Source organism: Trichoplax adhaerens, genomic scaffold (assembly GCF_000150275.1).
Source record: "Trichoplax adhaerens TRIADscaffold_2 genomic scaffold, whole genome shotgun sequence".
NCBI classification, from domain to species: Eukaryota; Metazoa; Placozoa; class Uniplacotomia; order Trichoplacea; family Trichoplacidae; genus Trichoplax; species Trichoplax adhaerens.
Genome location: NW_002060944.1, coordinates 4,795,720 through 4,867,808, shown reverse-complemented (window position 1 = coordinate 4,867,808; position 72,089 = coordinate 4,795,720). Strand labels below are relative to the sequence as shown.

The following is a 72,089-nucleotide window of genomic DNA, read 5'->3' as shown; positions in this document are numbered from 1 at the left end:
TCAACGTGACAATCAATAAGCAGCTGTCACAAAACAGCTTTGCAACAAGATAACGCAATATACGATCAATAAGTCAATTCCTTGAACCACGTATCAAGGAACGATATCTGCACTATCACAAACACTTTTGCTCTACTAGCAGACTACACAAAGACTTAAACGCCTTGTATTTTACGTTAAACACTAAGTTGGACAATTCTTCTTTATTTCACGATATACTGCATTTATATACTATTCTTCAATAGTTCATAAGTCATAGTTAATACAATTAACATTAGAATCATTTACTTAATTAGATATTAATTTTAGCTACTGCTCCCTTAATGCAGACAACAGTATTTACGAACATAGACATATAATGACTAATACAGAATAGTCAGATTACGATATGTCCTATCACGGAACATTTCCATGATAATTTACAGTCTACCATAAGTAAATTACAATCACAATGATTCGAACTGTAAGCAGATGATTTGCATTCCCTATTATAACTATTATAATTTCAGTATGTGTATAAGTGTCACTGTCATAAAAAGTCAGTGCTATATTAAAATACAGTATATCCAAATTAGAAGTTAACTAAATAAGGATAGTCTAACAGAATTATCCTAACATAGTTATTTCTACTGTAATACAGTATTTAACACTGTAACAGCAGCCTTATAATCAATCCAATTCAATTTGTAGCGGTTTTATGTCGAATAGGCATTGAAACATTGTATTATATGTTATTCTATCATTTTTATTTTTAACTAATAATTTATGAAATATAGGTAGTAAAATACAATAGTTATGATTTTTTATCGCTAATAAAGATAGGTAAATCTGTTTACTTCCATAAAGTAGATGAATAAAAGTACAAGGTGTTTTTAATTCTGATCATTTATCAGCTTAGCCAAAGTCTAGATAGCTTACAGACTAGTTTCCGATAACATGGATGTCAAACAAAGTAGACACCGCACGTAAAAAATATTTTAAACTTGTCTTGGTTTATAGTCAATTGAGCTAGACAATCTAGGCATTTTAACGAAAACGTCTTGACCTATTTCTTTTGTTAATAGACTGATAAAAAAATGTGTGCTGAAGCGATAAATTTGAATGGTAATAATATGATTAAATGATATTTTATTTAGACTTGAGCACTTGATCGTGAAGCAAGTAACCTAATTTCAATTGTTAGATGCAAAATTTTTGCTAGGTGTAGTTAAACCTATCATGAATGATAAAAGCTGCATCCATACTAATGTAAGGCTGCGGATATGGTTTCATCAATCATAATCTTATGTCTTGGCATGTTTATTGCATTGTCACGGTACGAACCACCGTGAAGAGTAAATGACTAAATTTAGTGATTAACATATATATGGAGATAACTAATAATGACTTACAGTAAGAAATACGGTAGTGATTATTTTATAGTTAACGATCAAGATAAACAATTTAGCCTAGCTGTTCAGTGTTTCCACATTATAAACTGCTTCATGAAAGTTCCTAATTTCGGTATCCATCTTTTTCACACTGTTAGATATATCATTACTTAAAATGTTCTCGTTTAATATTTTCTATAAAGATCATCTGTACTTTGTTTTCATTCTTTTCGATCATTTTCTATTACCTGTTTGACTCCGTATCATATATAATACCAATAAATTCTAGAAAATTGCCAATATAAATGCGGTAGAACGGTATTTGATAAACTATGATTTAGTGAATAACTAGATAGTCTTAAATTAACCCAAAGGTTAAAAATGTCAGCCAGAAGTGAAAGGATACCACATTCATTCGGCAAAGCGGCTTCTATTCGATCATATAATCACTCGCAAGTAATTGTATTCCTAAATCGAATGATTGTGCCTACAAAAGTAAAGATCATGGCTTTTATGGATTGCAATATAACTAATTACCACCGAGTCATTGGAGGTAGTATTATTGTATCTCCCTTCCCTAATACGCTTAAAAGGCTTCCTGTATTATACGTGACTTTCTTTCACGTTGCTAGACAATTGCTTTCATAACGGTGATTTAATAAGTTTGAAATCGCTCTATGAACTAATACATAGCCATGGATTAATCAAAAGCATAAAGGTCATATCTCGAACAGAATAGATTGTAGTAGTCCAATTAGATCAATACCGTTTTGCGATAACAAATCTTGATGGGTAAGAATGATATTTACAAGATTAATTCTAGGTAATCATGGCTAATTTTGGATATAATTTAATAAAAATCATTGCCTTGAATTTATTTAAGGAAACATTATTCTTACAGAAATATAATACTGTCTATCGAGTAAGCTATTATAGTAATAGTAAAAGACTATTACTCGGTCATTACAGAAGAAAAGAGCATATTTTATGCTCTTCACGGCTACTTATGTGTAGTAATAACGAATACTTTAGCAGATTTAGAGTGACATAGCTCATTACTAATCTTATTGATTTTTATTACGATTCTCTAGGAGTAAAGGACTGTATTTAAGAAATTTTTCTGATAGATATGCTTTCTCTTTCTTCTCTTGCTTGGACTTAGCTTCAATTTATAAAAATTTTATAAGCTGCATGTTGTGTGAGATTCTTAGTCAATGAGTAAGAGAAGTTGTCTTGCAATTCCATCAAAGATTGAATAACAATACACAAAACTATTGTATTTTTATTTCTGTTTCATCCACTTCTCTCTATATACCAATATTAAAATTTGAGTTAATATACGAGTACGTGCAATGGCAGTTAGTGTTAGAGATGCTTATTTCAGTTATCCTTTAATGAAATTTTTCTAAGTACATCATTAAATATGAACTACGTCGTGCAAAAATTCTATTCAGTTTCATAGATTTGTTATTCGAGCTAGAAACTTCAAGTACTTAAATATATGAGATAATAAGAAGTTTATTCTTATGATATTTTTATGATATAACGACGGCAGCTTATAAGTCTTTGCAATGATGCAGTATAACTTTAATCATTAATTATTATTGGAATGTTGCTAATACTTTCATTAAAAATAAACAACCGCCCATAAATATTTTTTCTCCGTTAATATTTCATTTTTCTAGCTAAATTTTAGAATTATTTTATTCATCTTATTAGCATCAAAATTATAATCTCCTTTAAGCAGCGGTAAAGCAATTAAAATTTAACATCTGTTCATAAAAATTTTATCCTACTTCATATTTCTTGCTATAGAAGCATATTATATTTAGGAAAAAATTTTAAAATCCATAATATGATATTCTCTGTGATTCATTCATGACAATTATTAATATTTCTTTAAAATTGAATATCTAGAGTAAAATTTAATTTTCTATTCGATATTTCTACTTTTATGTAATAATAAGAAAAGTTTATAAGCTCTAAATTTCTTTAATTTGATATTCTTTCTGAACTAATTGTAAAATATCTTAATATTTTATTAAGAATGAATGACTAGATGTAGTAATACCATTTCAATTTTATATTTCTACTGTTTTGTTATGATCATATAGATTTTTAAGCGGTTTCCATCCTAAAGTATCAAATCTTTATTAGCTAATCATAAGACCTTTCCATATTTTAATAATTTGGACAACTATATATGCAAAGGAAAATTTCAATTAAATTTCATATTTTAGACATGGTCAAAAAATAAAACTGCAAGCTCTAGCCATAGTATAAAATACCGCGTATTATTTTTCATGAAAAAGTTGAGATTTACTAATCAGTCCATTGAATGTACGTATCTGTAATAATCACATTTTATTTGAAGCTCTCCTTTATTCATATAGACAGCAAAATAATGAAGTTGGCGTAGAACAATCTTTAACCAATACTGAAATAGACAACGAAAGTGTAGCACAGATTGGAAATTGATCATATAATCTATTCGTAGAAATCTTATCACAAAATCAGGATTATTTCAATAAATAATACGAGTCTTAAATGTATTTGCTGTAGAAATTTAAAAAATAGTTGTTTGAATTAAAGCAGTTAGTAATTGATCAATCAATCTGCTATACATTATACAGTATATAATAATGAAGAATTGTAAATAATCAATTGTGATTGCCGCAAATAGGTACTGATGTGTTATATGTAAGGGAAGAGAAAATGACTGCAAACAACAAGATCTTTTAGGATTATTAATATATTTTATCATCAAACCAAATAATTGTAACTATAATATTTGATTTTAAAAACAAAATACTGTGGAAAATTTTAACACTGTCCATAATTTTTACGCGAGACAGACTGTTTGTTCCATTTTTAGTAAAAGAAAGATTTTCTAGAATTAAACCAAATCATATCAGCTTTATAAAAATAGGTGATATTCGTTATACATGAGTCATAATAAACATTATCCGGTTTACTATAGAAGAATAGGGATTTTTAAATAGATTGAATATTTTATTAGCTATGACTTTATTTACCATCAATTTTGATCTGATTGATATGGACTAGATCTATTTCAAATTAATCTGTAAATTCATTCAATTCCATATTTATTTCGATAATATAATCTACGATGTCGATAGAAGAGGTAATTATTTCAGGCTAGAAAATATTAACTATATTGCCATTCAGGTAAATAACTACTATCAGATTGTATAAGAATGATAACTTGATAAGGCTTTAAGAGTCTAACCAATTTTGAACACAAAGTTGTTCTATTTAAAAGTTCTGCTTTTGTCTATTCTACTTTATTTGCCAGCCAATGTTGAATTTAATTATTTTTCGCTTTAGATACGATGCCAGAGAGGTCAATTAGAAACAATCGATTTTGAAACTAATCAATAAAGACATGGCCATTGATATGTCTAGAAGATAAGTTCGATACTGGACAAAACATTTTTTCGTGATATAGTATGTTGTCATGGTATCGTTAAATGTTCTTTAAAGTGGGCGGATTAGAATATGGATAGTTATGAGTAATAAAAAGATTGAAAACCAAGTTGAAAATTTATAACTCAATTAAGAACGTATCAATAAAGGCTAAAGTATCAATAAGTGGATCGGCGACGCAAGTTGGATTGATCAGATTATCGAAAAGAACGGCTTAACAACTTAATACTTCCTTGCCCAATACCACTTTCAGCTATTGCTTTGCATCTTTTCAGCCATTTATTCATGGTGGTTATTTTGCTTTATAGTCGAATGAAGAGCCTGCAGAATAGATATAGTTATTTAAGAAAGCTTCAAGTCTTATAGGTAAGATGTTATTGTCAAGATGAGCAATAGCCAGGATATATTTTAACCCAATGCTTGATAGGTTGATTGTATTTCCTGAAAAAAATTGTAAGCGGTTACAATCTTGGCATTACATTATCGGTATTTCTGTAAGAGTATCAGGTAATCAATAAGCAAAAAGAATTTATTTAGTAGTTCTAGTTTAAATAGAAATATCAATATGATGATGGCCGCAGTGAATTGGAAATTTTCTGTTTATGTTTACTATCTGTCTTGATAATAGACATTAGTCCTGATGAAATTTATAAGCTATTGACACAAAATCAGTTGACTTATGCAAATAGCTATGGAGAAAATATTACAACCATCCACTTTTTAAATTACTTATTCGATTACGCTCTGAAATTATTTCAATTATGTCGATAGAGCTCGATTAATTTCCTACCTAAGCCGACTATAGCTCTAATTTAGTGATACTAGTTGTGATAAAAAATTGTAACTGATTACATAATATTATCGCTCCGTGCATATATAATAATGTATATAGTCAAAAGGAGCAGATGATATAACAATATCACATTTAAATCGCTGATTGTTAAATTATGCCGTTCCTAAATTGCTTTCAAACATCCTTTAAAGCAAATTGCTCAAACTCAGATAATTGCTGTTAACATACTTATACCTAGCATGGCTTTAATTTCAAAAGGCAGTCATGATGGAATTTTGCATCTGTTTTACATAATACCAAGCTATTTATTTCCTATTGAATGCAGTCAAAAATATAAGTCAAGATATTTAAATTATCTGCTACCGTATTGAAACATAATACTTTTGTCTGACTATGGTTTAAAACAGTATTTAAAAATGAGTTTGTGGTGAAAATTAGTAACTGTTTATATAAAAATGAGAAAATTTGATCTTATATTCCTACTTTGCTTTAAAATGGTCTTTACAGCCAATTAATAACAAAACTTTGCAGCTACTCACTCAAGTTGATAGGGAAAATTCATTATCATTTATTTAAAATCAAACTAGTTGCCCAACGTGTCGCTTAACCAAAAGCGAAGACTTTAAGATAGTCAAGCCGCCAATTTTTCGAAATTTTGTTTCATTTCATTTTGCTTCAAAACCAAATTGTAACTTATGAAATTCTTAGAAGCGTAATTTATGACAATGATCGATAGTCCAGTAGAGCTATTTAAGCACAAAATTTGCTCTAACCACGTTAGTATGTGGAGGACTCACTTGGGGGGATGTTATTTTTAGTCAAAACTTTTACACTTTAAATTATTAAATAGATATTGCTTCTTGTAATGACCGCGTAATAGTCTCCTGCTATTACTGTATAGCAAGTAGCTGAGATCATTATATTTCATATAACGATTGTGTAGCGTTCTCCATCAATGATTGGAAACAAATCTATTAGTTTGACATTTCTTACGATATACAATCTATTTTAACCTCTGGTAAAATTAATAAAATATTATTGTATCTTCATTTGGATAGCCGCTTGTTAGACCTATTATAAGAAAATATTTCAATATGTGCAGATTGTGTATTAGAACATTGATCAAGGATGTAAATCGTTGTCTACCGTTGTAAAAAGTCCCATTTTGAAGACAAAGACAGTACTAAACATATTAGCTGTTATAAAAGCAGCAATAGGACATTTAAAGCTGATTGTTTCGAGTCAAATTTTAATAATTTAATGGTTTGTTTACGGGATGTTACTAAAAGTTATCTGGGAGGTAGAGATTAGCATCTAGATGAGTATTGAATATAAGTGATTTGTATTGATAAATGATTATATTTTAGCCGTTTGATCACCATTAAAAATGATCTATAGACTCCATATAAAGCAGTGATGTCAAAATACTTCATGAAATAGCAAAAAAAATTGAGAAATTTTCTATGGATAGCTATCTACCTTGGGTATGCATTGATTTGTTGGCTATTGCAAGAAGATAACCAATATCTTTATCATTTCCAGTCGATTTTACTCATAAAAATTATTTCGTACTGCAATATAGACTGAAGAAAATTAATCTAAAAGTTCATATAGATTACTTATGCAAAAACAGTATGATCATTTGGAATGTAAAATCTTTAAACATGGAAGTAACAGAAATGAAAGCTGTGTATAAGAGGCACACTGCTGAATAAAGCTAGGGATAATGGCAATACTAAATTAGTAGAATCATTCAAAATCATTTATCTGGATTTAGCATTCCTTGTTATGATGTTTTCCATTACAAAGCGGAGCTATCGAAGGAATATGAAAGGAAGAAGATTGGTATGGAAAGTTAATTAGCAATGGGAAATTCCTACCATGCTTTCTTTTTGGATGGAGCTGTATATAAATATATAGCTTATACTTTATTTTTCCAATCCCCAGCTGGAATAGTTATCTTAATAGAAAGAATGATGGCATAGTTATCTTTTTTATTATTGTTAGTTTACTTCCGATCTATACATACTACTAAATAGATAATAGACTAGGGTATACGGAAATGTACAGTATATATTTTACTGTTATAATAAGATATTTTTAGCTACTTCGGATAGATTCAGCAAAAGTAAATAAGTCTATACGGTACTTGAATGTAAATAAGCGGATAGTCTGTTCTTTCATTTGATTATTTTCGTTCTATACTGATAGAAAAGTAGACGACAGGCAAGACTACAAGAAGTTCCGTATATTCTATTGTCATGCCAAGAAGACAATTATAACTAGATCTGGGAAGTGAATAAAGTTTTGCTTAGATGTGGATAGTGAGTAGTAGATTATTTCTAAGTAAACTGAGAAAATTACGACCCTGTTCTATTATCCTTCTCGGTTAAGGAAGTAAATGCATTTGGATATCTGTTGAATTGATATACATATTATGGACGGAAAAAAGAATTGATTAAATGCATCTTCTTATGATTAATTTTCTAAACTGCATTTTCTATAGATTATTAGGAGACATAGAGAAAATTACTTTGGCTACTTGTAATAAATTACTAAGGAAAATATCTAATTATTTGCTGTATAAATCAGCTTAGTCTGATATGCTTTAATCATACTTTTCTAGATTAACGCTGGATCTATCCACAAGATGGATTTTAAATGTTAATTTCATTTTAGTATCTACGTGGATAAATCATTTACCTAGTAAGATATTACTGTTCTCGTATAGCAATGATAATATACATTTTCAAGCGCTTAGAATGCCAGTAATCTAGGAGTTTTGTATGACTATATCAGAATTTAGTAATCGGCAGTAATTTTTCTTATTGATTGATATTGAGGTAGTCTAGCTAATTTTTAAATCATTATAGAATCTTTCGGAACAGAAAAGAAAATCAAGGTGAAAGCATTTAGATATTAACAGAAGTTTTACAAGCTATGATATGCTTTGCATCAATAGTAAATACAAAAGTAAAATTTTTTTATAAATGAATAGATAACGATGCGTTAAAAAATTAATGAATACTCAACAAAAATATAAGGCATAAACATGGTAAAATCCTTGGAAAATCTTGTAATGTTAATAATTTAATATTTGACGTAAATATAATTAACTGGTGATCAATTTATGAAAAATCTTACAATTGTTAACAATTTTATATTCAATTCAGAAATTGATAAATTATTGATTATTTTGGCGGGGAGCTCACGGCTATTAATATATTATTATTTGACGTAGTAACCTGCAATTGCTGATGATCGCCGATAATTTTTAATCATCAGGATAATTTTCTCTGCTTTGTAATCAGAGCATTGATACTTAGTTAAGTTAATTTATTAAAGTAAAATCTATTCGCCGCTGTGGTATATTCCTTTTTCTACTTCTTCATTTATGCAAGCAAAACAACATGAATCATCTTGTTAGCAAACACAATAAGTATACGAGCATATGTGACAATTATGCAATATTATTTGGCTGGTAAAATTGAGAACAAACCGGATTAAAGGGCTCTAATTTATACTAATATTAGAAGTAACGAATGATTACTTAGCATTTCGTTTATACAGTGGGTTAGGGTTTTTTGATAGATTAATGTAATAATCCGTAATATATTTTTCACTTTTGAGGGTTAAAGGATATGTAATTCATGGCTAATTCAAGTAACAGTATTTATTAGCAATAGATGTTGATGTTTTAGGCTATAATTTCATGAAATCTGTAATGAAACTCGTTTAATTTCCTTTTAAATTTTCAACTTTGCAATATTGATTAGATAGTCCACAATTCATTTATATGATAACCTCTAGAGTAAGGCGTGTGTATTGTACGGATAGCTCAACGTATAGAGTATAAATTTGGTTTAGCTAATTGACTTATGTACATTATATTCTAATAGATATAAATACCGTACGTACTAAATTTTATACCTGATAGAAATTTACTGAGTTATCAATTTACAAATCATTTTTTATGGCGACATTTGTTATGATAGTCCGTAGCCTATTTTATAATCTTGAGAGATTGCGGTATGATCAGCTAATTGCTATTCAACGAGCAGTGCCTAGATTTAGTTTTACGAACTAATATTCGCGCACTGAGTTGCAAATGAAGGTTTGTAAATATCATATCGATAATATGTATTTTACCTATATTATAAATTTACTGAGTTATTAATTTTCTGTTATTATAATATTTTCATACTACGGTAATTTACAATTCACAGTAATATAAAAAAGTAAAAGGTTTCATTATACATTGATTTACATAGAAGTTATCCAGACAAGAGTCATTTTATTTCTGTTCATACCATAATCATCAGTTCTTATATTCTCACTATGTTTCAAAACGTACATTGCAATTCTTCCCAGAGTATGTCTGGCTCCCAATTTTAATGATTTATGTCATCATCTAATAATTAATGAATAGCATTCACCAATCTCAAACTATATATCAATAATATTTCTCCGTGATAACTAAATTTTTTCCTAAAGTTTCACTGCAGAAGCGATGTCGACCTTTTCCTTTCTCGTAAACAATCAAATGGCAAAATAGCGACCTTCTTACATTGCTTTTATACCTTCTATGTATATTTGCCAGTATCCATAGCATTATACATGAAATCTATACTAGTAAACGATATTGCTGTCGCCTGTTAGACCAAAATTTATATAACTTTATGCTCTACTTTAAAATGCGTTAGAGCACGCATAGAACACGAGACAGTTATGATCAAGACACGATTTGACCTTTGAGCTCTCTTGTAAATGAGATATCTAACTCATTCACTTACCCTTAATGGAAAATGAATTAGTTTTACAATCTATAACCCCAGCGACAAGCTATCAACTTTTTAACGATCAAAATAACGTATTTATACTTTAAGGTAATCTTTAACACCGTAATAATGAGATATATCAGCACACGCTAAACAATGTGAGTGATCCCACACTGATATAAAATTCTAATTTCAGGAGTCATTCTTTATGCCAGATTCAATGTTATGTCTTAAATTATTTAAAAAGAAAATGTATTTAAATTTGTCATAACGTAGAAATGATGGCGTCATTTGTTAATCCAAATAAATCTTATATACGGTTGTGTCACGTAGATAAATAGTTTCTAGAACATTGTCTCTAGATCATTATGGAAAAAATATGACAGTTGGCAATTTACGAGTATGTATCACATTTATCATACCATATCTAACTACGCCAAAATGTCGATTATTAAATTTGCCAAAATACATACCTTTATGATTGTATTATGTCTATAATATTAAATCAATCTTTAAAGCTATCGATTGGTATATTTTTATTTGCTCGCACACAAGATAGGATAAGTTAATAATATGTTGATCTGACTAATTCAGTGGTAAAATTACAAGTTAGATAAGAAAATTTGCAAAGATCAGAATAGAATTCAAATGTACTATGTTCTATCGAAACTGTGATGACTCTGCTATTTTTATTTCAAATTTGATAGGGAAGGAAATTCGTGACAGTTTTGGCGGGTTAGAGCTTATTAAGACTATACGTTCAGAAAAGACTACTATCAGTTACGATAAGGTAAGATATTAATTAGTCGATCTGACCAACTAATTCAAGAGTAAAATTCGGAGCATAAGTTATATGAGTAAAAATTTCAAGTGCTGAATTTAATACCGTGTTATTTCCTCAAAACGATATTGTACCTTATTATGCTTATTTCCAAATATATAAGGTAAATGTGCTAGAAATGGAAGTTTATGTTAGTTTTTTAGTCACAGCTTATCTAGACCATGTGCAGACTAGACTGCTTGAAGATCTTTTGATTACTATAGCCGACAGCAGCTATAGAATCATATTTCATAAAACGTATACTTTAAATTAAAAAAAGTAATGCCTGAAATTTTTCATGAATTTCTAAGATTTACAAGCACTATTTGCTCGCAATATTATTCTTCATCAATACAGAGATCAAGGAATAGTCATGTACATTAAAGCTATCAAACGGACTGAATTTGAATTATAAAACTTTTGTAATAGTTCTTAGCATTTCACAATACTCAAGTAGCCATCTTGAATTTAAAGCACGAGCAAATATATATTGTGAAATCGATTACGGGTTATGATATCTTTAAACAAAGACATCGATAGAGACTTGATCTTTCTCATCAGAATTTTACTTTTGTCATTAATTTCCGGTTTACTGTAGATAGGGTGAGGTTTATATGAGGTAAAAATATTATAGCAAAAAAAACGTCTAAAGCTATCAAAGACTTGAAAATTTACAGATTATGGCAAGCATTAGAAACTATACCGCTTGCCTAGTTGGAATCCAATCTTGCTATAGTTCATGTATTCCCTTCCAAACCGGAATCTTCATTAAATTGCAGTAGAATAGTTTCCATATCCGTTCACTAATAATTGTTATGGTAGGAAATTAATCACATAAAGATTTTTAGCGTAACTTAATATGAAAATGCTGATTAAAAAAATGAAATTACGAAGGTGAAATTGTCTGTATAGCTTATCTGCAATCTAATGTTAGTCCCAAAATTACTCCCATATTCATTATTCTGTTCATGATTCGCATTAGCTACGACGGTATTAATTTTGATCATTCTAGATTATTATATCAGAAGCTGCTTCTTATGCTCTGCTTTATAGTAATTCAAAAAAATATATATCTTTAATGGCTATCAAAAATTGTATACTGCAATTAGTTTAACCAGCTTAGACACCGAGACTGATTAAATAACCATTCCAGGACTATCCCAAGTACTCCATTTATCAGATACTGGAATAACAGACTAAACTCGAACTACTCATCTCTCATTTTATTGATCTGTTTTCATACTAGGGAAGTTTTATACAGATGTTCAATAATTTAGCAGGTTTTATTAAGGAAAACCATGATTAAGAGAATATAACCTTTATTTGAATATGTAATTTCGGATATTTAATAATTGGAACTCTCTAATTCCAGCTCTCTTCTTAACACCAAATATGGTAGAAGTAATGATAGCTTTTTATAGAAAAAATTAGCATTCACATGCAATCATAGCTCCCTGATCTCAATCTCTCCCATTCAAAGCTCAAATAATTCAGAAATAATAATACTCTTTTATGGAAAAGATTAGTATCCGCATCGTTTTTATCATAATTTTTAATAACTATAATCAGTGGCTAAATCGCCCCATTTAGACAAGTTTTGATATCAAATTTTACTTATACGTTAGCGTTTGTGAAACAAATTTTTATGATTAATTTGCATTATGTAATTTCCTATAATCCTTATACATGAAAATCTAGGGGCAGTATAAAGTTTAATCTTTTCCATCTAGAAGAAATATCGAAATTGTTGAGGAAAAATTGAATAGTAAACATTTTTAATAGTTACTGTTTACATCTTTGTTTTCAAGGTAGATATTCTAGTGAATAGATTTCGATCTTTCCCTATGGGAAGATGATGACACTTACTTCTTCTTTTAACCTATCTATTCGCACAATTAATATCAAAGCATAACCCATTTTATTTTCTGACTGTTATTGTCTGGTGAAATACTTCACTTCTACAATTTGGCTATACTTTGCTGTATATGATGATCAATTAGACGAGATGGGAAATTGTTACAAATCTCCTTTGTAACTAGAAACCGGGTCTTAAACACTATCTTCACTAGTACTCGTGTTCCCAACTAACTTAGGGACCGATCGTAGTTGAACTAACTCTCAGCTACACAAATGAGCTACTAATGAGTAATAGGTTTAAATACTTCACTTTATTTACGTTAATCTTAGTCATAAAATGTACTAAAGAAAATCGTAAAACTATTCTTAGATCCTGTAAGTGATTAAATGGAACTGAGCAACTAAGCTAGTGCTCGGCTTTTTATAGTCTCGGCCAACGCCGATGGTGCCTTGTGAATATTCTTGACATAGCGACTTACACTGTACAGTATACATATCCTAGTATAGCAACTAGAGCCGCAAGGCTCTGCAAAGTAATTGCACCTTACACTTAAATACCGTGAGTTGTTCAAGTCTCAAATAATTTAGTAACATTTTAACCGGAACCATTTCTAATCTAAGCTTGGTCTCTTTATTTATTAAAAATAGTATAATAATTCTTATTTTCAGTTTTCATTTAAGAATATCAAAATTATCAGCACACAGAAGTATAATAGCAGAGGATTACGGACCGAATGAACTCTACTAAATTATCTAAATAAGCTATTCTCTAGAAAAGAGTTTTCGGAATGCTATTGATATCAAGCCAAGTAATTATCTAAAAGCTTATAGGTTTACTTAGCAGCTCGAAAGCTTTCAAATTAATCCTGTTAGACTGAGTAGGTGCTGTCACTGCACTTCATAGATGTCGAAGTTTTCCCTAATGTATGCTATGATGTAGGATTGCTAATGATTTTCTGGAACTTTTTTAGGTTTCATTCTGTTTTTATGAATTTTGTGAGTCCGTTGTTTAGTCTAGTTAGTAGCAGTAAAGACGTTAGTCGCCATAGCGGGGATACTATAACAATTAACGAATATTACAGTATGTTCAGGTATATCTGCGGGGCATTAGGAATATTTTGTACTTTCTGCTTAATCCAATTAGGTCATTGACTTTTCTTTATTTCCCATGTTTATTTTCGTGGCAGTTGTAATAGTATTAGTAATAGTAGTAAGAGATACTAAAGCAGTCGATGATTTACCAATAGAAATTTATCTGGATTTCATATCTAGATGTTAATATTAAATTCCATTTTATTAACTATTCACATCTTCTATATGCCAATTAGCTCATTAGTTATTCTTCTTTCTATCTTGCTTTATGGCTATACTAATAATGTTATTCACTATGGCACAAGTATTACGAGAATATCAAGTGTAATTGACTTTGAAGGGCATGTTCTGCGAAATATTTTAATATTTCATTTCACTTTACGAATCTTTCGAGAACATCTTATGAAACATTTAACTCTGGTTTCTACTTTATGGCTGAAATCTTGATATTAGAGAATGGAAGAATTTAGACGCCACTTTTATTACAAAATTATCTAGTTTGAAGTTTCCTTAGCCGTGGCTACCGATATGCACTAAGCGGTATTTGATAAAAACTTAAGTGCTTTTCCTCGCTTAATATAGTGTACGTCGTTTCAAATAGTATCTATTGATGTAACGTAGCTCTATTGGCCTCATCAATTAGTAGTAAAATTTTCAATCAATGATTTTGGATAGATTAGTGATACTTGCTACTTCCATTTTAATTAAATTTCCTCTATATTGAAAGGCAGTTTAAAGTAAATTACTATTACTAGTAGTTAAGAAATGATTATAGCTAAAAACCTTTTATTTTCTCTTGCTGTATTATTCTACTCTTATAATGACAGACTTCCGCTATTTAGTATTCAATATAATTTGATTTCTTATTTTTACAGCACTTGAATTTTATCATAACTCTTTCACCTTCTGCAAAGCTTACTAAATTAATAATAATGTCAAAAAAGAAGGGGCAGACATTCCATCAATTAGATTTAGAAATTTTAACGATAAATAAACATGTTTCGGATAAGGGGATGGTTAAATCCTTTATTTCAAGCTGATTAAATAGACTTGGTTCCGATTAATTTATAAATTAGACAAAATTGAGTTGATTAATTTTACTGTAATTCCTAATTTGAGAATTTCATAATGTTTAAGTCTAAATGCAAATATGTTCAAAAATTCTATTCAATTTTGAATCAATACTCTGCAGTGAAATAAATGTTTTAAGACAGTCCATTTTGTAGATATCCATCATTCTTTACATAAGAAAATAAGATTAAAATATTTCATTACTAAATGTTTTTATATAACGGAAAGGAAATTTTTTCATTTAAGATGCGATTTCAGTATCCATGAGTGTTATTTGTTTCTGACTAAGGAGTAACATTAGAAGTGTTGGTTAGAAACTATATCTCTTGAAGTTAACATAAAGCTTTTTAATTCAACATGTCTTATTAGTATTTATCTATTTGTTACTATAATATAAATTAGAAATTTTAATTGATAAATACTGCTCTATAAATCAAAATTAAGCCTTAATTCGAGATATAGTATCGGATTCTATCCATTTATTTCTTACTGCATAAAACAGAAAATTTGATACTATTTGGATAATAAGACTTATATTTGGTTTTGGTAATTTTTGAATGAGTCTGTAGCAAAATTCTTATATTTTAAAAACCATCAATTTAACGTTATGGAAATTTAATTCTTAGATACTATCATGAACCTTTAAGGAAATGGACGCTAGTCGTAACTAATTTGATAATCTTAGTTCCTATTTCGAGAAATATTTATACCGTCTAATAAGTCAATAATTTTATCAAGATTCAACATTTCCCGTATTTACAGTCACGATAGTTTCAAATTATTACAAATCGACAAGGAGATTTGAGTTCGATTTTCGTTTTATTATGCTATGATAAAGCATCAAGCCTAAGTTAATCCATGATTTTTCAGCTTTAATTGCTGTTTTCATTCAATAACATCCCACCCTATATTTACTTAAAGCATTCTTTACTTACCCACCGCTAGTTTAATTTTCCTCACATTTCTGCTATGCCAATCTGTGTATATTTTTTCCTGTCATAACATCTCGTAAATTGTTTCAAAATAGATACAGACGTAGCATTATATCCCCATCATGGCTATGTACTAGGATAACAAGATATTTTGGTATGGAGTTTTATGCAGGGTATTTAAACGCTTAATGACTGCAATTATTAATACTAGGTGATGTGCATCAATCTAGTTAGTCCATTTCTAAATCATTTGTATACTTCATGTATTACTGATTCTATTAACCCAATTGCCAAAAGTTGGGTGTTCGATTCTCAATGTTCTTCTACAATTAATAACGAATGTCTGTTGTATAATCATAAGATATTCTATAAAGTAGCTACAGCTTCGATAATGATTTACTGCTGCATCGCTATTTATTTATTACGTCTAGAATTAGAAGAAAGACTGAAAAGTTTAACAGTTGAAATTTTATATTTACCATTGTAAACTCTTCATGTTACATATCATTCCAGTAAGTCTCCAGAATACCATTATCATCTATACGTTTATTTTATTCATTATTTATTAGTAAACGATCACAAATTTTAATATAGATTTTTCACCCTGTATTCAAGACTAATACATATTTGTTTATGCTGCTATTGTAAGCCTAAATAGTGGCAAATTGGGTGCGCAATTAGCGTCATGTCTTTTAATTCGATATTATGTCATAGGAAAGAGATTTTATAACAAGGTGGAATTTGCCCTCATAATTTATTTACCTATTAATACCATTTTCATATTCAATATCATTTTATGTCAATCTGAGCATTGATACGTCTATTTCATAAATTATCCTGCCTATGCAAGGGATTCATAATTTTCTCACTGTTGTACTACTCAATGCGTGAAAATTATTTCCCAATATTCAATAACAAAACCGAATTTTTTAACTTGGCTCATAACTTAAACAAAATCAGTCATTTATAACAATACCATACGTATTGTATAATTCACTGTTTATTAGCAACAGAATAACAAATCGAGTATTCATCCATTTTCTATAAACAGTAATTAATTGAATCTTAGGGGTTTAATTGATTAATGCTACGGTATTATTCTTTTTAATGACAACAAGAATTCAATCGATGACAATATAAGAAAACTGAATTAACATCAGTTAGTTTACTGCTAGTCTTGATTTTTTTAATTATTTGATTAAAATTTTATTCAATAATCGTCTATCCATACGTCAATCTTGAATTCTAGCTGGTAGTTATTAAATACTATCAATAATGCTTGCAATTTATTCATTTCATATTACTAAAAGATTGTTGACACAATTTTCATCTTGTTAACTTGAATCTTTGGGGTAATTGATTGTTTGTTATCATTCTAAGGTTTAATAACAGTATTTTGAAAATTTTAGAACTCAAAGCTTATCCAATTTTGGCTGGTCAATAGACTAGAATTCGATTAATAAGATCATTTAAATCTATTCTATTTCAACTACGAAGGCGTATCAGGTAACTGCAACCTATAAGTGAATTAAACTTCTTCATCCAATATTTTCATCTTAAAATAGAAATATCAAAAAATTTTTATCCATTATACAAAGTACTGCGACTGCATTTTAAAGCTTTATTCCCTCTTTCTCATTAATGGTCTTTCTTTCTCAGTTATTCATTGCTGAGGTCAAAATTACGTGTATTTATTGTTAAGTAATCACTACTTTTTATTCTCAGCTTTTGGAAGTTGAATATATCACTGTCAATTCTCTTACTATGCTTTATTTTAGTCTTAGATTTCGATACAGACTAGAAATATTGAAAACTAAGTTAGTATTAGACTATTGTTTTGTTTGGAATAAGTTCTCTAACTAAATTCTTTGGATTTATTTGTAAAATAGAAATACTGAAACTAAATCAACAATGAAACTATTCATTTCTACTACAAGCTTTTAACTCAACATCATTTTTGTTATATAACTAGAAATATTGATATTTAAAGTCAAAAAATACTAGTATTCGTTCTTTAGGCAAGTTTCTATCTTAATGCCTTCAATTTGCATGCAAACTGAGAATATTGAAAGTTACAATATAAAATATAAAAGCAAAGCCTATAGGTTACGCTTGTATTTCAGTGCTTTTGATTAATGCGAAATTTGAAACAATCAATTTAAAGCCAAGAAAATTCAGCTCTTGATTTCTTACAATACCTTTCTATGCCGATGATTTCGATTTAATATACGTTAGAGATTTCAGGGTTTAATTAAAAAATACGATTGCATGTTTCTTGGAAGCAAACATATTTCTTAGTATCTAAGGTTCTGAACTTATAAATAAGCCAGAAACTTTAACAAGCCTCTACTCGTGAAGAAAGCACAAGTGACAATTTACCACTGTATAAAATGTTTAGATTTACAATTCCCTAGTTATAAGGTTACATTATTTATTTAACTCCAACGGCATCTACCTTCTTCTATCAGAATGATCAAGATATCATATTTAATACTTTCTATTACTTTAGGCAACCGATTACGATTGCCTAATGAACTTTAGTAATCTTCGCATATACGAGAAATTAATTCAGGCTTAGAATAAAGTAAACTTCAAATTTTTTTAAAATAGCCAGTTCTAGTTTGTGTTGACCATAAGATTAATTTTGATATACAATTGACTATTAGGATATTTTCAGTATTTTAGACAACACTGCAATGTAGTTGTGTAATGTAACTTAGTATTGTGATTGTAGACTGTTAGCCATGTGTAGTATAATGTACGGTAGATATTTATCCTAAGAGATATTTGGTAGCTGTACCTATAGACTGTAGTGGTAGAGACTCTATGCTAGAGTACAGATGACTATATACAGTAAGCTGTTGAGTTACTAATATGGCTATAGGTAGAAATAGAACTGTAAATCATATATTAGGATATGGTTAATTCATTATACTTTGGCTGGTGTGAATAATGTCTACGTAAGTACTGTAGTCGTATCCATATTGGATTAATGATGGTCCGCAGTAGAATAGTCTTACTAAGAATAATTTAACTATGTTTAAAATAAGGTAAAAGGTTGCTATGCGGATTGTAGCTGCGAATGCTACGAAAAGTATAAAAGCATGGAACTTTAGATTATTCTGTTAGTTCGTTCTAGAAGTCTTTAGAAGTAGTATTCGGCTAGAGTAGAGCTGTGTAGTTAATCTTTGTATAAGATTCAATAAAGCCCTTATTTTTCTAAAATTTGGAATTTCGTGATTGGTATATATCACAAGTTGTTGCAGTAACAGAAGGCTGTTTAATTTACAAATTCTCACCATTCCTTGATCACGTCCTTCTTTGCTGCCCCATTGGTAATAGCATTGAATTTTTAATTTTTAATCAAACATTATCTTGTGTTATTGTTGAATAGGACTTTAATGAGTCACATCTGTTCGGTAAAGATGAAATTATTGCTAGTTGTATTGGTTATGACAACTTTATGACTAAAACAACAATTATATTCAATTTCAATTACTAACTATTACGCTAAAATTAATTGGGATGCAAGCATAGTAGTTTGCATGTATACTTAAATGGCTTTAGAATGTTTGTATTAAGATAATTAAGCCACGAGAAGAGAATAAAAAGAAATTTATTTCAGATTGTTGATCGCTGTCTGCAGTTTATTTTTGAAAAGCTATGATACAGTGCATTACTCATTTCGAAAGCAAATTTCCCATATGATATTCACATGCTCTAGCAATAAAGTTGTTTACCAGATCTTATTTATTGCAAATGTTGCTGAAAATTTTTAATAATTTTCTTTTCTAATTAGCAAAACATTTAGGACAACGGTTCTGCGGTTTCTACCAACTCTTATCTTTTAAAAGTTAACTTGAATTATTAATTATTGGCTCAATTTAAGTAACCTGAATAGGAGAGGAGAATTTATCTACAATACTATCCTAGGAAATAAATTCAGTTGTGGTAAGGCAAATGTTTATTTTAAAATTAGTAGAAAAAAAATTTTGTTAACTTGAAATATTGAGTATCGTATCGAATTGCTGCTGTAGGACTTAAATTGTTCAGTCTATTATTTATAGAACTTTCACAAATAGAAAATAAATGAAGCATGTGATAATGTAATAGTTTACTACAGCAAAGTCAATACTCTAAACAAGCTATCGTAATTTCTTGATCAATTGCATGAATCTTATATCCTCCATTTATAGTATTAGTTTAAAATTTGGTAACTCAAAGAAGCCAATTCTTAGTCTCATAGATTACACGGCTTTTAAGAAGTGAGTACTAGATTTATCGAACATATTTTCGCTATAGTCAATGTTACAATCGGAAACTTGTTTGTCCAAATCTTCTTTCATTAATTAGATAACGCTCTATGATATATTAAAAGTAATTTTTATCCTAGAATGCAATCTCCAGTTACCATCTATTAATAGTTAGAAGAGAGCTTTTGATAACATCTTATCATTTTAGAAGACTATAAAAATGCTAATAATCCTAGGTATTATTCCTTCAATTATTCGATTTAGACTAACAATGAAGCTTATTATATTGGTATTGCTTTTTATTGATCCAGATATCCGCTTGGAGAAGCTACTAGTTTCCGTTTTATTCCACAATCATACGGATTTAATCTATATTTACAATTTTCATTTTCTAAAGAGATAGCACTATTAATCAAGTTACTGAAACGAAATTTTTTGGCTTAACTTTGTTTACAACAATGTCGAGTTCAGGATGTAATGAACTTTCAAATGATCTTAACTACAGTCGCTGGTGTATCTTAAAAGACTGTAATTCACTTTCTCCAGCTTTAATAATTATTTTAACGTCATTAACATCGGTTATATGTGTTATTGGTGCATTAGGAAATGCATTAGTGGTGGTTGTAATCTATCGTATTAATTTAATGCATAAAGGCGCAAGTATATTAATGGCCTCTCTGGCAATTATTGACTTTTTAATTATGATCTTTAACTTTCCACTATGGTTAACTGTATTATTACAATCAAGATGGACATTAGGATCTTCATTTTGTACATTTACAGCATTTTCCAATACGTTCTTATCTTTTAATTCGGCTTTATTTGTTGCAGTTATTAGCATAGATCGCTGCTACGCTGTCTCCTTGCCTCTCAAATATGAGAGAAAAATAACCCCATCCATTATTTTCGCTGTTATTGGCTGCCTTGTTATTTTTTCATCAATATTATCCATTTTACCACTAGTAGGATTCGGATATTATGATTTTGTACCAAGTTACGGACATTGCTTCTTTCGCAAGCTTAACAAAGATATCCGTTATGAAGCCATGGTGGTAACTATGTGCTATTATATTCCATCCATCATCATATGTTTATCCTATTATAAAATATTTACCACTGCAAAAGGTCATACCCGTGTTGTACATTGCGATGAAAATTGTTGTTATTTAGTCTGGAATACTGGAGCTAAAAACAAATTAACTAGAACTGTCCTTTTTGTTGTTGGTATTTTCTTTACGTGTTGGCTATTGTTTTTTGTTGCGGAAGCAATGAGATTAACCTCCTTTGATTGTATATCACATGTCATAACATTATTAAGTCGCTGGCTAGTGTACACTAATTCGGCATTAAATCCCATCATATATGGTACAACAAATAAGAAATTCCGTAGCGGTTTTATAAAGGTGTTGACGACAACTTTACATGCATTGCCGTGCTCAAAGTACCATAATAATTAAGTCTGAAGCCAAGAATAATTAGCTCGCATTAAAATATGGAATAAATTTGAAATTTGGCGATTTCCATATTTATAAAAGGATTAAACTTAACATGTAAAAATAATCCCTCTAACTCTTATGATGGCTTTGTAAGCCTACACACATGTGAATGTTTTATCACTTAAAGCTATTATATGAGAGTTGTTACAGAGTTGTAATAAATTGCAATATAAATTTCCTTCATTATTTGTTCTGAACGAGTCAGCGTCCTTAAGATGTAGTTGTATTAATATCACTGTAATCAATTTTACTAAGACAGTGTGTTTATTAAATTATTTATGAAATGGCCATTTGTTTATTAGACTAAAGGTTAAAAGTTTTCGTAAGCTTTTATCAAATTGCACTGGGCGTTGCCTAGTGCCCTTCAATAAATTAGGAAAGCTATGTAAACGATATTGTGTGCTTACGATTAAACATTTATTTCATCGATTTAAATATTGATTACGAGGCTAAATGAAGATCCAAATTTTATTGGAAAATTTAAACGCATATGTCTACTACAATACAATTAGTTTTAACGATATAACTCCGGATGATGGTGCTATTTGCAGGCTACATTTTGAATGCATACTTCAAGAGCAAGATTATATCTAACATATCTATATAATGATTTGGCATAGTAACTATAGAGTCGATGAGATATCTATAATAATAATAACTGTAGGTTAAAATTGATCAAAAACCAGGTCAATAAAGTACCAACTCCTATACTCGTACAATGATATGATCAAGGTAATTAAGGTCACCATGATGGAATATAGCATGTGAGAATTCTAAACAAAAAATTCGAGCTCAGAAATATGTTTCGATTTACAAGGATAGTATTAATGAATAATGACTACAGTAATAACTACGGACTAAATCTTAATCCAAGATCTACATAGCATGTATTGCTATGCATTCATAGACACTATCGCTTCTAATCCAGCTTGGCGATTTTGTAAAATATCGGATTATTTAGTTATTTCTTGACACACCAGATTAAAGTTACGACTTATGTATAAGTTTACTATAATTAAAATAGCGATACAAATAATGGAATTTATTCGTGGAAGAGAGAGTTTTTTTCCATTCTTGGCAGATGAGGTAGAGATTTGGTTTTATATCGCCTGCGATGAAAACTCTGCTAGGAGTGGGTAGATTGACATCAATTTAGAAAACGATATATTATCCCGGCTAGTGCAAATAAGATTCGAATCCATAATGTATTTGTGAATTTTTCTTAACCCTCAAAGCAATTGATTAAAACTAAAAGGAGATGACGAATCTTATTTTGCAGGTTTTATGCCCTTGCGTATGTTACACATATTTCATATTTTAATCAATCCTACAAGCACGAAGCGTTATAAAGAATGACCAGACTTGTGCCACAAACCAGCTTTGCGACAAAGATAACGCAAAACGAATCTCTAAATTACTATAGTCTTCGGGATCAGTATCCCTTGGCTGTCTCACAAGAATTTAGACGATTTTGCTTCTACGTTAAACAATTCTAGAACTCTTCTTTTATTTAACTATCCGCCGAGCTTGAATACCCTTCGGCAGCTGGTATCATGCAGCTTGCTATCATGTATAATTCATTACAATTCATGAAACTTAGTTTATATCGGATAGCTAAATTAATGCAGAAATCATTCATAATCTTTGTACTGAATGATCCTAGATAATTAGATTACAGTATGTCCGTACACAGAATTATTTATAATATCTTCTATAATTGCATATCTACTGGATATTCGTCACAAGCTTTACAAGACAAAACACTATAATCAATTAACATTAGTTATCGTATACTGTAAGAACTCTTCCTACAGTACAGCATAATTTAATATAACAAAATAATCACTACCGTAATTCTTACTGTAAGTCATTATTAGTTATCTGCATATATGCATATTAACCACTAAATTTAGTCATTTAGTCTTGACGGTGGTTGGTACCGTGACAACTTGTACAAATGTTATTTATAACTCCTAATCCTATAGTTGATTTTATTGGATGACCAGAATCAACAATTATCATTATGATTTGAATTCATTATTTGATGAACTTATTTACTGGAAATTACTGTTCAAAGCATACGGATATTATCTATTTTTAGGCGATATTGAACAATTTCACTCGAATATGCCAGTGTAGCTATAGTAGAGCACCGTTCAACATGTTCTAGCCTCTATGAGAGTAAACCTATTAAAGTAATAGGCTTTTGTAGATCAATTTGAGCGTTTTTAACTTCTGTCAACGGAACGATAATGTATAATTTATACTATGACAGAATAAATTTATGAATTATAATTATAATCAGTATTTGCTAGCTTCAACCCCTGCTATTGGAATACCTCGTACTGGATTAGACTACTGTATTGACTCGCTGTGAAGTTCAATACTGTCATTTATACCAACATCTATCCATGTAAGAACTGTCCAAGCATATAGCAATAATTTCTAATTTTTATCTAATTTGCCATCCAAATAGCTGAGAAATTGAATAAAACAATTTAATAAGCACATCTACGGACTACAGCGGATAAAAGCTCTCTAGGCGTATAGGCGGATCCCTTTGCAAAGGCTGCTAACGCTGCACAGTACGCTTTTATTTCGTATTATGATTCTATAGGTTTACATACGCACATTTACCAAGCGTTTACGATGCTATACTAAAGACATTTCACAACTGTTGACGCATTCAATTTTGCCTACAGATAAGTTTAACATAGTCTAATTATAGTTAAAGAAATTGAAACACATTTAATAAAGACTGATCTAGTATTCTAAATTCAAAAATGTTTAAAATACTTGGCGAGTTATTAGGAATATAAATGCAATAAACGTTATAGGGATTGCTATCGAGAAACAGTATGATGTCCCATCCGCACGCTTCCTGATACAATCGGGTACGCGTGCGAGAGCTAACGCATGGATTACGAACTATTAAAAATACACTGAAACGATTCCGTATCACAACACGCTCTTCCAAAATGCAGCCACTAATTAATACTCGTTACCTGACACAAGCAGTATCCTGGATTTACTATAGAAGGGTAGATCACATGACCTTTATCCGCTCTCCAGAAAGGGTCGATCACATGACCTTTTTCCGCTCTCCAGAAGGGTCGATCACATGACCTTTATCCGCTATCCATAACATCACATCGTATAGTGTGCTGTAAGTACAAAGTCATGTCACCCTTCTCTTCCAGTTTGTACTGTAACTGTAAGTGTACAGTACTGTAGTTTACAGTATACTGTACTGTACTGTATTGTATAGTACAGTATACACAGCCATCACGGGTGACATCTGATTTTCGTAAAGGATCTTCAATTCGTCAACGGTAACATTACCAAGACAACGAAACATAAGCCAAATCCATAATAACAAAAATGAGAAACATTTGCTAGTGATGATCATATTGTTTGAATATCGTAGACTAGCTGATTATTATAATTAATCGATTGGACCCTAGTTAAGGAATGGCTATGCTATCATCTCGGCCACTTTTAAAGAGGGCTAAAACAGTCAATACCGATAGAAGAATTAAAACTAAAGGCAAACAGTCACAAAATGATCAGACGAGGATCACTATCAATACATCTCACGCAAATTCATCTTTCAAGGCGCTATCAAATTGCTTCAAATATTTGGGCAATGGATGGCACGAGGTTAATTTAAAGGAAACGATTCATAATTTTATATTTTCATGATAGTACAGCATACATTGCAATCTTAGAATGAAAGCAGACTGTCTTAAATGTATTTGAATTTTTTTCCAAAATATCGCTCCACCGAACTGTTTTTGTTGATATTGATATAAGTTCTAATATCGTAGTATACGAGCGTATAATTGCCAACTTTGTTAAAGTTTCATTCTTTACATTCCATGACTAAAATAAAGATAATTTCAAATCAATATCTGCAGTACATAACATAACAGTAATTCGCTGAAATTACAGTCTACATACAGTATATCATATAATACTACAAGATTAGCCAATAACATTCAAAATTTTATAGCATTACTTTTATGAAAGCTATTGCATGTCAACTAAGATTATTATTCTTCTACTAAATTTTTAATTAAAAAAATTATAATTGAAATCAAATCTGAGTAACTGCATCCAACAGTTTCTATCCATGCAGTTTACATAGAGTTGAAATTGAAGCGCCATGTCATGATGAATTAAACCTATGCTGCCATAGTGTCATCGCAGCAACAGTAATAGCCAGCGTCAGCTCTACCGATTAGCGAATTTCTTTTATCCATGCTCTACTTGACGTATATTAAACACATTCAGGATAAGCTTACTACTAATTTATTTACTTCGCTCTTATAAAATAGTTTAACATCAAATAGTATTCATTCAACCAAGATTGAATAATGCTAATAGCCTATATTTAATTACCGTCTAGTATTGATTTATTGACTTCTGTCTAAGAAATAGAATCATTTGTAAATTACTCTATTAGCTTATGCTGTTGTTTCTTTACTCAATTCTACAAGATGTTCTAAAGTATGCATCTACTTCAACATAGTACTTTACATTACTACAGACAATGAAATACCTGCACTATGCCAGTATTGTAATACGATTTCATTTGTTATCACTTTTAAAGTACTCAAATCAATACTACCTAAATTTTGAAACCGACTTTAACTATAATTTTAAAAATAATTTAGGAACGTTGGGACATTCTGTACGTAAAGTCTTGTGATATTTATTGGCATGAAAAATCTTTAACCAGTCGAGAAAGATTTATTCAAGGAAAAGTCAATAAATTTCCAGGTAATATTGCATCAGTAGTATGACCAGTTTTTATAGAATTATTGCTACATTTTTTTGGTATTACACTTAAGAATAAATGACTTAAATGACTTAAGAATAAATGACACTCTATAAAGCCAATAATATGCTAAAATAAAATGTGTTTAGATCAACAGTATTTCTGCTACAGCTTGAAATATCTATAACGTAATTATAATCTTACTTTATAGGAATGAAGGAAATAGTTTGTAAAGCAAAATTTGCTTATTTACTAAATCGACTACGATCCCTATTTCCTAAGCATTTCTCCTTTTATCCTCGAACTTGGATTGCATTACAAGAAATGATGACTGAAGTAATGAAATTAAGCCCGAAGGAGTTAAATAGTACTACATTTATTGTTAAACCTGATGGAGGTTCCGAAGGTCGTGGTATATTTCTATTGCAAGGTTTAAAGCAACTGGAAGCGTTATATTTTCAAATCACTGAAGCAGTTGTTATACAAAAGTATATATCAAATCCGTATTTAATTGATGGCTTTAAATTCGATTTAAGATTATATGCCGTATTAACTAATTTAAATCCACTCGAAACTTATATATTCCGTGATGGTCTAGCAAGATTCTGTACTGTGCCGTATCAAATACCAAATTTAAAAAATCTTAGACAAACTTGTATGCATTTGACCAATTATTCATTAAATAAAAGTAATCCATCATTTGTATTGATGAATAATCCCCACGAAGGTAGTAAAAGAACCATATCTTCGGTATTAAAAAATATGGAAAATTTGGGTCACTCTATTGATATTATTTGGTTTGCTATCGAACAATTAGTCGCTAAAACAATTATTGCAATGTTACCAAGTTTAAAAATTGAATTTGATAGCTGGAATGCAATTCATAAAGTACCAGATAACAAATTTAGCTGTTTCCATGTAAGTAAAGTTGTGCTAGTTTAAGTTAATTACATAATGATTTGGAATTTAAATTACCTTACCGACTTCTTTTATGATAATATTTAGACTTATTCTCATTAAATAACGCTGTTGTTAGTAGTTATACAGTTAGCACAGTATAATTTTTACTTAATAGTGGCATATTAATAATAATAATAGGCTATCGACGCACTAGAAGATCAATTTTTCCTTGTTTTAGCTTTAACTTTAAATGTATACAACATATTGTTCTACATATTTCTTATTGAAATATTACCCTGTAGTTACATTAATAGCCTAATCATCGATATTAGATCTTAGGTTTTGATGTAATACTGGACGAAGATTTAAAACCACATTTACTTGAAGTTAATGCGAACCCAAGCTTAAATATAGAGCACGAACGGTATAATAAGAGAGGAATATCTTCGAATGTAATTAGTCCAGTTGATGAATATATAAAGTGCCAACTAATTGCCGAAACTTTAAAATTGGTCCAGCCATCATTCAAAGCAAGGTAATTTGTTACTACACCTATCGACTAAGTTGCTAATATTAATGTCCAGGTTAACTTACATTTAATGTGAAACGAAATCTAAGTCAGGCTTGCTTCGGATTGAACTTAATATGTAAATATTTTGTACTCATTGTAGTAAAGTGAAAATTTCACATAATACAGAAAATATCGAAAAAACAACTATCCAATTTAGTAATATTTTTCCAAAGTTAAGTGAAGAATATTCAGAGCTAAGAATTATTGAAAGGTGTTGCAAGATATATCAAAAATTTTCATGCCGCAATGATACGAGAACGATGTCTTTGTCCTTTTTTCGCCAATTCATAAGGTTAACTAGAATTCTTGCAAACTATACGTTACAATGCATATGTTTTATCCAGGCTATTGAATTATAACTAATCAAAGATGTGACTTCGGATAAAATTAGAAGATTACTAACTCGCAATACGTACTTTAATCTCTGTTTATTTCAGGGCTTGCCGAATACCCAGCAAAGAAATATGTATCGCCGACTTAGATGTACTATTTATCAACATGACTCGTAACTATCGATATGGATACTCTTGTAAAGCCATTAATACTGTACATAACAATGGAAAATTACTCGATTTTGATGGATTTTACGAAATTTTACTAGTTATAGCTAGAAAAAAGTTCTACAGGTATTGCAATCGGGAAATTGATCGACTCAAGTGCTTACTCGATTTATGCGAGGCCAGAATATATTCGTAGATGCTCTTGTAACTCACCAGAACTTATAAGTGAAATTGAAATAAACTCAAAGATCATAGTCTTCAAAGCTTCTATCGCACATAATGTATAATAATTTAAGGATGTAATTAAAATTTGCTTACCGTGTAGTGACGAATCGATTATCGAGCATATCATGAATATGATTGTAAAATAAATTTGCTATTTGATCGCTGAATTAAATTTAACATTCAAAAATACAGAGCTGTAGCCTTATAAAATTCTATTTAATTGATTCAAAATTCATGAACTTGCAATAGCATATATATTACCTTGATGTTTTAATGAAACAAATTTGGAATTGAATAAAGCACAATTATCAATTAGAGAAACAATATCAAATACATGAAATTTACAAAATTTGAGCAATTACATTGCGACATCGTTAGCTCTGTTAACTTTTAAAGTTATCCAAGATTATCAATCAATTGATAAATGCTATTCTTTAACTTTAATATTGTATACAGTATAACAAATTGTACTTGCTTAATTTTAAATTAGTACATGAATATTTTCATTTAATATTATTATATGGGATCATTTTTAATGGGATAGTTGAGTTAGCTATATCAGATGAACTATTCTAGGTTACGAATACTTAAAATATTAATGTTAATTAATTAAATTGCCTCTGCTTCTTTATAAATCGTAGTTTGTAAAGAATCAGCACTTAGTTGTGTATCCGAATCTGCTGAAATTTTTAATCCACTTTCCTTCTGTATTATTTCCAACTGTGAGTGAAGTTTTAGGATATATGATTCATATTTACGACAAATCCTTTGTAAACTCTTATATTTTCGCTCGATAACCTAAATTGCGAGGTATTCCTTATCAATTAGTATATTGCCAATTTATACTGTTGTGACTTGCGAAATATTGGACTTACTTCAATCTCGGATGCATGAATATCTTTTGACTCCTTCAACATGTCCTTTTCTAATTTTAACGCTAACTCCTACGTTACATTAAAATGGTATTTAATTTTAATTTTGTATTTCGATAAGTTATAAACTCTTTCATTTTACCTTTGATTTAATTCGATTTTCAAGATCTGTGATTTGACATTTCATCGATTCCAACTGGATGTCTTGTTTTTGAAATGCCTCATTTCGCGCTAGCATCAAGGGTAACAATTTGATTATACAAGTGTAGATTGCAAGGGCAAAATATTGCAATGTCGCAACTAACCTGATAATTCCGAGTCATACGATAACACCTGCTGCTTTGCTTTTAATAAACTGGCTCTTAAGCTATTTTCATTAGACTCAAGTTGCTGATTGCAATATTCGCCTAGAAGGACTAATTCATTCTTTAAGCGATCATTCTGTTTTTGTAGTGATAGATTAACGTAAGTTAGATTAGACTGATCGCAAGATTTAACTAGCTAATTTTGTATACCATTTCAATCACAGCCTTATTTTTGATTTCTAGTTGATCTAGCCGTTTCAATTTAGATGTAGCATCAAATAACTCTGCTTTGGTCATACTTAGCTCCTGCGTATATACAACACTATGTTAACGGTAAAAGCAATACGTCATTGCGTTGTATGCCATGCTAGAAATATGCGTACCTGTTTTATACGATCAGATTGCGATAATACTACTGATAGCTTGTCTGATAACTGATCAATTCTTCGTTGTAATTGCAATTTTTCATTATTCAAAGTTCTAATTTAAAAACGACAGTTATGCAATGGCTAAAAATTACACAGATATTAGTGCAGACGTAAATATAAAACTAATATCCGGAACGTACCGTACTCTGGATTTCATGTCAGATTCCCAAGTTTCTCTATTTTCTATAACCCTCCTGCAAAATTATATTGACAAAGAAGTATTTTTAGCATGTAAACATAATAAGATTGAGTAATATTTATACCGTTGTTCTTCCTCTTGTAACTTTAAGTAAAGTTTTAAGTGATGAATTTCGGCTTCTTGGAAACGAAGTTGATCTTTCTACGACAATACAGACAAAAAATGTTCACGTCCAAGAGTTTTATTGATCGAATAGATTAAACAACTAACCATTGCTAAGCATTCCTCTTCAAGGGCATTTAGCCTATAAGTTCTTCCCACCAGCTGGCGATTACGTTGTGCGTACATTTCCGTTTGATACCGCTCAAACAAAAGCTGATTTAAAAGCAAACGCGTTTGGCCTTTGAATATTGTTACCTCATCGGCAGGAGCTGATCCACCAAAATAATTCCAAGTAGTATCAAAGCGATCAACTAGAGGTATTCTGTCTCAAAAGTGATAGATTGCCATTAATAGAGAATTTTAAAAATAAATTTAAGCACGAGTACGTAATGACTGATTTGATTAGACTTACCTTTTAAGTTCTTCAGAGTGAATTTCGCTTGCCAGAGTTAGATATTCTTCAAAACTAGTAAAAGATGGATAAATCCAAGAATGACAATCAGACGATGTTTTAGGACTAAAGTCTTGGAAAGAATCATTCAAGACAGGAGCAACGCTAGCTGTTCGTTGGTTTAATGGAGCACCCATTATTGGTGATCGTAAAGCAGCATCCATCAGATTAATATATGAACTCAACGAAGCATTCTGATGTGCTAATTTGCTATCTAAATAAAATAGAATGGTAAGTACAGCATTATAATCGCTACTGATTAGCTATTCATCATATCCTAATTTCGTAGTAAGATAAAAATGTCACTATTTATTGTACACTGGTACCTAAATCAGCAGTAGACTCGCTATCCGTATTCGTAAAGTTTTTCTCCTTTACTGCTGAGCTAGAAGTAAAATCTTTATTATCAGTTGCAGTATCATCTTCAATTTTACTTTGAGAGCTTTCAAACGGACTCTCTTTGGGCTTGAAGGAATGATGCAAATTATCCGTAAGTATATCTTCCGTAGAATCCTACAGTATCATAGGAATATTCATAATATAAGCCATTGTCACGCGAGATTTTACAGCAAACTACATTCATTTCCTACTTCTTTTAATTTGCTGTCATTTAATAAATAAGCATTGGGAGGCCAAGAATGTATGTCCGGTAATCCATGTGCATCTTCCTGATTTATATTATCTGACGTAAATAAGTCCATGCTGGTAAGAGAGTATATTCTATTTGGAATCACTTTATTATCCGCGGGATCTTGTACTTCAGTATTAGACGCCAAACCTAACTCCTATAATAATTAAGAGAGTTCATAGCTATTAAAAATGTACTTTCTAAAAAATTGCACATATCGCTTATTAAATACAGTGCTCACTTTTCTGACAGGAACGGCTGCAGTTGATACTTTCTTTCTTAGTTTTCCCTCTGATATCTTTCGATGTATAAGGGCTTGATCATCAGCTGTCTGTTTAATGTTATCAGTAGCAGATTGATTAATTACAATATCATCTTGTGAATCACCGAGTACTCTCTTTGGTGTCGAATATTTGAAGTCGGTAAATTTCTCCTGATCCAACGAATCGTTCTGCTTCGTTGGTGATAAGATTTCTTTGCTAATATTCGTTTGATGCGTAAATTTCGTCATAGAATTTGTAAAATTTGAGGTATTGATCGTATCTGGAGGCGCTGCATGAATAGGTGAATCGACCAAACGATTATGCGTCTCAGACGACTTTCCAGGAGTTGAGATACGAGTAGGGTTATTTCGATTAAGATCTGGAGAAGTGGGTGGAGAATCGACATCGAGCAGCAATGAGGGACTCCATAATTCATGGGAATCTCGAAAAGCTACCAATGGTATTTTATCTAATTTATTAGTCGTAACAGTAGCGACTGTAGCGTGCTCCAAGGATGCATCAACTTTCTCAATCTCAGGTTGTTTATCAGTTTCTGTGTCGGTCTTAGATACGATAGAAGCACTGTTAGAGTTTGATCTCGAAATTCTATTAATATCATTCATTTCAGCAGTTGTAGATGAGTTCTGTCTCCATGTATTATTAGGCGCCCTATCTGGTAATCCATCACTGACAACCTGATAAGTATGAGGACACCGACGAGGAATAAATGCCGATTCCCTATAGTTTTCGTTGTATCGATCATCATAAATGCCGGATGCAAACTTTGAGCATTCAACAACAATTTCATAAGGCTCTAATTTTTTCCATCTACAGTTTATTATAAGTATAAGTTACTATTTTCTAAAATAAGTATAAATATTATACGTAGAGAGTGAAAATGTGGCAGTAAAACTTTATCAATAAGTCATACCGTAATTAACTCGTGATGTCAAAATTACCGTTACAACTAAACAAATACTTAGCAGTACCACATGCACTTAAAACTAAATAGGATACCTATCGGGTTGTGATTCTTCATCGCAATCAGAGGTAACCAGCATAGGATGGAATCGTAATTGGCCTAATAATGGCTACAATGGTAAATACGTCGTTACTATTAAATTTTTAAGAAAAAGGAATAGCAGGAAAGAACTCACTTGAAGTGCTTTGTCGAAAATGTCTCTGTTGGCTTTACTTTTACAAAAAGCCTTTAATAGCGACATACATGTACATGGAAACATGCCATATAAACGTTGGAAGAAAACATTAGCTGCAATAAGTAAATGCTGCAGGAATAGATCCGGGATGTGACCTAATATTTTCACAGTCCATAAAGACATTTACAAACAATGAAATGGTTTAAATTCAAACGAATAAATTGCAAAGTAAAGGCTTTCACTAAACTAAGAAATAATAGTGTTCAAGCTATTATGCTTACTAGCGTCCACTAACAATATGCTGTATATTATTTACAGTGTATTGCATTTTACTAGCAGTCCTATTTGTTTCGTTGTAAATTAAACATTATTTACCTGGCTTCTTTATTCTCCAACTGGCTAATCTTATATAAATCTCAACCATTTCTGGCATGTAAGGTTTAACTAAGGTAGGCATTGAAGGCAATAAAATTGTTAGGGTTAGAATGCCACCTATAAGGACTTCAGCATCTTGTTGACTCTAACATGGGCAAATAATCAAGAATGATTTCTTAGCGTTATATTTATTATAATTTATCAAGTAAAATTCTTAAGCTATTTTGCACCTTAAGACACTTGAGAAGAGTTGGTACCGCAGCATTATTTCCAATTCGATACAACCAGGATGGCTAATATTTATAAATAAAATTTATTACTTTTGTAACACATAGGAAGCATGAAATATGTTTCAGTAAACTCTTTGATCATCTTGCTGGCGTATGTAATAATTACAGTATAAATTGTATCATACTGAGATACGTTTAGCTTATTCTATTTGCACTGCAGTTGCAACAATTTTCGAAAGACATTATCTCCTAATTCTCCATTGTGAATTATGAAAGGGTAATACACTGAGAATTTAGTGAGGATCGTATTACATGACTTAGTTAATGGAAATCACTTTGGTATTTTTATCATTACGTCTACAGTAAGTATTCAGACTTATAGCAGCTACATACTTGACTTCTAGCAATATTTCCAAGTAGTTTTACGGCTTGTAAGCAGGTATTACCATTGGATAGGCTGGCGTTGATTTTATCGAATAAGAACTACATAAATACAATTGAGAAAGAATTAATCTATAAGAACAAAATGGCTATTATCGCTGTGTTACTAATGTTACATTCAATTTTTAAATACAAGGTAATACTCATTATAGCCAATGGTGACTATTAAAGATCTTTTATCTTACATTGTGGTATAACAGGATACAGAATACATTATAAATCATATGCAAAGATCTTTATGGGTTCTAGTGCTCCACATAGTGATAAGCTTGAAAATCGACTCAATTATAGAACTGTTTTTTTTGGCTAGCAATGAATCTAGTGCATAAATAAGTTTGAATAACATTTATAGAGAAAATTACAGTTAAATTGGCATTCTACTATTATTCGTACAGTGTATACAGACACTTATGGATTACAACAGATTGGAATTCTATCCCTATCGACGTAGCTGTGAAGCTGAAACGTACAAGTACGAGTATAAGGAGAATAGACTGTGTAGTATGAGCAATAATTTTAGGCTTAGGTTTAGCAATCATCATTTGATATCTCGTTCAGGAAATGATCGTACAAATGTAACATAGTAAATTAATAACATACTGTATCATGTACATCTATCTCCGTATTATACCAATTAAATTGACTCACACGAGCTTGAGAATCTTGTATTTTAGTTAATATCTCAGCTGCATTCTCACAACCTGTTCTCATGTAGTAATCAATTAAATGATTTTGTAACCAGCTGCTGGTCTCTCCGGCACGAGCTGAATTAATCAATCCGTCGATAATGACTGTTTTAGCTTGCTGGCTCCAAGCAGCGTCCTTGGAGCTTAATAAATTAAATAAATCTTCTAAGCTATTAGCTTGTGATGATCTTCTCCCTGTTGTATCAGCCATAATATAATAATTGGCTTGATTTTGACGATTTCTCAAGGTCAATTAATCCAACAGTGAAAGTTGCTTAGTTTTACTTCTGTCGTTAAATGCATCCTCGATCAAGGACTAAGTCATCACCATGACTTGGCTATAATAATTGCTGTAACTCTTTCAATATTGCAATACTGCTGTACCTACCAATTCTAGGATTATATCATAAGTGTAACTTCATTATAACGTTAAAATAGGCTTGATCCAACAAAATTTGAGCATCATAAAACTCATTTTGCTATCATTTTGAGAGCTTGGAGTAGCAATGATGGAAGGTTCCGACAGGGATATGGTATCTTTCGAGTCTTATCGTATGGCTTTAATTTGACTGACTTTTGATCTATGGTTTCAGTAGTTGGCCAGCCACTTACGCTACTGTACACTGTACAGTACATTCGCTAGCACTATATAATATTGTATGCTTCCAAATGTATAAACGTCTAGCGTATTCCATGGCGAGAGATGAGTAGATCATGGTTGGTGTCATCAATTTTGCTCCCGATGCAGAATGAAATGTCGAGTCAATTGTCACATAGAGCGATTAGAATATCCACTTAGACCGCATAATTAAGTACTGTTAGCGTTGCTTTACTATAATGGATTATACCCGTATGACCAAATAAGATGCACAAGAGTAGACACTTTATTCGTGCATCGATTCTGTGCAAATTATTTTACATTCCATTCGTATCCTCTTGCTACAGCATACTGACTAATGTATCTTTACTTTAAACTTGTATTTTAGACAGTATTTTATAGCTAGCAGATTACTTGACGCCATTTCCTCTTATGCTTGTGGTGCTTTTTTGTCACCTTAGAATGCCTGCAGGCGAGAAGCTACTAAACACCTTTATATCATAGTTAGTATATTATATAGCATGAGTGCATGAGTACCTCTACTCTTGAGACGGATATTAATTATAATCATTCTTAATTCAGCATAATAATAGTTCTGATGAATAATTAACTAAAATGCGGCCTGTTTTCAATGCAATAGATGCTGAGGACTAATCATACTTTACGCTTTATTTATTTATTATAATATACTAATAGCGATTGAACTGGATGTTGCAATACTACAGTATACAGAATGTATCTTGCCAGCACATATAAATCATTACCTCTACTTTTAAGGCCGCTAATTAATTATTAGTTCAGCATAATAATAATAATGATAATACGCATGAATAAATTATTTTTTTGTTAATATTTGGAATAACATATCTAATAACACTAAACGCTGTTGCTATAGTGATAAAGCAGACTGGACTAGACTTGACGTGTTGTTGTTGCCATAAAATTGTCTCTCAATTCGACATCGGCTACTAACTTATTTCAACGGTAATAAAAGTGAACTTATGACATATCCTCATTCCGAATAAGGACATTAATTGCTAGCACAAGGTTCGACAGCGTGTAAATTGATTACTCATGTGACATCAAATTGGTGAACAAGAAAGATTTCAATCACCCAATTATCGATAGAGCAAGATAAAATATCATCAAGAAAATTGCTATTAGCACTAATTCGAGTCAATAGGTTACAGCAGCATTGAAACCACCAGTTGGATTTAAAGTATATTGCCAATCTCAATCCATTCTTTAACCACTATCATGGCTAATGCTAGAGTACAGTATAAGGGACGCAATTACTATAAACCTAGGAATACGTTGCAAGGTGCATCAACAGTCATTCAAGAAACCGAAAAGTTTTATGCTAAAACTAAATCGCTAAGCCTTCCAGTAGCTATGCAAAAATTAATCCATCAAAATAATAATACAGCTCATATCTTAATGCGAGATGCGAGAGCATCTATTCAAGCGTTATACGATAACATCAATAAGACTAATGAGGAAATTAAGCAATTAAATAAATGTAAGAATTCACTAGAAGCATCGTTGGACAAGGTCCGACGGAATATCTTGGTCAATTCTAGATGCTCTTCAGCAATATCGACACGCCTAGGAAAAAGTGCGGTAAGTTACAGTAATCTAAGTACGCCCGTTTATTTGCAATCGAGATATTCTAAAGAGACGCGTAGACAAGTTCTGTTTAATGGAATAGTTAAGTTTAAAAATGAAATGAAATTTTATTACGTATTAGCTTTGATTAATGTTGTAGTATTACTGTAATATGCACGTAAGCTGACTATGAGGTATCTTAAAAGTCTATCTAAAATTACGCTATCTCTCACTCATCATAACCAATTACTATTTCAATACGATTCAACTAAAAAGGCCACACTAGGTATTGCCGATAAACAGATTGGTAAAGAACGAAATACACTATTAAAAATCAAGCAATCGCTTGAAATGCAACTTCAAGCTGTACTGGAACATTTACAAAAATTAGGTCGTACTCGAAATAGCCTACATGATGCTATCCAACAACGTAGCAAGACTATTAAATCAACACAACAGCATATTGTTAGTGCCACCTCAAAGACTGCCGTTGTTGAAAAATATATCCGTCAAAGCCAAGCCATTAAAACTGCTGATGATATTAATCATGAAGTATCGCCAAGTATTAGCGTCGGTAAATTAATCGAAGGAGTCAATGCAGTTTGCAGATTTTCCAAATCACTTCGTCAGCAATCAAAAAGTGCCCTTGAGAATACGGAATGGATACAACAAGCAACATTTAATGCTGTTGATACCAACTTACGACAAGATTTGCAAAGTGCATCGTCAGCGAAGGTAATTTGTTCTTAAGCTACTAGTAGCAGAATGCCAAGTAATTTTTAATGCCAACAAATGGTTCCATGCTACAAATATTTCAATATTTTTTTATCAACTTCCTAATATGTTGCTCAAAATCAAGATGATTCTTTTTCAATTATATTAATAATAAATTTTTATCATGTACGCGTATGTATTGTTTGATCTATAGCTTAGATAGACTGTCAGTAGTAATTGTCATCAATATTGATCAAAACTAATTTTATGGATAGGCACAAGTGGAACTACAGCGATGTGCCACTAGATATTCTAGATTGCGACAACAAAGAGCTCAACAAGCTATCGATAGGGCATGCGGAATACCAATGGTGAGCTAAATAGATTAGCTTAGTTATTTAATCGTGCACATTTGGGTTATGAAATACTAACCTTAATTTTATTAATAGACCCAGCATACAGTATCGGGCAAATTTCAATCGATTGTTCCAACCACAATAAATGGTCAGAAATTTCAAATTCATGGAAAAGCAACAGAACTAGTTGATATGCTAGTAACGATTAACGACAATATAGAATCGTTAAAATTAAGTGAGAAACAATTACATAGGAGTATATCGGAAAGGAAAGCTAATGCTGAAGTTGATGCAAACATTTTAAGGATGAGGCAAATGGCTAAACGAAACCATCGATGGGTAGCTACATATTGATAACATCAAACTTTATTGTTAACATTACACTAATAATCTATTGGTCAATCTTCTGTACATATACATCACTTTACAGAAATGATAAATAGTATTTCTTTTATCACAAACTTCGTTGTATATGAAAAGCTGCCATTAGCCATGCAGTAGTATATCGTTAGAATCAAATATACAGATAAATACCATGACCAAAAATTTAAATATTACAAAGTGTATAGGCATCGTTCATTTTCAATAGTAATGAGTCATGTCGCCGTTGTCTCTAATTGAAATGGTATCACAAGATTTTTCTAATCATTTCAATCCAATAGAAGATATAGACATTAAGTCTAGTCAAGAAGCTAATGGTCAGATGAATCAGTTTTACTTGTCTTAATTAATATGAAATTAATACGAGGAGGTTTGAATACAATATAAATGAATTGATTAGGTTATCCTTATCATTTCTTACAATGATTTTCACAGCTCAACCTAAGTTAAATTTACTCTAGTATAGATACGAGTTATAGCCTAAAATTGAAATATTTTATGTAGGTCTTTTTGAATTTTTCTTCGTATGTGATATACCTATTTAATATGTCTCAATCTCTAGCTGTAAATATTATCAATCGAATTTCGAAGGTGTCTGGAAAAAATTGAGCTTATTCACATCACAAAGCAATAAGTGATTAAGCTTATGCAAAATGTTATAATTAACAAACTAGTTTACTTAGCCTTAGCATTAAAGGAATATATTTAATAATGAAACAAATATCCACTATTTTTATTAAAAAAATTATCTTTATGTGTTTTGATTAAAAGAAATAAAAGTAATTAATCTAAATATGGTGGTTGAAATGATTTTAAATTATCATTCAACTTAATAAGCAGTTCAGATTTCAATCACCGGAAATACTATGCAATATTTTATATATGTATAGCTAAAATTTCGATACTGCAATAAAGTATTTCAGAATAAGAATAATTCTCTAGCAAAAATATCTAACTATAGAATGTATTCCTTCTCTACAGTCACACAGATATCTAGGTTTCTAAATTTAAAATATTTTGTAGCATCAATGATATGATTAGCATAAAATATGTTGGAGTCTCATAGCAAAACCTTCGTGCCAGGAAAACTACACATTCTAAAACATAAAATTGCTATGTTTATGCAAATAAATATTGATAGTATCATATCAATTAATACACTTATAACATAATTAATAGACACTTATTATTATAATTAAACCAATTAAATGAATAGCTAAGTATTACTTATAACATAACTTTGATCAAACATTCAAAAAATTAAGCAATTCGTTTTATTATCTATTTTCTGTAAATAGAAGTGCATGAAATAAGTAATCGTACTATAACTTATGCTGATCATGATTAATTAAATCGAAATCAGTATGAAGAATTAGGAACGTTAGCCATATCTAAAATAAATCTAGCAGGGCAATCCCAAATTATAACGCGTATTCAATCAGTACTGTCTTAATCTCTACTAGTAATTCAATAACTAGCCTTTTTCATACTATAGGCTTGACAATATATAATTCGGCAGGTAACATTTGAGATCCTTGGTAGAGATTCACGCGCATTTAGTAAGACTATTTACACCATCAGAAATATAAGCTTAACGATATTAATCATACCTAAATAGAAGTCTGTCTTATAACATGCTTTCTATAGTGATACTGGAAAATTTTTTGTGCTACAAAAGTAATGTAATTATCTTCATAATGAAATAGAAATATCTTGACTTTACTTGAGGAAATTCGACAGATCATTCCAAAGTGTAGGAGTGGTTATGATATATATTAGAGCTGCACTGCTTACTGCATGTTAATATGACATTATTTCATAGCTTGCTTATATTTGGCTAATGTACAAAGTAATTCAGTAAATTAACTTAAATTAGATAAAATATCCGGATAAGAACTGATACGAGAGTGTAGTCTTGATAATACTACCTATACTATCAACAAAAATGATAAATCTACTTTCTGATCAAATGCCAAATGTAAAATTTATTAACTTGTAAATTTGATTATGATATGCCTTTGATATCATTAACAAACGATTTAATGAATAATCCTTTAATGACACGATAACTAAGCAATCTTTGAGATGATAGACATTCTACCAACGCAAGAAAAAACGTATACGCTATCACAAGGGAATATTTATAAGAATCTCAACCTACCAAGTAAATTGTTATACCTACGTATAATTCTAGAGTAAACCTAGGTTTAAGATGACCTATCTGTACACGCAAGATAACATCTAATTGTCTGTATCCTAGGTTACTTATGTGTATTCTATTGCTACAGAAAAGAATATAAGCCTAGGTAAGAGTTTCCATAGCAATAAATTAATTGATTATTTTGCCGGCATATCCCTCGATCCAATCCTGATAATTGCTGACACGCGTATAAACGCCAGGATATTGTGCATCGGCACAGCCTACGGAATAAAATAGCACAAATGGGTTCAATTCGGTATTCTACAACACGTTGCAACTAGGTACATATAATTATTCTATATATAACTCAATTTGCTACTCTGATAACTCTATGCCAATGTTAGATCTTGCGAGTATGTTGTTATATCAGATTCTATTTATCTCAATTCAGTTTAAAAATTAATGAAACTATCATGATAAAATCTATAGCAATATGAAAACTTTGATTTGCTATCAATACTAACAAATTTATGAACACTATTTACAATGTTTTAGCTCATTTACATTTTTGAAATATCATTCGATATTAAGCAGTTATCATTTGATATTGGATAAATTTTAAATATTTAGCAGTATAAATACAAGTGTATAACTATACTTCTTATCCAGAAATGGGAAGTAGGGAGAATAACTTGATTTTTGTAGCTTGTTCACATTTTGACATGTTATTGACATCAATATGTATAATTCAGGGCACAGTTTATTTAGGTCATCTGCATATTAAATTGTTAATTCTACAAAGTATTGTCATTTTCCTAGGATTAACGAACGGTAACATCCCCGATGAGATTTTTTGCTTTCATCTACATTTGAAACGTTACTAGCATGCACGTCTTTTAATATAATGAAGGAATATTTTAGCTCTTGTAACTATTCATTTATAGTACTTGATATTCCATTGTTAATTTATGTCGTTTATATCATCTTTTTATAAATATAAGTGTATCGCGATGCTCTAATTTTTTCCGCCAGCAAGCATATTTTAACGACTTCTTGCCTATTATTATAATCGGGATATGGCGAAACTCTCTTATATTGGAATGCTTAGTACTACTGGTATATTAACTAGCTATATTGTAAGCTAAATTTTAAAATTATAAACTGTGCGATAAGTACGGTAAGGAATGTCAATAATGCAAAAGTAAAGGAATATTTTAGCTCTGGTACATTATTAACTATTAGAAACTGAATGTTATTGCTGCATATTACTAAAGTTATCAACTTACAACCAAGGTACTACAATAATAAGATCAGTTTTCTATCCTTAGTGTGTCTAAATTTCAATATTATATATAGTTGCTATTATTTAAGTTCTTCGTATACATTTTATCTATTATCGATGCTTGAATATTAGCTTACACCACTAATGCTATTCTAGCTTGCATATACTGATATGTTGGCAATCGATGTTAGAACAATATTCTTACCGTAGCCCCAGCTGACAACACCAACTAATCTTCCGCCAGAAGCGGCTGGACCGCCACTATCGCCTTGGCAAGAATCTTTACCACCTCCGTTTACTCCAGCGCAAAACATTTCCTTAGCAGAGAATTCACTGCCGTATGCACTCAAGCATTTGGAATCATCAAAATAATTCACATTTACTTTATGCAATGTATCGGGAGATGAACCACCAGATGAAAGTGTACCCCAACCAGTTACAGTGACAGTATCTCCATCAGACATGGTTGTAGCTTTTGAAGCACAAGGAATTGTAGCGGTATTGCTCTTGGCTGTAGCTGATTCAGACAACTCGAGCAAGGCAATATCATTGACGAGGCTATTAGAATCGTAGGCAGAATGGACAATTCTAACGGAATTATAAGTTATTTATGCGCAAATATTAATAAATTGGAGAACAAATTTAATCAAGATGATATAATGTTCTATTATATATGGCGAGAATAAGGATCATGCCTTAGAAGTGAATTAGTTATTAAGTTATAATTCAATTAGTAAATATCAAGTTTATTGGCTTGCTTACGATCTTCTTAAAGAAATAATCTGTTCAGTAGCATCTTCAATACTATGATCGCCAACATTGACTCTCAATTTTCGTGCTTTAGCACCCTCAACACAATGAGCAGCTGTAAGAACCCATTTGCTGTCAATTATACTTCCACCACAAATGTGATACCAACTTTTGCCATATTTTTGCTCAAGTGAGATCTGGTAAGGAAATTCATGTTTGCTAGCCTCACTTCCACCGACAATCCTGTTATAGTCGTCAGCGAGCATCACTCGCATACTGACTTTTTTATTTCCTAGTTTTGAGTTAAAGAATTAATCATCGATACAAGTGATTTATTATCCTCATTTAAATAGAAGCATTAAAGAATGTCAACAATAATATCAAGTACTATAATTATGGAAAAGTAAAAAGAAAATTTAAATTTGATTTTAATTACAAAATGATCTTAAAGAAATACAAACTAACGGGCATCAATAATAGCCGCATTGGCAACGGCTAGGACCGCTAATGCAATGAGCAAAACTTTCATCTTGGATTTTATCTTCACAAACGAGTTATCTATCACAGTGAATAAAAATAGTGTTAGAACATGCAATAAATATTATCATCGTAATTATTCTATCTGTGTCTACTTGACGCTATTTGTCATTCATTCCTTCCTATTGAATTTGAATAAATATCATTTTCGATTTTGGATCACATTATTGATGCAATAGATGCAGAAAAAATGATGTATCAATTTTTTCAACCACGAAATACATATTTAAAGAATTCACAAAATGAATTCTTAGCGCAGTCATCTCATAATATCTGTCAGAGTACTAAAAATAAAGCTGTCAATTAATCTAGATAGGAAAAGATTATTATTAAAAATTTGAGTCATACGCGTAAAAAATATTGAGACCACAGCAATAAAGGATTAATACTAGATAGACAGCATTAGTCTGGGTTTGAGTCAAATTTTGCTTTTACTTTGCAGGTATATGGTAGTATCAACTATTTTCGGTAAGGTAAAAAGTGTTGGTTGCGATAATAAACTAAAATTCTTCAAGGAAGCAGGTAAGAAAATCTCATATATCTATGGATCAACGATTTAAAATGCATAAAATGATATGTCTAAGAAGATAAAATCATGTGATCTACTTTGTCAAAGATTAGCGATAACCCTAACTGTCCACTAATAGCTTAAAATATTTGATAGCTAAGGAACGTGGGAAATAGTATTCCATATCCTTGTGGTCAAACTAGAGTAAAAGAATAGATAACGTAAAGATGATAAACATGCTTCAATTTCATACTATTTATAGAAAAAACTTAAAATATAACTTCACTATAATACATTTAAATTGGCATTTATGGATAGTTTCCGATGTCTAGAAATACTTAAACTAAAGTAATAGATAAAAAACTTTAGTAATTTTTTTATACTTGGACGTAGAACTGAGTTACAGGAACAATACAATACATGAAATTAAAAGATTAAGTGTAATAATGAATTGTAAATGATGATGAAATAAAAATTTATCAATCGAAAATTTTATAAATAAAATAAACGACTACCGCAACAACATATCCTCATTAGGTAACAAAACCAACACTACACATAATACTAACTCAGAATGGTGCAAAAATATTGTAGTCTATCAAAGTTATGGAGCTATCACTAATTTATGATAACAACTGAATTACCGATAGAATAGATTTATTCTAATCCAAATTAGATAAATTAGGCTGCGATAGTTTACTGTTGATTCCTCAGTTTAACTATCCAACATACCTTAAAACTGGTTAGATGTGATGATTATCGCTGAAAGTCGCTTGTTTTTATAGCAATTGGTGTCCATTAAGTTACTTAGTGAAGTGCAAACATTCAAATCTAATCCAATTAGCGTTATTGTTAATTGGAGTTAATTAGTTAAATGGGAAAAATAAATTGCACATTTCATCATGTTTGTTGACAATCAATCAATGATTTATTCCATAATTAAATAGTTCAAGTTTAGTCAAACTCTAACATCAAGTAATCAATTAAGGCCTTAGTTGCCAAGGGCAGTACAGTTCATGGGCATGGCAATGACTTTAAAAGTAACGACCCATTCGGTAATTCGTTGGAATTAGATAAACAAAACTGCATTAAGAAGCAGTTTGATTACTTTTTTGAAAATAACAAAATTACCTTATGATCAATCAAATATTTACTTTAGACCGATTTAACAGCTATATCAGTCAGAAAAAATGCTAACATTAGAAACGGTTCAATTGTGAACTATGGAACATCAAATTTATGTTTTTAAGAACAAGCAATGAAATTTGTATGATAATCTCCTTAACTTAATATTGGTACTTCCTTTCTCTAATGACTTCAAAGCGAGAAAAAATATGTGATATACGAGTGTAAAAGCTTTAAAGCTTATGTGATAAAAAGTGAAATATTTAATGTTTCACCGGTTTAAAGATTGATCAAGAAAGCTAGTTTATCCAAAAATATGGATGTGCAGCCTGAATATCTAAGGTCCACATTCGAACCTATGATATTATTTATAAAAACTAAAATACTGATTAACTACTGATAGTTGATTTATCATTCCTTATAAGATGTGAGATAGTTTGAGCTTCCTGTCATAGATGGTTTTGATTGCTAGGCCCCCAACACCAGGAACTATATATACTGCTGCTATTATTACCGGTAAGTAATAAGGCCCAGAACGACGTAGGACTTTGCTTATATTTGGTCTTGTAATATAATACTCATAATAACAGACCATAATCCTATTTACGAGAAAATTATTATTCATCACAGCTACTATATACCGTAGTGACTATCATCAATCTCGTAACTTTTTAGTTGATATGAGGTATTTTGTAAAATCACGGATTTTTCATAATGACGGTAACATTGTCACACTAAGTTAGCTAGAGAGCAACTGCAGATTTGTCTATGTACACCTTCGATCCAATTTGAATATTAGGTATGATTAGCTAATAAAATAGTTTTTGAAAAGTATAAGAATTTCGTAATCCATCACGTGAATAGCTTTTATCAAACGACCATATACGTGAGATTATTATCTCTACTTCAGATATTTGGCAAGATACTTGTATAACTACTTCAATTGATTTAATTAATTTATCCTTACTGTTTTATAGCTTATAACTTAATCCATCTTCTATAGATTGCTTTAGAAATACATAGTACTTCAGCGCATCTCTAAAATATGTATTTTCATCCTCATATATAGAATTGCTTATCTATTTCAGTTCTTTGCTATTTTTTTTTTCATATTCTATATCGTCTTTAAAGAACTAGCCTCATCATTATTCAAAGGATTATCACAAGTTCAAGTATGATCAATTATTAGATTTAAGCTATTAATTTAAACTTTAGATTATAAATGTAGGAATTAATGATATTTGTATTCGTCTTTATAGATATGAAAGTGTAAACTTTACTAATGATTATCTGGATAAATTCTATGGTAACACGATGATAAAATTATTATAGCTACATTTTTAGTGATCCGTATTAGTCTGCTATTATTTGTATCAAGAAATAAGATTTGCTCTCGAAGTGTACTAATTATACAATGCGATAAAATTTTACCAACTTCGACAATTTACTGATGTAGAACATTTCTGTGAATAAATTTAGTAACCATCAACATGAAAGAACGGCTTCCTTTATTACAATATTATTTATTCATGATAGACATTGAGATGCGTGATACGATTCTAGAATCTCTTATTGTAATCAACAACAAATTATAAAAGGAATAGGAATCAAAGGATTAAGGTTGCATCAAAGTATTTCGGTAGTCTTATTCTAATCATTGCAGGAAGGCTCATCCGATATCTTTTGTATAACAACAGAATATTTAGAAAAATATATATGAAGCTGTGGCGTAAATTGAAAAGCTAGAAATTTTCCATTTCTTTGCAACAAGCCTATATATCAGACCTATTTTACTTTTATAGCCTGTCTGTGCGTGTCTGTTTATTGTTACTCAAACAATTTAGCAAAATGAAATATGTTCAATTTATAAATTTCCCACAAGAGCAAATATAAAGTTTGACAAAGTTGCTAGCGGTTTATTAGTGCTACTTGCAAAATAAGTAAATATATACTGAGTGTAAATCAAGGTCTATGTCACAATTTATTTCCTGTACCAATTCTATCTTTAATCAATTTAAAGGTTCAGCGTGTTACGATTAGAGAAAATCCCGGACTTAGTCGGTGATAAATTAGAGTAGATAGTCTAGTTCAACCCCGATCATAAAAGCTATTTTGAGACACTTACAGTTATCTAAATCTACGCGAGCTAGTACTAGAATTACAACACGCCTACATAATTGCCCTTATTAATAACATTACGTGACTTATTTGAGCTACGCATTTAAGAGATTCAATAAGTTATTACTTGCAACTGTAAAATTATTTACAAATTTATTGCAGATGCACCTTTTACGGTCGCATCTTTATTCTACTTTTACCACTTACTTCTACTGTACTTCGTATGTCTATCTAAAAATAATATCGGTAACTTAATACCCATCATGTATCAACTGTGGTAACACTAATAAAAGTCATCGGCCAAATGAGAGATTACGTACCAGCAGTAATGATCATATTGAAATTTCTGACTAGCAACTCAAGTTTATTCATAACCACTTTATTGAAGTTAACAAATAACTTTTGAACTATTATGGTAATGGCAAGTGGTACGATGTGCTGACTCTATTACAATCTTCTATACTCTTCATTAGCTGATGTATTCTTAACTCGATGAAATAACTTGGGTGAGATATACAGTGATATCTAGCTTAAAAGATATTTTGACACGAGTTAACATCGATCTATTAAGACTATGGATATCAATACAGTAGCATAAACAAACTTATCATTTTTCATTCCGAGTCTATCTTAAAACATCTGGTCTCTAACGATATAAATTTAAAGAAAAAATGTAATTCATATCAATTTTTCTAATAATACGATAGTGTATTAAGTTAGCACTGTTTGAGAGAATTAAGTACGAGATTCCGGAGTGCAAGAACAGTTAAGATATTATTACAACTGCTTGCTTATTGGCTTGGTCTACTCTTATGAAATTGCTAATGCTTAGTAAACTATTTCAATATGCAATTGAATATATGTTCGATTTGTAAGATGTGGATTAAAATTATTATAAACTTGATGACTGACAATCTATGCCACCAAGATACTATGTCTTAATAGTGTTCATACTAATATCTATAAAAAAACATTTTCTGATCCATGCCAATTTTAAAATTTATTTTACTCTGAATAAAAGCTAGCTCTAATAGCAATTGCTAATGAAATGAATTTGCCATTCTTCATTTTCATCATGATACTCTCAATCTAGTATTGATAAATTGAGCAATTTACTACATTATTAGCCTTCTAAAAATTAATATACAAATACAGTACATGCTATCATAAAGATGAACAAATGAAAACTTCGATCAATCCATTAGTCATTACGTCCTAATCTCTAGTAAAAATTCAAGACTAATAATTGTGCAACTAAGGGAGAAAGATTCGACATCATTTGTTACTTTCTACTTTTCGAAGTTGTTATCGTTTCCTTGGCTATAATATAGCCGGACTATGGATGCAATTATGATATTGTCATAGCAATAAAGCCAATACAAAATCAGATAATTTATCCCATGGTTTTAGCAATCCAAGATTCATAGTTGCTGACACGCGTATAAACTCCAGGTATGTCAGGGCAAGCACAACCTAGGACATGAAATAGAACAATTAATTCCATTTTAACGTACACTATGCAAGTGTAGGTATCATTGAACAGCTATATAGTTCTACGATTGATTTTTAATATAGGCTTAATTTAAAGCTTAATCTTATTCAAACATCCTCTAATTTATTCTATTTAGATTAATAATAGATTTGAAGTACTGGCACATGATTAATAGCAAAACCAAAATTATTATTGGTTATTTATACTATAGATAATTTCTGTACGGTTAAAGTGCTATATTAAGGTTGTTATCATGTCATTCTTACCGTAACCCCAGCTAACAAGACCGATTAAATCGCCTTTATAAACAACTGGGCCATCACTATCGCCTTGGCAAGAGTCTTTACCGCCTGGTTTATATCTAGCACAAAATATTTCCTTGGGCATAAATTCACTGCCATGTTCAGCATCGCAATCAGTATCGCTGACAAGTTGCAATTTTACTTTTTGTAGTTTATCAGGGTGTGAGCCTCCTTCTGCAAGTGCACCCCATCCAGTTATGAGAACATCCTCACCAGCGATTAATTTTGTATCTGCACTAGCACATTGAATAGTAGAGGTATGGGGCTTGGCAGTAGCTGATGATTTCAGCTTGAGTAAAGCAATATCATTAGCAAGAGTAGAAGGACTGTAACCAGAATGAACATGCCTAAAATACCAATTAACGGAATTCAATTCAAATATAGATAACGTAAATAATACGAGGAGTAATTAATTATAATCAAAAGGAAACTATAGAACTATAGAATTACGATTTGCAATTAGAGTAATAGAAATAAATCATTATAGATTTCTCTTTGCTAATGTAAAGTCAGTCTATCAGCTTATCTTACAGTGAGCGTAAATCAATGATTTGGGCCTCAGCATCTTCGATATTATGATCGCCAACGTTAACTCTCAGCTTTTTCTTAGCAGTTTTATGAACACAATGAGCAGCAGTAATCACCTATCGGTTGCCAATTATACTTCCACCGCAAATATGATACCAAGAACCCCCGATTTATATTCTAGCGAGACCTGATAGGGAAATTCGTGAGCATCAGTAGTAGATCCTCCCACGATTCTATCATAATCTTCGGCGCGAATCCATCGCATATTGGTCGATTTTTTTCCTAATATTAATTGAACGATTTTTACAGACGCTGCCGATAATGAGTTATTGAACATCATCATCTCCATGATGATTATGATAGAATACCAATAAGGATGACTAATTTCTTTGATGATCAACAAAAAACGGATGCCCAAGATTAATTTAATTACTCGTAGAACTTAATACCAAATAAATACGTAGAACTTACTCCGCTCAATAACGGCTGCATGAGCAACAGCAATCACTGCTAAGGCAACGAGTAAAACTTTCATCATGGATGATATCCTTACTTACGGGTCGTCTATTAGATTTTTATAAGACAGACAGAATTAAAATGAGTATTAATTGCTATCATCACCATCATCATCATGGTTATTATTCTATTTATACTTCATTTATTCGATCATAAACTGATTAGGACTAACAAAAATAATTAGCTAATGCAAGTTAATTTTACGTCAGTTGTGATCAATCTATCCTTATACTATTTGAATAAGTCTAGCCCACAGCTATGGATCACAGTAATAAACAAGTTGTCGAAAAAAGAAAATATTTAATTTTCTAATTTCAGAATACTTTCTGAAACGAATCAGAACATAAATTGATACAAATTGCCATCGCTAATAATGGAATAGACTTTTATCGCAGGCGCCAAAGTAAAATGAAATAGTGATATTAGAAATTGAGATAGGAAGAGGTATCAAGGGGATTACTATCACATTAAAGATATTGAAACTGGAACAACGAAGAACTATCTCTAACAGTACTAACCGAGGCTTATTTAAATTGTTAATTTATACTTATAGGACACAGTCAGATTTCTGTTTATGGCAAGATTACAAGTACTTGTTAAGAAAACTAAAATAGAAACTCCTGTTACATGTAAAATAAACAGGGAAAGGACTCGTTCATTTGATCGTTATATAACTGTGCGGTCATTAATTTAAACACATGGTAATAGACTAGCGCACAAGATTACTAAAGCATGGAGAATAAATGTATTGCAGTAGACCTACTAACCATCAAAAACTGTACATAGGATAGTGTAAAGTTAAGTTGTTTCAAATTTGTAGGGTAGTCTTTATCCAAAAGATTGAAAAATACCGACATCTTGCCGCAGCACAAACTTAAAGTTATAGCAGGTAAATTTTTTAATACGTCGAGACTTTTGAGCAAATTCAATCTTGTAAGTTACAGTAAAATTTTAATCTAGTATGTTAAACTGATCCTAAAGGCAGCTTATATCTATTTTAAATATCAGGTAATCAAAATATATCTCAACTTATAACATGCCTACAACATTTTAATCTAGTTTTAATATTGGAACTGACATTATGAAAGGAAACAAAACTACAGTACTAAATAAAATTATTCAAGTGCAATCACTCAACGATTTACCCAATAACTGATTAGGTATAATAGCTGTTACTGATGGCCGTATCTTTAAATTGCAATCGTTATCATAGCTAATCATTTAATGATAAGTAAATAACGACATCTAATCTAATTAAATTTTTTGGTTAAAAACAATTAAATGAGATAAACATCATTGATATTAGTTTATCATTATGTACAATCAATTAACTAATTAATTAAAATAATTCCATTCAAATGCCCTAAAATATTTAAATTATGCATGATCTTTCAGTGATTGAGCTTATTATGTGATTATTCTATTGCATGCCATAAAATTCTTAGGCGTACCCTTAAGATCAATTAAGTAATGTCTTCGATCGATAGTATCCATCTCAATTATATAAATATTACAATACAGGGAATCCAATTACTAATAGTGACATTTCAATAGATAAATGCTATAATCACTACATATTAAGTACCATTTACCGATATCAGAGTGATGCTACATCACTCAAACCGGTAAGATTTAGAATATAAAAAGAGACATTTCTTGCTGAAATCATAAACTCTAACTGAACATATGACAAACCCCAATTTCAGTATAGGCATTGTATTTTATTAGCTATACGACTAGATGCAAGTTGTATACGCAATGGAAACTCCACATGCTAATTATATTACTATTTTAGGGCTTATTGTTTCTATTAGATTTTGTTATGTTTGCTTTACTACAAGAGGACAGTGATATTTACAAACATGGCAGAAATGATATTCACTTACTTACTTATGTCATAATCGAATAGACTAAAACGAATTGTACCTGTTGTAGTGTATCTAGGCTGTACTATAACTTACATATTTCTTAAATAGAGCTGTGATATAGAGGTATATTATATTGTTTTCAAATATGGATACCTTTGTGTTCTTATTACACTATATTCAAATCTAACTTGTCGTGTTTAGTTATTTATAGCACTTGCAGCCTTTACTATTTTTCTAACATCATTTGCTATCATATAGTCTACTACGGCATATGTTGTAAATAATAATCTTGTTCTCTGCATGTTCTCTATCTCTAACGTCATAAATACGCGTACTAATAACTTCTACCTCAGATTGAGCTGCAATATGGGTAGTCGTAGTGATAATTACATTACTTCACAACAGCTTACAAGCTGCACTACGGCAACTGCCTCACACATGTAGTCTATAATAAAGAATCTATTTTCTTACTCAACGAACTAGTACCAATCTCTAAATAGCTATTAAATCTGCATCCGCTAAATCATTAAACCCTCCATCATAATGATTGGTTTTCTTCACAGCTACTATAATTCGTTAGATCATCAATTTTACGGTAGACTAGAGCGTTGGATACATCTTACGATTTTCATTTAACTACATATACATCATATACGCTATTTCCTTCTATGATGATTATTTTACTGCAAAAGAGCCTTATATATTTCTCGTTACGCCGATTTTACTGCAAACCCATTATCAACAATAGCGTAAGATATTGACTAATGAAGGTAAATTCGTTAGATAATCATGAAAGGCAATGGTATCTAGAGTAAAATATGATTAGAATAGAAGCATTACCTGTCATTCTGTTTTACTTTTATAAAAATTTTACTACGTGTATGTTACCGAAGCGACTTCTGTACATTACTATACGAAGTAATTATGAAATTAGGATGAGATTAAAATCTGACATAAACATCTTCACAATCGATAAAATAGGGTAATATAAATTGATTGTGTTGATATCCAGTTTACTCATTTTCTGATCAATAAGATTGTTAAATAGAACTTATTTTTATTGATTACCTGCTATTTTAATCGAAATCAATTTGACGAATAGCAACGTACTACTGATAACATAAAATCGATGAAATATTCAAATATCAAACAATTTATTTTAATATCATCTGCTTCCTATAAAAAGTAGTACACTAAACAAATGATCATTATCACACTAAGTTAGCTTGAGAGCAACTGCAGATTTGTCTATGTACGCTTTTAATCTAGCTTGAATATTAGATAAGATTAGCTAATACAACAGTTCTTGAATAGTATAAGAAATTCGTAATCTATCACATCAATTGCCTTTATTAAGCAACTATATAAGTGAGATTATAATCTCTACTTTAGATATTTGGCAAGATACATATATAACTATTTCAACTGATTTAATTAATATTACTATAAAAAATGATTAATTTATCCTTACTGTTTAAAAGTTTATAACTTAACCTATCTTCTATAGACTGCTTTAGAAATGCATAGTACTTCTACGAATCTCTAAAATTTGTATTTCTATCTTCATATACAGAATTGCATAGCTATTTCAATTCTTTACTATTTATTCTTCCATATTCTATATCGTCTTTAAAAGAACTAGTCTCATCGTTTATCAATGGATTATCACAAGTTCGTGTATAATCGAGTATTAGATTTAAGCTATTAATTTAAACTTTAGATTGCTTTTTTTAGTTTTTTTTCATTATAAAATTTAAATTCCTCACTTGTTCATGACTGAACAGCATGCAAGAATGTAAATCCCATAATAGGTTACTTACGGAAACAAAATTTGATTGATTAGATCGCTAATGGAGTATTATGCTGACGCTGTTTAGAATATTTATAGGTACGCGTATACTACGCTATGAATGCTAATAAGAGATGAACATTGGTCAATTTATATTTGCAATTAAGGCAATAATTAATGGTAATAAATAGAATTGGACATATCCAGACTCAGGGTCAAAGTAAATGAACGAACCAGATTATCCAAACTTAAAGTAATTTACTGAATCAGAATAATGATACCGAACAACATGATTTTTATTGCATTTTTTTATGGTCATCAGGTAAAATGAGCTTTTAATTGCACTATTAAAAGCAATGACACATATCAAGCCTCCATAATCACAATAAATTAAATTCTTTCTTGTAATTCTAGTACATTCAGTCGATACTACTATTTTGGAAATAAATCACTTGCTACCGCAAATGAAGTTAAAAACAACTTTAGCATAGGGGCGGATTCAGTATCAATTCCACATATGAGTTAACTTAATAATTTGTTAACAATGGCATTATTTAATTTTGATTTATTTATTCTTTACTTAAATCACTTTCATTTACCGCCAAATTAAACTCAAATACGAAGAAAACATATTAATTTTTCATCTAAAATCCATTTTGATCGTCTTTAGCATTATCTAAATCATCTTAAACTACCAATACTTAACGAACAGTAAGCACATGGATTACTTCACTTATTATCACAACATCCAATCTTGATGATCTCTATCATGATTTTAAATTATTTTAAATAATGTCAATATTATAACTTGACCCAATACAAAATTAATCATTCCAATATTCATTACGATAGTATAATCTAATTCTTAAGATTTTAAAAAATCTGTAATAAATCAATTATAAGTTTCGTTAAGAATATATTCATTAACTTTGATGGAGCTTGTCAATTAGAATTGATAAATAGGATTTGGTAGGGCTTGACAAGTATAACAAAAGGTCTATCAAAGTTGTAGAAGCACAGATGATGCTAACTACTGCTGAAGAATATGAAATTTTATCGATCAGAACTGATAAATAAAGCTTGATAGATGTAGTAAAATTCCATCAGAAACGAACTAGAAACCGATGGTGACCATTTATAAAGGGATAAAATTCTACAATTTTTTGTTCATTCATTACGCAATATTGTTAATGAAAATGATAAACAAGAATCCATAAATTTAGCTTAAGTTTATCAAAATGTAGCAGACAACAACGATAATAACCATTTATAGTGTAAAGCATTATCAGCCATCCTGGATAGCTCAAGTGGCGACGTCGAACACTGAATTCATCAGCGGTCATAATTTAATGTATCTACAGTATCTTTTTATCCTTCTGTGCCATTAGCCTGGTAGATTATCCATAGAAGTAAGTTAACAGTAATTCTTCTTAACTTGAAAGGATAGAATTCGATAATGCTGCACCTTCCGAGAATTAATTATTTCATATAATGATGAGGGCCAGAATACCATTAACTCGATATCAATGTACACTATTTTACTTAATTGATAACAGTTTCTTTATGCCTCTTCGGTATATTTTTTGCAGCTATTAGCATTGCAATAACTTCAGCGCTACCATCACCATCTGCATACACCGTAGCATCATTTCCAAGCTAATATTGAACAAATCAATATAGGAAAAACTGGTAATCAGTAATTGTAAACCTTTGTAATTAAAGTTTTTAACTGGAAACCTTAGCTAGCGATTATCTACGTACGTTATACAATTAGTTAGATTCACTATGGAATATATAGAAAGTAATAGATTAACTACGATATATATTACACATGAATGCATGAATAGAATTAAAAACTGTATATGTACTTATGCAATAATTGTATGGTAGCGCTTGTAATACTATAGGTGATAACAGTGTAAAAGGCGAACTGATAATTTACTAATTGCAGAGGGAAGTATAAATTGTAACCGTATCGACGTGTAGCATTATGCAGCTATAAATACCGATCATTAGTAATAAATATCAGTTACAAATCTAACTCACGGAATTAACTCGCTGCTAAAAACATAACATAATTGTAATGAAATAGATTAAATCATTTTTGCATTCATAGGTAATATAGCTTATTTAGATATTTAAATAACTTGCTAGTCGAATATAAGGGTTAATAGAATAATAATCATAAAGCTAAAAAGGGATTAAATCATTTCTAAAGTCACGGATAATATAGTTTATTTAGACGTTTAGGTAATTTGGTAGTCGATATAAGCGTTAGCAGAATAATGAACTATAAAATTTAAAATTTATCATTCCTATCAATAAATGAAAGACCATTTTGTTGCCTTAAAATTAGCGTATTTTATTCAAAATATCGTTACCTCATCGCGGAGATCGATATTAGCGTTGAATTGTATTAATATTTTCAAAATTGATTTGTTACTTTTGGCAGCAGCCATCATAAGCCCTGATGTTCCATTCTAAGAATAGAAGAAATTTTTAATAATGTTACATTTGTCGTCAAATCATTCTATCAAAGCGCTATAACAGCCTATAAATTTATTGTTCTGTGATTCTCAGTAATCTATGTGAACTGCTAGATGTACTACACTGGGTTAGACGTCACTAGATTTAACTTCTCATCATTCCTCATCAAGTAAAATAGACTAATTCTTACCACCTTAAAGCATGTATAGAATAATTTTCATTACATGATTAGCCAAATGTACATATTACACTATTTTCATGAAATATTAAAGTAAATTGGGTATTTTTAGCAGTACTAATCTTCTTAACTTATCATTTGAAACGCAAGTAAATCGTTTTTTTATTACCGCTAGCTATGCTGTTACCTAACTGTCAGCATAGGTCAATTATACTGTAGTAGCTAATATGGTAAAAATCCAGAATTGTAGTGCTAGGTAAGATAAGTAATGTCTTAATGTGAGCATTACTTGTAGTAGGCTGTCGTATATCTGTGTAGGTAGTAGTGAAATAACTCAAATCTTAGTTTTCAATGGTTGAACTAGACAGCGATCATGCTTAGATTAAGATTATATATCAGTAAATATGTTAAAAATGTTTAATAGAAAAACTATGTTAGTAAGGTTTCACTTCCAGATGCCTTTCCTAATAAGGTACGATAATAATGATGAGATAATAGTCATTTACAAGTTACATAGCTCCTATAAAAAATGGAAACGGTTCCAGTAGAAAATGCTGTGAATGTGTCTGTACCAATAAAAGTCCTATCTTTGCGTTACTTTACTATTTCTACTTTACGTTTAGTAGAAGGCGTTTAAGTAGGTAGATAACTTATAGACTTTAACTTCAAGCTCCCTTGTCGCAGAGTTAATTTGTGACTGAGCTTTATAATACAAGTTGACGGGATGAAAAATGAATACTAATAAATTTCAATTCTCTCGCAGAATGAAACTGACCGATCTATACTAGCCATTTTTACAAAGATAGACTGTCCTAGAAAAATATCAAACGTGATATTGGAACAATCCATGAATAGACTGCCGTCTAACATAACTGTAAACCGTCTGTTGGTGTCGATATAATTATATGATTACCTGATCAATGGCATCAATTAAAGCTCCGTTCTCTAGTAGCATTCTTGCTGCATCAAAGCAATCGTTTAATATAGCGTGCATTAATGCTGTTCTTTTCAACTATTAATATGTACAAAATGAAAAATGAAAGATATATTCAGATGAGTCAATTTCGATGGAATTCCCTAGTTCACAAACTGCTGATAATCTCAATTATGTCAATATTTTCTCAGTTTCGATTTTAGGATTAAAATCTTTAATTAATTAGATGATACATATAAATAGCATATATTTACTCCCATAGCATGATTACATTCTTATATTACTTTTTAAATTGGTATCAGTATATATGATTTAATAACTATTTTTCACTATTGAAGATCTACACACAATCATAGCTAACTCTACTTACATCATCTACCCTATTAACATCCGCTCCGTATTCCAACAGCAATTTGATAACTTCAGCATTGCCTTCAATTGCAGCCAAAATTAGCGAACTTTGACCAGTCTATAAGACAACAAATAAAATAAAAAGAATTGAGATATAACACACAAATTCCAATAGCCGTAATGCTGTGACAGTGCTATATACTGTATTAGAGTAGAAATATCTATGTTAGGATAATTTTGTTAGCCTATCCTTATTTAGTTAACTTCTAATCTGGATATGCTGTGTTTTAACTTAGCACTGGCTTTATATAACAGTGATATATATAATATATACTGAAATTAATAGTTATATTAGGGAATGCGAATTATCTGCTTACGGTTCAAATCATTGTCATTGTAACTTACTTATGGCAAATTGTAAATTATCATGGAAATATCTCGTGATAGGATATATCGTAATCTGATTATTCTGTATTAGTCATCAGATGTCTATGATCGTAAATACTGTTTTCTGCATTACGGAGCAGTAACTAAAATTAATGTCTTATTCAGTGAATGATTTCAAAGTTAATCGTACTAACTATGACTCATGAACTATTGAGGAAGAGTATATAAATGCAGCATATCGTGTAATATAGTTAATTCTTAAAGTTAGTGTTCAACGTAAAATATGAGGCGTTAAGGTCTTTGTGCAGTCTGCTAATAGAGCAAAAGTGTTCCCGATAGTACAGATATCCTTCCTTGATACATGGATCAAGAAATTGACTTATTGATCGTACATTACGTTATTTTGTTGCAAAGCTATTTTGTGGCAAATACTATTCGATCAATTACCACCTATAAACGTTCAATGTTATTTCGTCATACTTACATTGCTAACGCAATTGCTATCCGCTCCATTGACTAATAAAGATTCAGCAATGGCAAGTTGACTATTGGCACATGCAAACATTAACGCCGTCATGTTATCCTACATAGAAGGTATATAAGTGAAGATAAAAAGATTACATGTTAAACTCTATTACGGAACGAAACAAGAATTCTCAAACATTACATTAATATTTTTGATATTTTTGATTTTAATGCTGTAATTTGGTTTGATGTAGATTAAAAATTATTAATTAAACCTTATCAAGAGCATCAATTTTTGCTCCTTCAGTAATTAAAAAGCCAAGTAAAGCTTCGTGGCCATTCTGAGCTGCAAGCATTAAAGGTGTTACTCCAAGCTATATTATGTAAGAAAAAATCTTATCAGAAAATCACTGTATAAGGTAGAGTAAGGATTAGCATTTCTATTAGGCTATTTTACATTGTCAGTAGTGTTAATATCAAGGCCTTGTAATAATAAGACTTTCATGGTTCCTTTTTTGCCATTTTGAGCAGCACATAACATAGCAGTCTTTTTCTCTTCCATGCCCTAAGAGTATAGATGGTAACAGGGATGAACAATTATTAATAATGATGGAGTATTATTATTATTCAAATTAAGACACAGTACTTGTAAACTGTTAAATAAAAGTTTCAATTTTTACACCCGATGAAAAATATAGCACTGAAAAACAATCAGTTACTGATGAAGGAAAGCTTCTATTATTCTTTTGACAGATATAGTAGTAGCAGTAATAAAAATATTTTAGTTTTGTTGTCTAATAAAAGTATTAAAATGATAATATGAAATTTTTTAATGATTACTAGAAACAATTAGATCGCTATATGTAATACTAATACAAATCTTCAATATATGGGCAAGGCTATAAACAACGAAAACCGAATTTAATTTCCTAATTTAATAAGGATCTTTCAAAGAGTTTGTACAAATAACCGTCTGTAATATTTTGAATTCGGTCATTTAATACTGGTTAAAATTTAATATTAATCACTTATTATGGAGTGTGACTATGGATCTCTTGATTACTAGGATGTAAACTCAGTATAATAAAAATATCATTATATTTCAGAACCATATGAAGATATTTTAGCTTCATCATGCGGATATATAGTAGCAAGTAATTGATTTCCTCTACTTCCTCACCTCCGGTTTGTTATAGTGTTTGCTTCGTTCATAAGTTAGTAACGTAATAATATCTCCATGGCCGTAAAATGCAGCATCCATAATAACTGTCATACCATTCTAAAATAATTATGATTGAAATTATGCGGAATAACTTCAAGATCATACTATCAGGGAGTATTATTATCTTTCGTAAATCTATGCCATTTCAGGCTTAAAACTTTATTATAATTTACTGCTACATAAAATCTATCATTTCAGTATATTGCATTTAAATTCATTATTTTACTTTGTTGGCAATAGAAACTTCGGCTTCATATTGCAGTAGAATTCTAACTACTTCGCTATGGCCGCCGACGGTAGCATGTATTAACGCCGTTCTTCCATTCTTATTTAGATCCAATTGGAGATTGAGTTTAGTGATGTTGAGCAATAATGTTCAATCAAACTAAGTTTTCTATTTTTGGACTATAATGTTATAAGGAAAGTAAATCGATTAAGATATTCTACTGACCTTATCTATTGCGTTAATATTTGCATGCTTTGCTAGAACTAAATCGACGATAGTAAGGTGGCCCTTCATAGCACTTAACATCAGGGCAGTAAGACCCTCCTATAAAAAATTTCAAGATGTAATTTTTCCTATTACCACAACTAAGTCATTTTATTAACCTCAAATCGGATAGTTCTTCAGGATCTAACCGACCTTACTGGCAGAATCGAGGTTAATCGATTCATCTTGTATCAACAATTTAAAAATTTCCGCGCTGCCTATTACTGCTGCTGTCATGAATGAATTGAGACCTCTCTAAATGCGGTAGATAGTTAAATTTGAATTTTAATGGATAGTAGCTGCCTTAGTATTAAGCAAAAATTTTGAAATACATTTCTTATTAGCCTGTTTTCATGTTATTCGATCAAAATTTTAGGTCATAATCCGTTAGAATATCACCACTGACTAATTCAATTATATGCATACTATGACCTATCCTAAAGAGTTAGTCTTACTAACTTGATCAGCAATATCGCAACGAGCCCCTTTTCTTAATAACATTTTCACAATTTTCCGATGATTTCCTTGAACAGCATAAGATAACGCGGTTTTTCCTTTCTACAAATTAATAAATAGAAATTTATTTCACGTACAATTTTTTTCCAATTTTAGCTATTCCCATAACGAATATTTTAACTCGTGTATATGCTGTCAAGTATTTTTGCACCTGCCTAGTAAATAGCAAAGTATTTCACTTTATGAGTGCTTTGAATGTGCAATAGATAGTAAATTCTCCACTATATTTTATGTGCAGCTAAAATAACTTGTAGTCTAATATCTCTCTCTACTCATACTATTTGAATAAATAATCTTACTGCCTTCTAATTATAATTATTAATATCCATAGTTAACACTTGAATGGATATAATCATTCATCAAACTTTAAAATTCTTTTTACGATTATATTCTGATATTTTTATTATTTTGTTTTTCGAGATAGCTAAACTAAGAATTATTTAAATGTACATAAAAATATTGGCTGATTCCTCTTCTCTAAGTACTGTCGTATTAGTTAATTTACTTAATTCTGCTCAGTCTAGTATGAGAATTAGAGCTTTAATTTCTCGAAGTAATATTTACAGCTATGTGTATCTATCTACTTCATTAAACTTTAACACCATCTCTAACTCTCATAATTCTAAATTTACTTGTAGTAAGTATAGTAATAGTGACAACTTACCAAGCAAACTGAATTAACTTCTATTTCTTTCTGAAGCAGTAGCTGAACAATCTTTGTAGAGCCCATAATACATGCATACATCAACAATGTCATGCCAGACTAATAATATAATTTTAAAACGGTTGGAAAATAATAATGTTAAAAATATTAGTGTTAAATTACTTATATCCGGTTAGATAGAGAGAGAATATTGTTCAAAAATTAAAGTCAACCAACTCTATTCTACTTCTGGCTTCGATTAAAGCATTTAATTTTAAATTTTCTGAGAAATTTATAAATTACCTTATCCGATACATCCAAACGGGCATTTCTCTTAATAAGAGCCTTGACGAACTGAAGATGTCCTTTATTTATAGCAATATGTAATGGTGTTCTTTCATCCTAAGATCAATGTTACAATAAATTTCACAAGGATAAACTAGTAGTTAAAAATCTATTTGTTACATTTGAGAAGAAATCAATTCAATAAGTTGCTCTATTGATGCTAACTAAAAACACGATATTGGTATTAGCAACATAAGGAAAAATTTCTTCAATTAGTTAATGGGAAAGTCAGTAACACACCTATAACTTTTGATCAAGGAAGTATTAATTAATCCTTGATCTGTTAGCTATGACCAATTAGCAACAAAGTAATCCAAGGATTAAAAAAATTACCTTGTCAGCGTCATCAATATTTGCGCCTTTCCCTAGAATTGTTTTAGTGATGGACATATTGCCTTTTGCTGCACAGAATAATAACGGTGTTTGATCGAACTATAACAAAAACAAAATTTAAAAAGCAATCTTTACTATAATGTTATGAGAAGAGGTTTCATTTTGACAGATGAATTTTTTTCAAGAATAGGACTAATTCAAGTTTTAATCTTGTAAAACGAAAATTGGATACAAACATTATCACGAATGTTAACATCAGCTCCAGTATTCAGTAATAATTTTATCAATTTATGATCGCCACCATCAATTGCAATTATTAGCGGATTTATTCCTTCCTATAATCACAATATTCAAGTTTGCGTATCAAAATAAATCCAGTAACATTAATAATTCTATTTCTTATGTCCTTAATTCAAAGTGACTAGTTTATCTTCCTTTTCATTTTTAAACTTAGTATTTTTGTTATCACACACAGATCCGACATTAATATAATTTTCTTACCCGGTTGCTTTTATTAACATCAGCACCGTAGTCTAGGAGCATTTTAACTACTTTTTCATCGTGGGCACGAACGGCAAAAATTAATGGCGTATCTCCATCCTAAAATAGCAAATTCTGTAGTTATTATCCATATTTAGCGATACAATTTTGATAGAAAGAATGCAGAAATAATATTCATATACAATGTTTTTGTTATCAGTTGTCCGATTAATAATTTATCTCTTATGCTACTTAATACGTGTGTTGGCTTAAGTAATTATCAGATATTTCCGTCGAATTACATCGAACAGCTGAATTATGATATAGTATAGGCAAAGCTTAAAACTTATCATTATTATCAATATAAAATTAGTGCAGTTTTTGGTAAATGGATAAAAATTATGACTGCATTCCCGACAAATATGCATATTTATTAGCATAATGCATTCCACATGTGGAAGTTTGCAAATTGATAATCTACAAGTTAATAGACATATATACTGTTAATAGAATCACGTTTGCTAGTCAAAGTATTGCATAAAACAATTTTATAAAAGTCTATCGATCAAATTTAGATACAACACTGCTAATGCATGCTAAATCGTAACAAATGCTTTAGAGTTAAGCTTATTATTTCATATTTTTTTATCGTTTAATTTTTTAAAATAGGAGTAATATCAAAATATATTACAGTACCTCATTCATGCAATCAACCATAGCTTTATTTTCCATAAGCAATCGTATAATTGGCTTGTTGTCTTGTTGAACAGCAAGATGTAATGCATTTATTCCAATCTAGCAATTACAGAATACGTTATCAGATACTATTTTGTTACATAATCCTAAATTCATTACTTCCCACCTTATTGCCATGATTGATATCATTAACATGTGGAATTAACAAACGTATCATTTCAATATCATTTCTTGCTGTAGCGATTAAGATGGGTGATCCTGTTACATTATCCTAAATTTAAACAAATCGGTCAAATTAGTTAGATAAGCTATTTTTCAATGTGTATCATTTATGCTGTTGGAATCATGAGAAAATTTCATTAATTTGATATTGTTTACGTAGTCTGCAATATTAGCGTCTGCTCCACGATCGATTAAATAGCGTGAAATATCTAAGTTTGCACTAATTACTGCAGCCATTAAAGGAGTTGCTCCATTCTGCCATAAAACAAATCGAATAATATAAATAATAGCGTTAAAAACCATAATAGCTAGCATAGTTATTGTTGAATTTTCATTTTCAATCGTCTTAATTTTTACATTTTTCCGATAATTAATCTTCGCCCCCTTTTTGCATAGCAATTCAACCAATTCTAAATTGCTCCGTAGTATCGCTAGCATTAGTAGTGATAAGCCTTCCTAAAAGACATGATGTTTCAATAATATTGGTCAGCACAACTAATAGAAATTACTGTTTTATGTAATTGTACATCTAGAATTTATTACAACTTTTTACTCTTGACATGCCATAGTGAAATTCTAAAGATATCGACATGAATAATTGAAGCTTCTTCTTATGAATTTATTAGTTAACTTGCATACACATGATTCTACTTCATTAACATCAGCTCCAGCATCGATTAATTGAGCTGCTATTTTTATGAAACCTTCATTAACTGCTACAAACAGTGGCGATTCTCCATCCTAAATTATCCACAACATCGAAAAGATTGAATAGCTTACTCAGTTATCTTTTTCCTAGCAAGTTGATATGATAGACTCTCAATTCTGTCATTGTAACGATACCTTATTTACAACACTAATGGAAGCTCCAGCATTTAATAGCATTTCTATAATACTCAAGTTTCCAGTTTTAGCTGCTATATGTAGGCAAGTATTCTCCATCTGAAATAATTAGCATCAACTGATATCAATACATAGTGAACAGATGATGTCTAACAAGAACAAATAACTTTCAAGAACGTTAATGCACTCCATCAAGAGTAGATCAAACATCTCAGAAATTTAGATACTTTCAAATAATTAAACGATATAACTTCCAGATAGTTTTGTATACTTCTCATAAAACTAGCACAAGTAAAGTATCATATAGAGTGAATCATTATTGAGATGAGATTTCATGCATTTACTAAGGATCTCTAATAGTGCGGTATGGAATAGTGTCCTCGCCCATCGGACAACGAAAACTGTAGCATTTAAATATCTTAAAGTGATCATTAGCCACATTTAATACTAAGTATAGTATTCTGATATTGATTTCTCTCAAAAAATGAATACTATGGAAATACGGTATAACGATGTTCGAATGCTTGCTACCGGTACCTGTTAGCACATTAAGTGCCAATCAAAATATAGATTGCTTTCTGCTATATAAATGGCGAGTAGATTTAGGAATTATCATAAGTCATTAGTCACGTTCAGTGTAATTAGAATCATTTATTACTTTATCTCTCGTATCGATGCTTTTTCCTGACTTGATAATTGAGTTGACTTTATCTCTGTGGCCACCCATAGCGGCTAGATAAATTGCATTAACTACATCCTAAAGTAATAATATAAAATTGATATCGAATAAAACGATGTTAAAGCACAATTTATGACAGAGAAAAGGACAGACTAAACATAAAATTGTACAGTACAATTTATAAATTTAATGAAATATACAGCATTGCATTTGGCCATCTATAAAACTGTAACCGATGATAATTGATTACTTCTAGTAAAATGTGATTAAGTTATACTATATGTATGCGCGTTAATAAAAGTTTCGCAGCGACAGGCCAAATTTAAGCCGTTTCGCTGGTATTAAATGCAGGCAATAACGAGCACTATTAAAGTTTAAATGACATGCTCAATTTAATTTCATGTTATTCATCTGCTTGACTAATCCTTAGTTTGCAAACTAGAATTAGATAAAATATCGATAGAAATGATGAAATCTCAAAATAGGATGGTATGATCATTTCAAGCTTAAGTAATACTGTAAGTAATGCACTGGAAAAAAATTTGAGTAGATCTCTTTCAACATTCCCACAATATGCTCAGGCATCATAGTATGAATTAATCATTTATTATACTTAGCATCAGCTTGAGCCGGTTTTCAAGCTTGAGCAACTGTTTTAAATTGGAATTTGCTTTAACGGATCTGTTTCAATATTAACCTTGAGGGGCCGGGGCCTATGAATAATGTAATCATTATTCTGTAAACTAGATATTAGTATGATCTTCTTCGAAAACCTTAATCAACTAAGGTATGTAAATAAATGGTATAGGGTCATTTTAAAACTACTTCTTATCGACGATTATAATAGCTAGAAAAATTGCCAACATTTCAGGATAAATAAAAATTTAATTAAACATTATTATTTCATTAATTATAATTATCGTTCATCATCATTTTTGCATTAATTTAAATAATTGTAAATCACATGTGATCATCAAGATTATGCACTTGATAATACTAGTCTAAATGATTAACGCTTGATGTTGATTTAGGCTTATTAGAAGTAAATATATCTATCTTACTCATTTGCTAAAATGCCATTCTAGAAAATTTAGTATCATCCGTTCTCACCATCTACTATGCTATATTGTACGGTAAAAATAGCCAGATCTGCTGATATTAATGACAAGAAACATGAGTAGTAGAATAAAACACTTCAATTAATTACTGTTCGAACATTACTTGAGACGCAAATTATAATTACTCATTTATCTAATATTTGAAATATAAACGAACTTAAAATAACGCCTAAGTAATTATGCCGTCATCGTGAGCCTATAGGTTGTTATGCCAGTGCAGGGAACAGATTCAAAAATAATCGGTGCTAAAGTAGCTTGATAAATTTAAAGATTTTTCCGGACACCTCTGCAGACTGCATTAAACGGATTTAATTTCCACAAAACTGCATTGAAAACCAATTTAGTGTACCACTACATTAGTGTAAACAACCCAGAGGTGATATTAAATGTCATTTTTGCATCCAATATGTTGGTCAGAATGTAAATCTTAATCAGCCTATACTTAGTTTGGTCAACTTAAGAAAAACTTTAATAACATATTACTAGGGTTTATTTCATTGTAGAAAATAAATATTATCCTACGTCATTGATCGATACGGGTATTAAATGGAACAAATTCTCTACAGATTTCCTCTTGTCTAAAAAATGATTAAAACTTATATTAATGTCACAGGTTTTACGTTCAATCAGGTTTTATTGTGAATGAGTGCAAATAATGAGTGAAGTTATCGTACCTGGTACGATATATAAGAATCTCAACGAAATTCCAATAGTTCTTTGGCAATATAACAAAATGAGGAGTATTTCTGCGGAAAAATAAGTAATAAATTGTCATTTTCCCATTCGAAAATTGCTGTGTAAATTCGTAAAAGAAAATCAAAGAAAGTGATATGCCCTGTCTCAAATAAAACTAAAGCAATGCTGACTTTGGTGCCTGTTGGAGTCTTAAAACTGATTAATGGACAATATCATCGAAGATAAATTTTAGGAATGATATTTTAGATGTTATATAAAATCTTTAGCGTATAGAAAAGTAAGATTCGGTCAATTGAATTGATGGAGACAATTGCCTATTTCATTTTGGCTTTACGATATTCATAAACACGATATGGTGATATACTATAAATCATGAAGGACAGATAAAGTAGTTACATTCACTAGCTGCTACTTTTCATTGCTAATTTATAACTTATACCACCTAATAATACGCAATCGGACAAAATTATTGCTAACTTAACAGACACCCCTTCGAATATTCCATTGCTATTGTTGTTAAAATAAACTAGAAGTCGTTTAAGAACCAGAGGTTAATTTTACAGATTCCTTAGCGGTTATAAATGTTTAAAAAACGTACTTGGCAAGATCTTGAAATATAGGGTAACGATTCATCTCTTTAGTGCATGATTAGCAGTATGCAATATTCATATTCACAGATTACGTTGCACTACAGTGGAAAAGTGCAACTTTCTAGTTATGTCTAACTTTAGGAGTTATCAATACTGATTCTTATTGTTAAAGCATAACGAAGCATCTTATTGAATCTTGACTGAAATAATTTAGATCAAAATTATTGATTAGAAACTATTTAAAATTTAAGTGTTTTTATCTATTTATTATCCCGATAATTTTACGTCTGAAAAAGTTAGTTAGAAATTGTTAACGTAAACTTTTTTATATCTAATAAATTTGTTACAAGTGGGCGTAGTAGCTGCTTTTGGGGTGTTGTATCATCACCATATTGTTAGATCTGTAGTAAGACCAGATCCTTTTAGATCGAAAAATATTATTGCATTAAAAGTTATGCTCTTGTTGTAAATTAAATTAAATTTATTGTCTCCACTTGGTTGCTGCTTTCTAATTGTGGTTAAAATTTGATCAGTGTAGGTATAACGTATGAATAGATTAAAGGAGCTTGATTTAAATGATGGAATTGACCAAAGCTAAATCGTTTAGGCTACTAATGCATAGCATGTGTTATTCTAATTAGCTTGGCTATGTTATTCTTTGACTATCTCGTTCTAGTTCTATCCAATTACTATCCAGCTTATGCCTTCTATTTATATAGAAAGGCTAATTTCAATTATAAAAGTTTATTAAAACCGTATTAAATATGCTTCCATTCATGGTTCAGATCGTTCTAATTTAAAAACGCCCACATAAAACCTTAAACTATCCCGTCATTTATCCATGTGACTGTTATTTTTAGCTAAAATCATGGTCGTCTACTTGATAAAATTTTATTATATATAGGCTGCGCTTTTTCAATATAGTGTAGGAAGAAGCCTGCTAGAAGACATGATTACACCTAGTAGTAGTCATGATTCAGTTTTAAAGTAAAAATGTCAGCTCGAAAAAGTGATCATAGCACTACAAGAGAAACGGATTTCTTTCATAGTCGTAGCATTCAACGACAGAAGCAAGCTTTAACGACGACCGATCCGAAATCAATGCTAGCTATCAACAGGCGATACAAGCTATGTTTACGATTAAATAGCTTTAAATAATAACAAGGTGGATATAATTGAAAAAGAATCGTCGTACAATAAAAATTGCACTTTACTGGAATCCATTCTCGTGTTATCAAGTCAAAATGACGGTTGGTCGTATCAATTTTGTAAACGCTTAATAATCACTCTTTTTCGTACAGTAAAATACATGAGACAGAATTGTTTCTTGTGTTAAATCAAGGACACAAGGATATATGCTTGACTGTAAAACAGTAGATCATTTTTTACTAGTATATCTAAATATCGTCCTAAATCAGTAATTTAGTAAAATAATATGTTAATCTACTGCAAGTTAGCAGTCCCTTAATGTATCAAAGTAAACCTCTAAGCAAAATCATTATATGATTTGGCAATCAAGAATAACGTTAATGAAAAGCATTCTATCTAAATTAAATCTACTTGCATTAATAGATAACAGTTATAGTATTTAAATTTCTCTTGCATTTATCATTTTTAGCACTATTACCTCCATACTGTATTCGATTATCCTTATATCTTGATCGATAGTTGTGTTAGCAGATGAATCATCTTAAATGCGAAAACCTTCATATATAAAAATAAAAACCCTATAAGAGTAATACTCCTTATATGTTAAAACTATTGATTTAAGTTTAGAGCAATAGCATCCTATGAATACATATCATAATAACAATGTGCAGAGTATTATTTAACTACCAATATTATTCAAATAAGTTCAGGCCACCAATACAAACTTACATGTATTCCATATTATGCGACATGCTCAATATTAGGTGACTAAGCTATTTTAAATAATAATAGTTATCGATACAAAACTGTTTATTTGTAAACTGCGAGGCCAATAGAAATTAAAATAAAACGGCACATAATTAACAAGGATTGATCAACATTTGGCGTGATAGCAGCTAAAACGTGACTAGTAGAAAATAGCTTTTACTATGCTTATAGTTAATGTGATAATTCTTAACTATGAGATAAATTAACTACCATCTGTGATGAATAATCATCGTCGGCTAATCTACAGAAATGGCGCAAAGAATTACTACAATATAATAGATATAGTTTTGTTGGCCTAATTGTATTATTAGCAATCGCAAACACCTTTAGAAGTTCGCTGTCATTTCATTGTCTGATTGCCACACAGAAAATATTTATACGCGTATATCCTAAAGGATTCACTTTTATTGAAAGACGTTAAATTAAATCTCATATTTCCGGTTAAGTAGAATTGATTTCCAACATGCTCATGACATATTTATCACTCATATTTCAAAATTTAAAAGTCAGAAGTAATAAACTGTGATAGCATTGCTATCTTACAGCCATCGTTAATTGCCAAATAATACCTATAGACAGTAGTAATACAAAATGAATACAAAAATAGAAATAATTTGTAGGGGCAATTAGAGAGGTAATGACTAGTGATAAAAATAGATTAATGTAATTAAACATAGGTGACGTCCTACACGCGGTCATGAAATAATATTGAACACTATTTTTACCAAATAGCGGCGGTAGAAATTTTCTGTTGGGTTTTTTACACCTACAGCTGCGTAGAAACTGTATTATAATTAATCAACATTCAGGGAATGGATTGCATATGTCAAAAAACCTTGTTCCATCGTATACTATCAAGCTTCATACGTAATTATTTGAAATATACTAACAGATTTCGCGCCAATATTAATGTTTGTTTGAGATAGTTTATTCCTTTCTTATCCATATGTTAATAAAATATCGATTATGTACGTTAAATAATTTAACATAAGTCTATTTTTTAGGAGATTGGTTATATTCCAAATTTTAAATATTAAACTGAGAATATATACGTATGTCGCAAATTAATCTCTGTAAAAAAGGAACGCAAAAAAAATTGATAAGTAACCTACTCGCTTAAACGCTATTTTACTTTGTGTAAATATACATATACTGTATGACTATAAGCAGCAGGATAGAACTGCAACGAGGACACTGTAGTATTTAAATTGTTCCTATTTGCACTATGTAAGAGCCATCTTGCTTTTAAACAACTTCAGCCTATTTGCAGCCATTTATTAGGCCTCATTTCTTCAACTACAATATTCCTAACATGGCTAATCAATTCATGACTATTTCTAATTAAGTTCTCATACATAGCCTTAGTTTACGCAAAATTGTTGTCTAATTCAGTTACCCTAGAGTAGCACTTAATAATCATTTTTCTTTCTGCGCATAAAAACAGTCAATACCAAATATACATCAGCCAACTTTAAATAGTAATTACGATAAGGTATTAACAATCATACCAGCATTATAATTATGGATTTTATCATATTAACTAGGGCTACGAAGTTATTGGAAGGTTAAGTATTACCGTAATAGTACAGCAACCAGTTCTGTGATGAACAGTATCCGTATTTGGTTGTAATAAGGTATATGGCGTCTACATGATCGTTTAGACCTTATCTTGATCTCTTATTGACGAGAAAAAAGTAGTTATTATGCTATTAACTCAGTTTGTTTTTTTGCTTTCGCAACTTTAGATATGCAATCTCTACTAGTATTTATATGAATAACTTCTGTATAACTTGAAATGGAGCATGTAACAATAAAATTTTAGTACTGCGTATCTTAGTGAATAGTAAGACCATACTCATTAGATTGATCAATTTTAAAACTATTTCCGTATGCATTTAGAATGCGTAATTCACCTTTCATGAAATAATATCCAAATATTCAATTCAGATTTCAAAGGTACTCAAAACCTTGTTCTGCGGAGTTTACTATCTACTACTAAATAGAAACAGCTGATGTTGACATTCTTAACGATTTCGATAAGTAAATACAGAGCAATGGCACTGATACAGTAACTAATGTTATTCTACGGCCAATCTATTATTGTGTTAATGTGTATCAACAAATTGATTTCATTAGTTCGTCCTTATTTTACTTTTTCACCAAAATTTCAACGGTTATTTTATTCAACTTTCTTAAGCAATCAAAAGACCATCGCACAATTACTGCAACGTACTTGCATATAGTAATACAAAATTAATAGATAACTGGTCTTTAAGATACGATATGACCAACCAAATGTAATATTGCGATGGAAGAGATTATATCGTACCTCTGCAGGCTACTCATACTATTTTTGTGAGGGAGTGAATGCAAACTGCTGTCATGACATCATCAAGCAGTAAATACGCGTAAATTAATTAAGTTAGCCCAATTTACTTCTATTGCAATAAGACAATAGTAGAAATAGTATAGTGTTTGATTAAATCATTAGTACTAAAAGTAAGAATAACTTTTGCCTATCTACCATTTGAATTCAGTAGCTCATAAATAGTTAGCCATCAGCAACTTCAACTAAGTAGTTTAGATATTTTTATGGAAATAGAATAATCATTAAAATAAAATTGCTGAATACGATAATTTTACCAGTGGAGTACTCTTATAAATATACAATTTCAATGAAAGATATAACTCAGAGATAAACAAGCAGATAGCTAAATTTTAATTACTGTAATTGTTATATCATCTCGTTTAAATATAGATTTGAAAATTGGATATGCTTCGATTTGGGAAAGCAACTGGAAGATCCCATTGATAGATAGGGTAAATGGCTGCGTTTGTCTTACATAGTATTGAGCAACGTAGCAAA

The 72,089-nt window shown here is 30.5% G+C and overlaps 6 protein-coding genes across 6 annotated transcripts; 3 read left to right on the top strand and 3 right to left on the bottom strand.

Annotated features, from left to right (window-relative positions):
* Positions 1–20,958: 20,958 nt before the first annotated feature.
* TRIADDRAFT_14615 (uncharacterized protein) lies at positions 20,959–21,828 on the top strand (the record flags this gene model as incomplete). The annotated part of the gene is made up of 1 exon (XM_002109952.1): positions 20,959–21,828. A coding segment is annotated over one exon (870 nt), but the record flags the coding sequence as incomplete, so codon positions are not given.
* Positions 21,829–25,380: 3,552 nt separating this feature from the next.
* Positions 25,381–29,031, top strand: TRIADDRAFT_53460 (uncharacterized protein; the record flags this gene model as incomplete). Its single annotated transcript, XM_002109951.1, has 7 exons — positions 25,381–25,569; positions 26,586–26,691; positions 26,901–27,607; positions 27,922–28,124; positions 28,261–28,371; positions 28,598–28,786; positions 28,986–29,031. 7 exons carry the CDS (start codon positions 25,381–25,383, stop codon positions 29,029–29,031), a joined length of 1,551 nt encoding a protein of 516 aa, XP_002109987.1.
* Positions 29,032–29,494: 463 nt separating this feature from the next.
* On the bottom strand, positions 29,495–35,233 carry TRIADDRAFT_53459 (uncharacterized protein; the record flags this gene model as incomplete). Its single annotated transcript, XM_002109398.1, has 19 exons — positions 29,495–29,683; positions 29,761–29,829; positions 29,900–29,988; positions 30,063–30,198; positions 30,273–30,368; positions 30,446–30,542; positions 30,631–30,684; positions 30,754–30,830; positions 30,900–31,113; positions 31,204–31,456; positions 31,569–31,755; positions 31,833–32,027; positions 32,112–32,961; positions 33,151–33,224; positions 33,291–33,445; positions 33,666–33,810; positions 33,896–33,958; positions 34,289–34,378; positions 34,985–35,233. The coding sequence occupies 19 exons, from the start codon at positions 35,231–35,233 to the stop codon at positions 29,495–29,497; spliced, it is 3,282 nt and encodes a 1,093-aa protein (XP_002109434.1).
* A 1,644-nt stretch (positions 35,234–36,877) lies between these two features.
* Positions 36,878–38,649, top strand: TRIADDRAFT_53458 (uncharacterized protein; the record flags this gene model as incomplete). The annotated part of the gene is made up of 4 exons (XM_002109950.1): positions 36,878–37,240; positions 37,502–37,960; positions 38,215–38,310; positions 38,389–38,649. The coding sequence occupies 4 exons, from the start codon at positions 36,878–36,880 to the stop codon at positions 38,647–38,649; spliced, it is 1,179 nt and encodes a 392-aa protein (XP_002109986.1).
* A 2,356-nt stretch (positions 38,650–41,005) lies between these two features.
* Positions 41,006–43,114, bottom strand: TRIADDRAFT_20634 (expressed hypothetical protein; the record flags this gene model as incomplete). Its single annotated transcript, XM_002109397.1, has 3 exons — positions 41,006–41,097; positions 42,304–42,686; positions 42,861–43,114. 3 exons carry the CDS (start codon positions 43,112–43,114, stop codon positions 41,006–41,008), a joined length of 729 nt encoding a protein of 242 aa, XP_002109433.1.
* Positions 43,115–48,529: 5,415 nt separating this feature from the next.
* TRIADDRAFT_21288 (uncharacterized protein) lies at positions 48,530–49,574 on the bottom strand (the record flags this gene model as incomplete). The annotated part of the gene is made up of 3 exons (XM_002109396.1): positions 48,530–48,609; positions 48,895–49,277; positions 49,462–49,574. Coding segments are annotated over 3 exons (576 nt in total), but the record flags the coding sequence as incomplete, so codon positions are not given.
* Positions 49,575–72,089: the final 22,515 nt, after the last annotated feature.